This window comes from Hyperoodon ampullatus (assembly GCF_949752795.1).
Source record: "Hyperoodon ampullatus genome assembly, chromosome: 11".
NCBI classification, from domain to species: domain Eukaryota; kingdom Metazoa; phylum Chordata; class Mammalia; order Artiodactyla; family Ziphiidae; genus Hyperoodon; species Hyperoodon ampullatus.
In genome coordinates this window covers 79,869,765-79,925,813 of record NC_136924.1, presented here as the reverse complement: position 1 = coordinate 79,925,813, position 56,049 = coordinate 79,869,765, and the positions used below count along the sequence as shown (strand labels likewise).

Genomic DNA, 56,049 nt, shown 5'->3' with positions numbered 1-56,049 from the left:
GAAATAACTGACGCAGAGCAAAATAAAGAAAAAAGAATGAAAAGAACTGAGGACAGTCTCAGAGACCTCTGGGACAACATTAAACGCACCAACATTCGAATTATAGGGGTTCCAGAAGAAGAAGAGAAAAAGAAAGGGACTGAGAAAATATTTGAAGAGATTATAGTTGAAAACTTCCCTACTATGGGGAAGTAAATAGTTAATCAAGTCCAGGAGGCACAGAGAGTCCCATACAGAATAAATCCAAGGAGAAATACGCCAAGACACATATTAAACTGTCAAAAATTAAACACAAAGAAATCATATTAAAAGCAGCAAGGCAAAAAAAAACAAATAACACACAAGGGAATCCCCATCAGGATAACAGCTGATCTCTCAGCAGAAACTCTACAAGCCAGAAGGGAGTGGCAGGACATAATTAAAGTGATGAAGGAGAAAAACCTGCAACCACGATTACTCTACCCAGCAAGGATCTCATTCAGATTTGATGGAGAAATTAAAACGTTTACAGACAAGCAAAAGCTGAGAGAGTTCAGCACCACCAAACCAGCTTTACAACAAATGCTAAAGGAACTTCTCTAGGCAAGAAACACAACAGAAGGAAAAGACCTACAATAACGAACCCAAAACAATTAAGAAAATGGGAATAGGAACATACATATCGATAATTACCTTAAATGTAAATGGACTAAATGCTCCCACCAAAAGACACAGATTGGCTGAATGGATACAAAAACAAGACCCATATATATGCTGTCTACAAGAGACCCACTTTAGACCTAGAGACACCTACAGACTGAAAGTAAGGGGATGGAAAAAGATATTCCATGCAAATGGAAACCAAAAGAAAGCTGGAGTAGCAATTCTCATATCAGACAAAATAGACTTTAAAATAAAGACTACTAGAAGAGACAAAGAAGGACACTACATAATGATCAAGGGATCGATCCAAGAAGAAGATATAACAATTGTAAATATTTATGCACCAAACATAGGAGCACCTCAATACATAAGGCAAATACTAACAGCCATAAAAGGCGAAATCGACAGTAACACATTCATAGTAGGGGACTTTAACACCCCACTTTCACCAATGGACAGATCATCCAAAATGAAAATAAATAAGGAAACACAAGCTTTAAATGATACATTAAACAAGATGGACTTAATTGATATTTATAGGACATTCCATACAAAAACAACAGAATACACATTTTTCTCAAGTGCTCATGGAACATTCTCCAGGATAGATCATATCTTGGGTCACAAATCAAGCCTTGGTAAATTTAAGAAAATTGAAATTGTATCAAGTATCTTTTCCGACCACAATGCTATGAGACTAGATATCAATTACAGGAAAAGAGCTGTAAAAAATACAAACACATGGAGGCTAAACAATACACTACTTAATAACGAAGTGATCACTGAAGAAATCAAAGAGGAAAATAAAAAATACCTAGAAACAAATGACAATGGAGACACAACGACCCAAAACCTATGGGATACAGCAAAAGCAGTTCTAAGAGGGAAGTTTATAGCAATACAATCCCACCTTAAGAAACAGGAAACATCTCGAATAAACAACCTAACCTTGCACCTAAAGCAATTAGAGAAAGAAGAACAAAAACATCCCAAAGTTAGCAGAAGGAAAGAAATCATAAAAATCAGATCAGAAATAAATGAAAAAGAAATGAAGGAAACGATAGCAAAGATCAATAAAACTAAAAGCTGGTTCTTTGAGAAGATAAACAAAATTGATAAACCATTAGCCAGACTCATCAAGAAAAAAAGGGAGAAGACTCAAATCAATAGAATTAGAAATGAAAAAGGAGAAGTAACAACTGACACTGCAAAAATACAAAGGATCATGAGAGATTACTAGAAGCAACTATATGCCAATAAAATGCACAGTCTGGAAGAAATGGACAAACTCTTAGAAATGCACAACCTGCCAAGACTGAATCAGGAAGAAATAGAAAATATGTACAGACCAATCACAAGCACTGAAATTGAAACTGTGATTAAAAATCTTCCAACAAACAAAAGCCCAGGACCAGATGCCTTCACAGGCGAATTCTATCAAGCATTTAGAGAAGAGCTAACATGTATCCTTCTCAAACTCTTCCAAAATATAGCAGAGGGAGGAACACTCCCAAACTCATTCTACGAGGCCACCATCACCTTGATACCAAAACCAGGCAAGGATGTCACAAAGAAAGAAAACTACAGGCCAATATCACTGATGAACATAGATGCAAAAATCCTCAACAAAATACTAGCAAACAGAATCCAACAGCACATTAAAAGGATCATATGGGCTTCCCTGGTGGCGCAGTGGTTGAGAGTCCGCCTGCCGATGCAGGGGATGCGGGTTCGTGCCCCGGTCTGGGAGGATCCCACATGTCGCGGAGCGGCTGGGTCCGTGCGCCATGGCCGCTGAGCCTTCGCATCCAGGAGCCTGTGCTCCGCAATGGGAGAGGCCACAGCAGTGAGAAGCCCGTGTAACGCAAAAAAAAAAAAAAAAAAAAAAAAAAAAAAAAAAAAGGATCATACACCATGATCAAGTGGGGTTTATTCCAGGAATGCAAGGATTCTTCAATATACGCAAATCAATCAACGTGATACACCATATTAACAAGTTGAAGGAGAAAAACCATATGATCATCTCAATAGATGCAGAGAAAGCTTCCGACAAAATTCAACAGCCATTTATGATAAAAACCCTGCAGAAAGTAGGCATAGAGGGAACTTTCCTCAACATAATAAAGGCCATATATGACAAACCCACAGCCAGCATCGTCCTCAATGGTGAAAAACTGAAACCATTTCCACTAAGATCAGGAACAAGACAAGGTTGCCCACTCTCACCACTCTTATTCAACATAGTTTTGGAAGTTTTAGCTGCAGCAATCAGAGAAGAAAAGGAAATAAAAGGAATCCAAATCGGAAAAGAACATGTAAAGCTGTCACTGTTTGCAGATGACATGATACTATACATAGAGAATCCTAAAGATGCTAACAGAAAACTACTAGAGCTAATCAATGAATTTGGTAAAGTTGCAGGATACAAAATTAATGCACAGAAATCTCTGGCATTCCTATATACTAATGCTGAAAAATCTGAAAGTGAAATCAAGGAAACACTCCCATTTACCATTGCAACAAAAAGAATAAAATATCTAGGAATAAACCTACCTAAGGAGACAAAAGACCTGTATGCAGAAAATTATAAGACACTGATGAAAGAAATCAAAGATGATACAATTAGATGGAGAGATGTACCATGTTCTTGGATTGGAAGAATCAACATTGTGAAAATGACTCTACTACCCAAAGCAATCTACAGATTCAATGCAATCCCTATCAAACTACCACTGGCATTTTTCACAGAAGTAGAGCAAAAAATTTCACAATTTGTATGGAAACACAAAAGACCCCGAATAGCCAAAGCAATCTTGAGAACGAAAAATGGAGCTGGAGGAATCAGGCTCCCTGACTTCAGACTATACTACAAAGCTACAGTAATCACGACAGTATGGTACTGGCACAAAAACAGAAAGATAGATCAATGGAACAGGATAGAAAGCCCATAGATAAACCCACGGACATATGGTCACCTTATCTTTGATAAAGGAGGCAGGAATGTACAGTGGAGAAAGGACAGTCTCTTCAATAAATGGTGCTGGGAAGACTGGATAGGGACATGTAAAAGTATGAGATTAGATCACTCCCTAACACCATACACAAAAATAAGCTCAAAATGGATTAAAGACCTAAATGTAAGGCCAGACACTATCAAACTCTTAGAGGAAAACATAGGCAGAACACTCTATGACATAAACCACAGCAAGATCCTTTTTGACCCACCTCCTAGAGAAATGGAAATAAAGACAAAAATAAACACATGGGACCTAATGAAACTTAAAAGCTTTTGCACAGCAAAGGAAACCATAAACACGACCAAAAGACAACCCTCAGAATGGGAGAAAATATTTGCAAATGAAGCAACTGACAAAGGATTAATCTCCAAAATTTATAAGCTGCTCATGCAGTTCAATAACAAAAAAACAAACAACCCAATCCAAAAATGGGCAGAAGACCTAAATAGACATTTCTCCACAGAAGATATACAGACTGCCAACAAACACGTGAAAGGATGCTCAACATCTTTACTCATTAGAGAAATGAAATCAAAACTACAATGAGATATCATCTCACACCAGTCAGAATGGCCATCATCAAAAAATCTAGAAACAATAAATGCTGGAGAGGGTGTGGAAAAAAGGGAACACTCTTGCACTGCTGGTGGGAATGTGAATTGGTACAGCCACTATGGAGAACGGTATGGAGGTTCCTTAAAAAACTACAAATAGAACTACCATATGACCCAGCAATCCCACTACTGGGCATATACCCTGAGAAAACCATAATTCAAAAAGAGACATGTACCAAAATGTTCATAGCAGCCCTATTTACAATAGCCCAGAGATGGAAACAACCTAAGTGTCCATCATCGGATGAATGGGTAAAGAAGTTGTGGCACATATATACAATGGAATATTACTCAGCCATAAAAAACGAAATTGAGCAATTTGTAATGAGGTGGATGGACCTAGAGTCTGTCATACAGAGTGAAGTAAGTCAGAAAGAGAAAGACAAATACTGTATGCTGACACATATATATGGAATTTAAGAAAAAAAAATGTCATGAAGAACATAGGGGTAAGACAGGAATAAAGACACAGACCTACTAGAGAATGGACTTGAGGATATGGGGAAGGGGAAGGGTAAGCTGTGACAAAGTGAAAGAGCGGCATGGACATATATACACTACCAAACGTAAGGTAGATAGCTAGTGGGAAGCAGCCGCATAGCACAGGGAGATCAGCTCAGTGCTTTGTGACCGCCTGGAGGGGTGGGATAGGGAGGGTGGGAGGGAGACGCAAAAGGGAGGGGATATGGGAACATATGTATATGTATAACTGATTAAATTTGTTATAAAGCAAAATAAAAAAATAAATAAAAAAATAATTGGTAAAAGCAAAAGAGAAATAAAAAGTAAAAATAAAAAAAATAAAAATTTAAGTACAGAAGTATAGAAAGTTAAGTCTTCAGGAGTCTCACCAACACCCCATACCAGTTTACTGTTTACCCTTCAAGAATGTGTAGTGCATATGGAAAGTATTTTACACAAATTGAATTATATCTATAAGTGTCTTGTAACCTGCATTTTAAAAACTATATATTGTGGAAAAATTTCCATGCTAATACATTTATATCCACTTTATCCTTTTTAAGGCTGACATCAGTGGTTCTCAGTCCTGCCTGCATATTAGATTGACTTGGGAAACTTAAAACAAAAGCAAAAAAACCCCACCAAGTTTGCAAACACACCTAGACCAATTGACCAGCATCTCAGAGAGAGGCCTAGACAGTTTTTTTTAACCTCCTAAAGTATTGATAATTCTAATGTTCAACTGGGATTAAGATGTATGTGTCTAAGTAGTATTCTATGTTGTATGTATACACCATAATGTATTTAATCTATACTGTTTTGATGGATATTTGAGTTGCATACCTGGATATTTGCATATTGTCAATTTACCATGCTTGTAAATAGACATACTTTGTTCACTCACTTTTTTCTGTAAGTGCATATTTATTTATTTTTGAGTTAGTGTTTTCCAGTTTTATTGAGATATAACTGACATGCAGCACTGCATTAGTTTATACAACATAATGATTTGACTTACATATATTATGAAATGATAATCACAATAAGTTTAGTTAACATCCATCATCTCATATAGATGCAAAAAAAAAGAAAAACAAATGTCCCATGTGATGAGAACCTTTAGGATCTATCTTTTAGCAACTTCCAAATATACCATCCAGCAGTGTTAACTACAGTCATCATGCTGTACATTACATCATTAGTACTTATTTATCTTATAACTGGAAGTTTGGTTCACTCACTTTTTATAAAGTTAGTTTTGATTAAAAATAGCTCTCTGACAAAGTCATTGGATTAATGCAGTTTTCAAATACCAATTATTAAAAATCTTAATATTTAAAATTGATCTACACAGAACTGACTACATAATTTGTGGGGCCCAGTGCAAACTGAAAATATGGAGCACTTTGTTTAAAAACTATTAAAAATTTCGAGACAGGGACAGCAGAGCATTAAGCCAAGCACAGGGCTCCTCTAAGTATAAGTCACAAGCCCATGAAACCAGCCTAGCTTCTACAGTATACTGGGTTATTTGGTCACTAAGGCTAATGAAAAGATTTCTATCATGATTGAGTGATTGCACCTCTAAGATCTTTTCTAACTGAAAAAGTATGTTATTCTTACTAACTCCTATGTACATGACAGTACATGCTTTACTCTATACACTGCATGAAACAGATAGCATTATTGCCCGTTGATAGCATTACAGGAGAGTTTTTAACTTTCAATATAGAACAAACTTCATAGTACTTGATATCAGGGAAATCAATAAGTATTTTTCTGGCTCTTCGAATTCCAGTCATATCGATCTACTTTAGTCTTAGGGAGAGAGTAAAACAAAAGAAAGTATAAGCAGTTTGAACAAGGAACTAAGTCTCTTAACATCTTGCTCAGGAATTGAGAAGTCTCTAGATATGAACTAATTCTATAAGGATTCATACTCATTTGTCCTTAAATTTCTATGGGATAGGCCTTGTACTTTATATACTTGTACTAAAATATACAAAATTGAGAGAAAAAGTGGCTGCTGCATTGACCCTGAGCTTAATTCTAATGGCCACCTTTATATTATGCCTTCTGAAACATTACTCACCTAATCACTGTGGTCCTCAAGAAGATAATATTTTCCCATTTTCTCTGAAACTGAAGTTCAGAGAGGTTAGGTGGACTTGCCCAAGATCACAAAGAAACAGAGCCTGGATTCAAATCCCACATCCATCTGATTTAAAGGCCATGCTTTTAATCTTAAAAATGGAGGACAGGGGGGCTTCCCTGGTGGCACAGTGGTTGAGAGTCCGCCGGCCGATGCAGGGGACACGGGTTCGTGCCCCAGTCTGGGAAGATCCCACATGCCGCGGAGTGGCTGGGCCCGTGAGCCATGGCCGCTGAGCCTGTGCGTCCGGAGCCTGTTCTCCGCAACGGGAGAGGCCACAACAGTGAGAGGCTCACATACCACAAAAAAAAAAAAAAAAAAAAAAATGGAGGACAGGGGATAATATCATGTGAAGATGGAGGTAGAGATTGGAGTGATGTGTCTACAAGCCAAAGAAAGCCAAAAACTGCCAGCAACCATCAGAAACCAGAAGAGAGGCATAAACAGATTCTCCCTCAAAACATCCAGAATGAACCATCCCTTGCAACACCTGGCTTTTGGACTTCTAGCTTCTAGAACTGTAGGAGAATAAACTTCTGTTGTTTTAAGTTACCCGGTTTCTGGTACTTTGTTACAGCAGCCCTAGCAAACAAATACACACCTAATACACCATACTTCTGCTTTGAAGCAATAATAGGATAATAAGAGGTCAGAAAAGATGAGGATGGTGATTATTACAAATATTTGTCCTTATCATGCCACATACTGATTGATGCCCATGGCACACTGGATGTTCGCAGGTAGAATACCCTGGGACACCTGCACAGCTCTGCTCTACTTGGTATGCTTACCAAGAGACAGTTGTGTTTGTTCCCAGTTGTTCTTTTTTTTTTTGGTACGCGGGCCTCTCACTGTTGTGGCCTCTCTTGTTGCGGAGCACAGGCTCCGGACGCGCAGGCTCAGCGGCCATGGCTCACGGGCCCAGCCGCTCCGCGGCATGTGGGCTCCTCCCGGACCGGGGCACGAACCCGCGTCCCCTGCATCCGCAGGCGGACTCTCAACCACTGCGTCACCAGGGAAGCCCCCCAGTTGTTCTTGTTATCATACTTTTGTACTTTGAGTATCTTTAATTCAAGAAAGTGCAGAAAAGCAGCAATTGCCAAGAAGCAGGGGCTTAGGGTGACACTTACCTGACTCTTGGGCCATCTGAGGTTCTGCCCTCACCTGCCCTCTGTAAGCCACATTTCCCCCATCCCTATGGGCCTTATTTACAATTGTCTTTGGACTGACTGCTTCGATTTTTTTTTTTTAATCATTTTACTTTCTTTTCATTACTTTTTCTATGCGGGGGGGGGGGTATTTTCTTGCACATTTCACTCGGGCTCTGAACTCACAAGCCCACCTGTTTCCTGTTTCTCCCTCCCAGGGGCGGGGCAAGACGCGGCGAGCCTGCGCAATAGGGCCTCAGACCCGCCCCTTGACCCGGTAGCGCGCTTGTTCCCTCCCGCTTGCCGTCTTTACAGCTATGGCGGCCGCCCGGCTCCCTGCATGCCTGGTCCTGCAGCCGCGGGCCAGAACCCTTCGAACCTTTTCCGCCGCTGTGTCTCCGGCCACTCGCTCTCCGAGACCAAGCCCGTGTGAGTGTCTGCCCCGTCCCTTCCGGGCTTTGGGGGAGGTGAGGGGGCGGAATACAGGCCCATGATGGCCGCCGCTGTGGCGGAGCCGGAGCCACCCCAGGGAGGCCGGTACGTCCTCTGCCGTTCTGTCGCTGGCCCGCCTAGTAGGAAAGCCGCGGATGTGGGTCTGCCCTCTGTGCGGAGTGTCGCCTGGTTCTTGGCAGCCAATTTCTGTTTCGGGTCCTTTGGGCGCCGCGAGCTTTCTCCCTCCCTTCTGCGTGACCTGCGCTTTCAGATGCTCCCTCCTAGGGCCACCGGCACAGGTCTCTCTCTGGTTGCTGGTGCTCGTAGTGTTTGTTGGGCAGTGTTGAACCACGGATTTTTCCGAAATTTAAGAGAAGCGTGCAAGTGTCCTAGAATAAACTACAGCTCTGAATTCCAGGGCTAGTTATGCCACCAAATGGGATTGACCTTTATTCAGTAGGCATTATTGAGGTGACCTTCATTCAAGAGAGATTTTAGGGATGCCCGATACCGTTCTTGCCCTGGAGGAATCTAGTGGAAAAGTCTAGTTATGCAGAGACTAGAAGTGCTGTGCAGGGTGAGGTGCTGTAATAGAAGCGTGAATACAGTAAGGGGGCGGGGGGCCCCGAGGAGCAGCCCGCAAGAGTTAGGAAAAGCTCAGTCGAGGGGTCGCGTCCAGTTATTCACCAGGTCCTATCCTGGTGATATTTTCTGTAATATGTCTAATGTTCATACTACTAACTGTCCAGTTTAGGCCACTATCTCTCACTTCTACGATGGTTTCTTCACTGGTCTCTCTTTCTGCTCTTGTTCTCCTACCTTGAATTCTCACAACAGCCAGAGTGAGGTGTGCAAAAAGCAAATCTTAACTTGCGACTCCCATGTTCAAAATCTGCAAATGGTTTTTCATTGCTTTGAGATAAATGGCAAATTCCTTAATGCATCATACTAGCTCTTTCTAGTCTTAACACTCTTTTTAATCTTTCATTCATCTATTCATTCTACAAATACTTAACTCTTACTGTGTGCTAGGTGGTGTTCTAGATACTGGGATACAGCAGGGCCCTTCATCTCATGAAGCTTACATTTTTTGGGGGAAATCAGATCATAAACAGGGAACCAGTGTCAGTACAATGTTAGGTGCTATGAAGAAAAATAAAGCAGGGTCTTGAGAATGATGGGTTGGGGGAATAGTGGCTGTAGGATAAGGTAAGGTAGTCAGGAAAGAACTCCTGGGGGAGTGACATTTGAGCAGATCTGCGGGAAGAGCATTGTTGGCATAGGGAATTGCAAGTGCAAAAACTCAAAAGTGAGAACGAGCTTAGGGGTGTGACCAAGGAATAGAAAAAAGGCCAGCGTGGCTGGAGCTAAGTGAGTAAAGAGAAGAGTGGAAGTATAAGATATCAGAAAAATACGTAATGACCTCATCTGGTAAAGGCTTATGGGCATTTGGCTTGGATTTTGTTATAAGTTTGGGATCACATTGGTAGGTTTGGAACAGGGAGTGATATATAATATGATGTATACTTTTAAAAGATCACTGGCTGCCGTGTAGAGAGCCAGGGGTAAGAGTGGAAGCCAGGAGACCAGTTGGGAGCTGATGTCGTACTCCAAATGAGATGCTAGTGACTTGGATTGAAGTAATAGTGGAGCTGGTGTGGTTGGATTTGGTATATATTCTGAAAGTACTGCTAACAGGACTTACTGACGGATTTGATCTGGAGCTTGAGGAAAAGTCTCAAGGTAGCATGTTGGATTTTTATCCTGAGAACTTTGATGAACGGTGATACCATTTAGAGGGACTGGGAAGACTGGAAGAATGAAATCAAGAGCTCTGCCTATGTTGTGTTTTAGTTGAGACGCCTATTAAATATATCTCTGACCTATTAAATATCACTTTTCTTAGTGCTCCTTATGCCCTACTCTTAAATTTCAGCCATATTGAACTTGTTTACTTTGATTTTCCATCTTCTCTCTCACTCTAGAACACTTTTTCTACTTGTCTGTTCCCACGGCTACTTCCTGCTCATCTTTAAGGTTTTCGCTTGAAGTCCGCTTCTTCAGGGATGTTTTCCCCAACTAATTGACTAGGTTGGGTCCCCTGCTGTATGCTTCATCAATATTTATAACTGTTTATTGAAATTACTTGCTAAATAGTTATCTTATTTGACAGACTGTGCATTCAGTGAGAGCAAGGACTGTGTTTCTGTTGTGCATTGCTGCCTTCCGAGTTGCTGGTACACAATATCACTCAAACAATTTTCGAATAAATCAATGAATTACTATTGAGGGATGAATAAGAATTTGTCAGATGAAGTGGAGAGGGAGTAGGGGACAGAAGGCAGGCAGATGAAAGGGAGGCACGTTGTAGACAGAACAGAAAGTTCAGAGAAAAACTCAGGGACCTGGTACTGCAAGTTCCGTGTAGTTATGGGGCTTGTGAAGCTAGAGTTAGTGGTTCAGAATGTGAGGTCTTTTGTGCTATGCTGTCATCACCCTAACTACTTGGTCTTTAGTTTTCTTGGCTAAAAGACCTCTAAATAAGGGTAATAATAGTACTTACAGTTATTGTGAAGAATAAGATTAAATGAGATAAAGCATTTAGCACAGCGTCTGGACATGTGAAAGTGCTGAATAAATACAGTTATTATATACTATTTTAGTATAACAAAACATTAATTTAGAGAGACATATGTTAATATTTTAAAAGGTAGATACTGTATGTAAGTAATTTACCCTCTTGTACAGTTACGTGATTTATTAGGAATAACTATGAGTTTTGTTATTATTGGCATTATTTTAGCATTGGCAGTGCTAATAAACAGTAGAGGAGGAGAACTGAAGGTTGTTTTGTGTCTGTGTGTGTGTAAAGAACAGAATAATTCCAAATATGAACACGTATATATTAGAATATTTCAAGCCAGTTACTTTTAAAGATGCAAAATACTTATTTCTAATTAGATATTTTATCTTGGGAAAGTAAGCTTATTTGATGATGAACCTTAAAAGTTACTGAAAATATTGCTCTAGTTGATGAGTTCACCATATCGTCAATCACAATATATTTTATATTCAAGTAACTCTTGGATTTTCTTACCTATTTCTGAATTTTCATTTTCATTAAAATGATTTAGTCCCTGAACTTACAGAAAATGGATTATTGTTTCCTTTTTTTTTTGCGGTACGCGGGCCTCTCACTGTTGTGGCCTCTCCCGCTGCGGAGCACAGGCTCCGGACGCGCAGGCTCAGCGACCATGGCTCACGGGCCCAGCCGCTCCGCGGCATGTGGGATCTTCCCGGACCGGGGCACGAACCCGTGTCCCCTGCATCGGCCGGCGGACTCTCAACCACTGCGCCACCAGGGAAGCCCTATTGTTTCATTTTTATATTACTGAATATTTTAAATTATGTGAGAATTGTGGGATCATGAACAATGTTGAACAGCTCTGTGTTATAAAATTCTCTGTAACTGTTGTGTTGTCTTTTAGCTACAACAGAAAGAAGGTCCAGATATGAAAGGCCACTGAGAAGAAAGGTAAGCAGCTAATGTACTCTAGTATAGACTGTCTTACTGGTTTCTGAAACTCTGAAGTGAGGCAGATACTCATTATGAGGCAGAAGGGTGCTGCACGAGAAGGCTTCTTCTCAGGGGGCTGTTGACTGGGTGACTACCACAGCCCTGGCTCTAGTCTTCCACTGCTTTTTTTTTTTTTTTTAATTTTATTTATGGCTATGTTGGGTCTTCGTTTCTGTGCGAGGGCTTTCTCTAGTTGTGGCAAGTGGGGGCCACTCCTCATCGCGGTGCGCGGGCCTCTCACTATCGCCGCCTCTCTTGTTGCGGAGCACGGGCTCCAGATGCGCAGGCTCAGTAGTTGTGGCTCACGGGGCCAGCTGCTCCGCGGCATGTGGGATCTTCCCAGACCAGGGCTCAAACCCGTGTGTCCTGCATTGGCAGGCGGACTCTCAACCACTGCACCACCAGGGAAGCCCCTTCCACTGCTTTTTGTCAGTTCCCTGAGAATGGATCATCTTTGAGAGGTGGACTCATTCACATACTCCCAGGAAATAGGTATATAAACCAGAATAAAGAATTATTTTTGATGATGCCTTGAACAGTCATGCAGCCTGGGATGTATGCGTTAATCTAACCAGTTTGGTCTCACCCTGTAGGTATCTCTATGGAGGAATCCAAATTATACGGTCACTTAGGAAGCATGGAGTCAGAACAAAGGCACATTAGTTGGAAGTTAAATGGCACCAATTATAATCGTATAGAGTAGTCATTTTCACAGGAATATTAACTGCTTCCAGGACATATACTACATGTATATTACTTAGATGGGTGTTGCCTAGTTTTGCCTCTTCAAACCTTCATTTTGGGTTTAAAGGGAATGCTGGGCATCCCTGTCTATCAAATACAGTTTAAAAAATAAATATGTTAATGTGATTGACTAAAATATCATGTAGTTATTCTCTGGGCCTAGGAAACATATTATTTCTCATTATGTATCTATTCATTTAGTTTAATCCTAATTTATTTATTTCTGAGTTCTTGTTCTTTATGTTCCTTTTTCTTATTTCCTTTATTTCCAAGTTTGTATCACTGTCACCTCATGTACTGACTTTCATCAAAGTTTTAAAACTTATTCAAAATATATCATTTCTTACCCCTTCATAAACAATATGTAGAAGTTTGCTAAAAGTCTAAGTAAATAAATAAGATAGAGAAATTTTTTTGCGAAGGAAATGTGCTGTTAAAGGGGATCCTTGCTACTGGGTTTAAGGAAACTGTGCCAGAGATATTTAGGTACATTTAGTGTTTTTTCATTTCAGCAGCATTAGCTGTGGGAGGTCAGATTTTATGTAGGTTGTAAGTCCTCTTATGTTTCTCTTAATTGCAGCTTTTTTGCTTTAAAATTAAAGAATATGTTTATATTTAAAATATTAAACTCTTTTACATTCCTCAGGCACTACCTCCTAGGACAGAGAAAATGGCTGTTGACCAGGACTGGCCTAGTGTTTACCCTGTTGCAGCGCCATTTAAACCCTCAGCAGTACCTCTTCCTGTTCGAATGGGTTATCCAGTAAAAAGAGGGGTGCCCATGGCTAAGGAGGGAAATCTGGAACTTTTAAAGGTAAGATAAGTTGCTGGTTCATTGACTAAAACTTATATCTAAATAAATGCTGATCTCCCTCTGACACCTACCCTCTCCCCCAACACTTCAAGGTTCAGTGCATAGCAGCTTACTGTATTTTAATTCAATCTTTTTCCAGATAATAATGGATATTATGTTTTGGTTATCCTCGGCAAAGAAGGCTCAAAGAACCCTAGGCATTTAAGAATGTAATTGATTGGTCCGATGGCTTCCTTTTGGCTTTTTCGTTTCTGTCGTATCTTTTCTATATTGTGTCTTTTAAGCAGAACTAAGAAAAGTGAAATAACCTAATTTGAGTTTGAGAACTGGGAGGTGAAGTTTTTACTTTTGAAAAAGAGATTTAAAACTTCTACAGAAAATTATTTAGTAGTATTGTTATAGTCCTTAAACTTCTTTATTTCTTGAAGAAAAATAGGTCATGTTAAATGTTTCAGTTGATAGCATCTGTAATGAGTTGATAGCATCTATAATGATTTCTGAAAAACAGACTTGTTAAAGAAAATACAAATATGCATAGCCTGGGAATGCATATCTTAGATGGTTTCCTTTTACATACAATGAAATTATCATCAAGGAACTGTATTTTCTGCTAAATGAGAGTCCTCTTGAAAAACAAAAATTTGCTAAAAGTTGCTGGTAAAAAATGAGATCGTAATATGAAGAGGGGTTTGTTTGCTGCTGGAGATAGGCAGATGAAATTTGGAAATGGGAACATTCAAGAGACAAGAAAATAAACACCTATAAAACGAATCTTTTCTTCAAATGAAGAGAAGCACTGAACTTAGTTTAAAGAAAAGGTCTGTGGAAAATACTTGGTGAAAGAGAATAGCAATATATTTGTAATGATGGTTGTGAATGGAATTTTAATAAACATAAAAATCCAAACATTTAATGCATGCCGTCCCTTTTAAGAATCACCTTAATGCTTAGTCTGATGATATGATCTGTTCCTAGTAAGTACCATTGAATAAGCTTGTAAACTGAGGTAATATGTACAGTGTTCATAGAAGAGTGCCAGTATAAATGCTGTGTAAGCATTAGCTATTATTTTTTTCCTTTTATGATTTTGAATCATGTTTCAAAAATAAAAGTATAGGGCCTCCCTGGTGGCGCAGTGGTTGAGAGTCCGCCTGCCGATGCAGGGGATACGGGTTCGTGCCCCGGTCTGGGAGGATCCCATATGCCGCGGAGCGGCTGGGCCCGTGAGCCACGGCCACTGAGCCTGCGCGTCCGGAGCCTGTGCTCCGCAGCGGGAGGGGCCACAACAGTGGGAGGCCCGCATACCGCAAAAAAAAAAAAAAAAAAAAAAAAAAAAAAAAAAAAAAAAAAAATAAAAGTATAGAATAAATAAACAAGGAAAATAAAAGTATAGAAAATGAAGTTACCCACCTCATAATCCCAATATTTGTTGCCTGTTTTCTCTTGATTAAAATAATCATTTTCTGATTAGCACTTAAGATTCCAGACATAATGTTTAGAGTAACTTTCTGTTTGTTCAGTGTTTCTTTCCAAGTGAGTTTCTTTAAACTAAATTTTCTCTTTAGATGCTTAACATTATTTAAGAAATATACTAGGAAATGTTAATTATTTATTTGAAGGAATCAAATCTCTGACCTTACCTAAATTTCCATTGGCCCTATGAATGTTTAGAGAACCTCTCAGTGTATCATAAAGATATTCCCAACTTCATTAAACTGTTCATTTAAGATCTGCTCGCTTCATTTATTCATCCATTCAATTCACAAAATGTCTATTAAGTATAAAGTAGAAAATGTATCTCAGTGATATGTATTCCAGGGGAATTAGGATTATTAAACAGTGGTCTGTGTCCTAAAGTGCTTTCAGTTTTATAAGGGAAGTATATACTCCTGTACATTTGTGGCAAGAATACTACTATAAAAATAATGTTTCTTCACCATCATTCTCATAAGATACTTGGTACTGAATCTTTATTTTAGGAAATTCATTTCTTGAATTTACAACACCTGTGACATGGAATCAGTATTGTTTAAAAAAAACAGATTTTATTTATTACAGGGTTTGTGGGCCTTATGATTTAGTTTTATGAGAAAATTGTCTGTTTCATGTTTTTAAGACACTTAGGCAGGAATTCCCAGGCTGTCCAGTGGTTAGGACTTGGCACTTTCACTGCTGGAGCCCAGGTTCAATCCTTGGTTGGGGAACTAAGATTCTGCAAGCCGTGTGACATGGCCCCCCAAACACACACACACACACACACACACACACACACACACACACACACACACACACACACAAAGACACTTAGCTAATTTATCCTTTAAAATTCTCTATTTTAGATTCCCAATTTTCTGCATTTGACTCCTGTAGCAATTAAAAGGCACTGTGAAGCTCTTAAAGGTATGTGGTTGTTTTGTAATATGAACTTAATATTTTATTAGTTTCATAGGAATCTCATTTCTAATGATAAAGGGGTCGGTTTATCAAGAGGATATAATATTTGTAAATATTTGTGTGCCCAAAGTAGGAGCACTTAATATACAGAAAATATTTACAGAATTGAAGGAAGAAATAGAGAGCAATACAGTAATAGTAGGGAGCTTCAGTACTCCACTTTCAACAATGGGTAGATCATCCAGATAGAAAGTCATTAAGGAAATATTGGATTTAAACTTACATGTTAGATCAAGTGAATTTAATAGACATTTACAGAACATTCCATCCAACAGCAGTAGTATACACATTCTTCTCAAGTACACATGAAACATTTTTCAGGATAGATCATATGTTAGGCCACAAAATAAGTCTTAATAAATTTAAGAAGATTGAAATCATATCAAGCATTTTTTCCAACCACAATGATATGAAACTAGAAATCTATTACAAGAAGAAAACTAGAAGATTAACAGATATGTGGAGATTAAATAGCATGCCCCTAAATGCATATTGATTCAAAGAAGCAATCAAAGAGAAATCAAAAAAATATCTTTGAGATATGGGATATCCCCAAAGCAGTTCCAAGAGGGAAGTTTATAGCAATAAATGCCTACATTAAGAATAAAGAAAAATGTTAAATAAACCACCTAACTTTAGATCCCAAGGAACTAGAAAAAGAAGAACAAACTTAGCCCAAAGTTAGTAGAAGGAAGGAAATAATGGTTGGAGTGGAAATAAATTGAGACTAAAAGGACAATAGAAAAGATCAGTGAAACTGAGAGCTTGTTTTTTGAAAAGGTAAACAATGTAGACAAACCTTTAACTAGACTCACCAAAAAAAGAGAGGCCTCAAAATTATAAATGAAATAGGAGACATTACAACTGGTATCACAGAAATATTGGTACAAAGGATCTAAGAGACTACTGTGAACATTTTTATGCCAACAAATTGGGTAACCTAGAAGAAATGGATACATTCCTAGAAACATATAATATACCAAGACTGAATCATGAAGAAATAGAAAATCTGAACAGACCAGTTACTAGTAAGGAGATTGAATCACTGATCAAAAACCTCCCACCAAGAAAAGTCCAGGACCAGATGGCTTCACTGGTGAACTTTTTTTTTAATTGAATCATAGTTGATTTACAGTGTTTTGTTAGTTTCAGGTGTATAGCAAAGTGATTCAGTTATACATTTATTATATATTAAGAATATATACATATTCTTTTTCAGATTCTTTTCCCTTATAGGTTATTACAAAATACTGAGTATAGGACCCTGTGCTATACAGTAGGTCCTTGTTGGTTATCTATTTTATATATATTCGTGTGTAGCTATTAATCCCAAACTCCTAATTCACTGGTGAATTCTACTAAACATTTAAAGAATTACCAGTCGTTCTCAAACTCTTTTAGACAGTAGAAGAGGAGGGAACACCCACACTCATTTTATAAATCTAGCATTACCCTGATACCAAAGCCAGATAAGGACAAATTACAGGCCAATATCCCTGATGAGCATAGATCAGAAATCCTCAACAAAATACTAGCAAACCAAATTCAACAGTACATTAAAAGATCATATACCATGATCAAGAAGGATTTATTCCAAGGATGCAAGGTGGTTCTACACCTGCAAGTAAATCAATGTGATACACCACATTAACAAAATGAAGGATAAAAATCATATGATCATCTCAGTAGATGCAGAAAAAGCATTTGATAGAATTTAGCATCCTTTCATGAGAAAACTCTCAACACAGTGGGTACAGAGGGAACAAACTTCAACATACTAAAGGCCACATATAACAAGTCCACAACTAATATCATATTACAACCATGAAAAGCTAAAGGCTTTTCCTCTAAGATCAGGACAAGACAGGGATGCCCACTGTCACCACTTTTATTCAACATAGTACTGGAAGTTCTAGCCAGAGCAAGTAGGCAAGAAAAAGAAATAAAAGGCATTCACGTTGGAAAGGAAGAAGTAAAATTGTCTTTACTTGCTGAGGACATTATCTTATACATAGAAAATCTGAAAGGCTCCCCAAAAACTACTAAAATTCATAAACGAATTCAGGAAAGTTGCAGGATACAAAGTCGGTATCAAAAATCAGTTGCATTTTCTGTGGTGAACATGGGAGTTCAGAAAGAGATTTTTAAAATTTGTAATTTAATTTAAAATTTAATTTTTAAAATTTAAATGTAATTTTAAATTTTAATGTAATTTAATTTTATATCTGTAAGTTAAATTTCTCTTTTTCTTAAAAGAGAAATTAAGAAAATACTTTTGTTTACAGTAGCATCAAAAAGAATAAAATACTGGGTCAGGGGAGGGGGAATTGAATGAAGGCAGTCAAAAGGTACAGACTTCCAGTTATAAGGTAACTAAATACTAGGGATATAAGGTACAACATAATAAATATACTTAACACTGCTATATGTTCTGTATGAAAGTTGTTAAGAGAATAAATCCTAAGAGTACTTATAACAAGGAAAACAAATTTCTTTTTCTATTTATTTAATTTTGTATTTGTATGAGATGACGGATATTCACTGACTTTCTTGTGATGATCATTTCATGATGTATGCAAGTCAGATCATTATGCTGTAGACCTTAAATGTATACAGTGCTGCATGCTGATTATATCTCAGTAAAACTGGAAAAAATAAAATAAAAACAAAATACATGAACGCAAAATAAAATAAGAGAATACTTTTAACCAAGGGGTGAAAGGTCTATACACTGAAAACTGTAAAATATTGATGAAAGGAATTGAAGAAGACACAAGTAAGTATAAGATATGAATTGGAAGAATTAATATTGTTAAAATGTCCATAAAACCCAAAGCAATCTACAGATTCAATGTAATCCCTGTCAAAATTCCAGTGGTGTTTTTCACAGAAATGGAACAAACTCTTTAAATTTGTACAGAACCACAAAAGACCTCAAATAGCCAAAGCAATATTGAGAAAGAACAAAGTTGGAGGCATCACACATCCTGATTTCAAACTATATTACAAAGCGATAGTAGTAATCAAAACAGTATGTTATTGTCATGAAGACAGACGCATAGATCAATGGAACAGAACAGAGAGCTCCAAAGTAAACTCATGTATATTTGGTTAATTAATTTATGACAAAAGAGCCAAAAATATTTAAGCAGGAAAGGATAGTTTCTTCAATAAATGTTGGGAAAACTGGACAGACACATGTAGAAGAATGAAACTGGACCACATTTTTAACACTCTACACAAAAATCAACTTGACATGAATTAAAAACTTGAACATAAGACCTGAAACCATATAACTCCTAGAGGAAAACATTGGGTATAAGCTCCTTGACATTCGTCTCGACAATGATTTTTTGGAATTTGACACCTAAAGCAGAGGCAACAAAAGCAAAAATAGGTAGCAAGTGGGACTACCTCAAACTAAAAACCTTCTGCACAGCAAAGGGAACCATCAGTGAAATGAAAAGGCAGTCTGTGGAATGGCAGAAAATATTTGCAAATCGTATATCTGATAAGGGTTAATATCCAAAATACATAAAGAACTCATATAACTCAATAGTAAAAAAAAATCTGATTTTAAAATGGGCAGAAGAATCAAATAGACATTTTTCCAAAGAAGACATACAAATGGCCAGTGAGTACATGAAAAGATTCTCAACTTCACTAATCATCAGGGAAATCAAAATCAAAAAAAAAAAAAAACTCAAAACCACAGTACCTGTTAAAATGACTGTCATCAGGAAGATGAGATAACAAGTTTTGATGGGGACGTGGAGAAAAGGGAACCCTCGTGCACTGTTGGTAGGAATGCAAATTGATGCAGCCACTGTGGAGAACAGTATGAAGGGTCCTCAAAAAATTAAAAATAGAGCTGCTGTATGATCCAGCAATCCCACTTCTTGGTATGTATCCAAAGGAAATGAAGACAATATTGAAGAGATATCTCAACTCCCATGTTCACTGCAGCATTATTCACAACAGTCAAGATATGGAAACAGGGCTTCCCTGGTGGCGCAGTGGTTGAGAATCCGCCTGCTGATGCAGGGGACACGGGTTCGTGCCCCGGTCCGGGAAGATCCCACATGCCGTGGAGCGGCTGGGCCCGTGAGCCATGGCCGCTGAGCCTGCGCGTCCGGAGCCTGTGCTCCGCGACAGGAGAAGCCACAATAGTGGGAGGCCCACGTAAGATATGGAAACAACCTAAGTGTTCATCGGTGGATGGATGAATGGATAAAGATGTGGTGTATACACACACGCACACACATGCACACACGAGCAGTGGAATATTATTCAGTCACGAGAAAGAAGGACATCGTGCCATTTGTGACAATGTGGAGGGACCTTGAGGGCATTATGCTAAGTGGAATATGTCAGACAGCATGACAAATACTATATAATTATCACATATTTGAAATCTGAAAAATCTGAGGTCATAGAAACAGGGTAGGGTGGTGGTTACCGGGGACTGAGGAGTGGAGGAAAAAGGGAGATCTTCAAAGAGTACAAACTTGCAGTTATCTGCTGAATACGTTCTGGGGATCAGAAACCATAATCCTTGCTCAGGTAGGTTAGGGACTTATTGTTGAATTATAGAAAGCATATACATAAAAAGGCTGAAGAAAATATTGTAGAGTGTTAACGACAGATGCAAATCAATATGGTCCAAACTGAAGATAGTGTAGAAGGATGCTGAGTAGCTGAATAGTCAGTGGGGCCAGTAATGGGATACTTTGCAGAAAAGGGTTATCTTGAAGAAATTGTTCAAAATTTTAAAGGAATTAGAAGTGATATATACCTATGGTAAAATTAAATAGTACAAGAGCTGATGATGAAAAGTAATAGTCTCTTGCTTCTCCTTTCCCTCCCTGGCCCCTCATTCCAGGCGGGTTCTCCCTTAGTCATTATTTAGGTCTTATTATTTATGTGTGTGTGTGTGTGTGTGTGTGCGTGCGTGCACGTATAATTTTATATGTTCTTTAAACACATAAATAAAGAATATATATTATATATACTTTATACATAGTATATATACATGTAAATTGTATGTATAGTTTGATATATATAAAATGGAACTAATCACCTGAATATGATTATACCTCCATTTCTAGACTCATTAAATTTCAACAATATCTGTTGATTGCTAGTTGTAAATAGAGATTTTACTCACCTGTACTACCATCTTTCTTCTTCCCACATACATGGAGGTAAAGGCAAAGAGCACTTTTTGTTCATGGTTCATAACATATACAATATTCCAATTCAATTTCTGTTCTAGTTGTATTGGACTATATATAGGTAAGCAAATTTGAGTTGTTTTAGGTTTGTAGCTATTACTTATTGATTATGTAGTTTAATGCAAGGGTTAGTACCTTTGAAGTCTTAAATTTATGCTGATTTAAAGGTGATGTATATATATGCTCAGTATACTTGTTAAGTGTTTTCAGGAAAGAAAATGAAACCTAGAAACTTCACAGGTAGCCTGATTATGCTAAAAGGAGAAATAAGTTAGTGAACATGATTATGATGAAATTTGAGCTTCTGGGAGGGCCTTGCATTGAAAATTATGAGGAAGAAGAGAAAATAAAGAGGTTTTAAAAAGAGGGCTAAAAAGTAGGAATAATAACCTTACTCTTGAAATGAGGGAAGAAAAATCTCTTGCTATTTTCATTCATTTATGTGATCTTTTGTTTTGGGACATTAGGATGCATTTCTGTCCCTTTGTATGTTTCCATACTTGTTGATATTAGCCTGATATTAGACTGACACAGATCACCATTGCACATTTGTGCCCCATATGACACAAATCATATATCATTTTTTGATCCTTTGTAAAGCCAGTTAACAAATGCATTACCCTGTGATAAATTCAGTATTTTTCCTTTTAAAACAATATTTTTAAATGTACATTTATAATTTAGAAACTGGTCATTGTAATGAGGTAGTTCTAAAATATTTAATAATTTTCAAATGAAAGGCTTTCATACAGCATATTTAGAAGAGTAGCAGTATATTTTACAGTATTTAAGTGAATGTTTTAATCTTTCCTTAATTTTGCCTTTACACTTTTGCCAGCTTCTAGATTTAGATTGTATCTTCGAAATAACTCAAAGGCTTTTCAAATGTTTCTTCTGAGTTTTCTTTCAAGTAGGTCAGTTCAGATTTTGTATCTAACTTGCAAATGGAAAATTTGAAGCACAGGAGAGTTAGATAATTTACCAAAACTTTAATAATCGTGGCAGAAGTTAAGTAAAAACCAAGGTCTTCTGAAGTCTAGTCTGTTGCTCTACCTATCAGATGAATAAAAGGCTAATGGGGTCTATTATGTACTTTTCAGTTGGCTGTGTTTTCTTGAACATATAATCAGGTAATTTAATTTAAAAGCTGTAATTAGCATCTGGTGATTGAAATGACTTACCCAAAGTTTAAAAAAAAAGAAAAAAGTCGGTACAAATCCAGTTACTCATAAAATTCCCCAACTAGTCTGTCTTATAAAGTGCCTGGCAGTGTTGCATCTTATAGCACAGGAAACTGGAATTAGTTTATAATGGGAATGAAATTTAACCTCAGTAATTTTGCTCTGTTCATTTTATTTAAATGTCAAAATGTTCTTAATGGCAAAGATATTTCTTTCCCCTCAAAGTGTGTGAATATTGATCTCTTAAGCACAGTTTTTAGGGAATGGTGTGAGCTATACTTAATTTGCTAACGTATATTTAGTCCCAGATCTTGGAAAGTCTCTGTAATCCAGAGTGACATTTTGCTGACTTATATTAAAGCCTAAATGGGAGCTAAATATAGTGCTTATTATAAGAAAGTTGTCAGCTGAGGGAAAATGTTATTGGAGAAAGCACGGATCCATGGGGTCTAATGTGTTTGACCTAAGAAACCAATTACTTTTTCTTAGAATGAGGCTATTTAGGAAATGAGGTTTCTATTGAGGGGAACCTGATAATGCCAGAAGTTTTCATCCCAAGCTGAGAGCCCTGTTCCATGCTAACTTGATAGGAATAGGGCAAAATAAAATCAGCTGCCCACCTATGAAGTCCCTCAACACTAGTAGTAATAGCTGCGGGAGGCTGGGAGTTCTCTCTTTTCCTTTAAAGATTTTTTTTTCATTTGAGGCCTGAGTTTACACCTCTGTGCTGTGAGCAGTGTTCTCAGTGCTTGGAACTTCGGTTGTAGCCCAGGTCTCAGACCCAGACCCACTCCTCTCTAGGCTAGCTGTCTTGCCTGAAGGTGAGAACAAGTCTGTTCCTTTTTCCATTGAGCCCCAGTGGCTTAGAAGTCACATCGAAGAAACATGAATTACTGGAAGGATCATTTAAAGGTGACCGAGGCTTTTGTACCTGTTTTAGTTAGAGGCCCTATTGAACTCAGTTTCTGAAAGAAGGTTGATCACGTCTCAGTAGAGCCTTTTTTGGCGGGGGGGGGGGGGGGGTGCTGTGCTGCGAGGCTTGCTGGATCTTAGTTCCCTGACCAGGGATTGAACCCAGGCCGCAGCAGGGAAAATGCCGAGTCCTAACCACTGGACCTCCAGGCAATTCCCTCTTAGAGTTTTTTCAGAGGTTCTTTCACTTCCCTTCAGCTGATTTTTAGTAACCTTCATTTGGGTGTGAATATTATCTGTTGCCTTTTCAAAAACAATAATTCTCAGGGCACTATGAACTGCTTGCTTTTAGTTGGCGAGGAAATAAACTGTCTCATAACAGATATGTGCAAAGCTATAATAAACTTCCATCAAGTCATAGCTCCCTTTTAACTGTTCCCCACCAAACCTGAACTATCCAAATCATTCCCTTAATTAAATTCCCTAATTAGGATTCACTAGGAAGAAAAGGGATGCATGCAGGATGACGATGTATATGTAAGTGCAGAAGAGAATCTGTTCTTTCATGTTTCATTTCATGTATCTTGAAAGGTGATCTCCCTCAATAATTTGATTTTGTCGGGTAGCATACATTATAAGGAGAATTTACTTACAAAACTATAAATGAGATAATTTTTTTTAATTCTCAGATTTTTGCACCGAGTGGCCAGCTGCATTAGACAGTGATGAGAAATGCAGGAAGCATTTTCCAATTGAAATTGACACAGCTGGTTATGTATCAGCGGGACCATCTATTCGAAACCCCAAAGCACGGGTAGTGACATTAAGGGTAAGAGTTAATTTTTTAAAAATAAGAATTATTGGAACATTTTATAATAATATTTTGTATGCGTGATTATAAAACTGATACATATTTATCATAGAAATTTGGAGAATATAAAAGTTTTTTAAAGTATAAAATAAAATTGGGGCTTCCCTGGTGGCGCAGTCATTGAGAATCTGCCTGCTAACGCAGGGGACATGGATTCGAGCCCTGGTCTGGGAGGATCCCACATGCCGCAGAGCAACTAGGCCCGTGAGCCACAACTACTGAGCCTGCACGTCTGGAGCCTGTGCTCCGCAACAAGAGAGGCCGCGATAGTGAGAGGCCTGCGCACCGCGATGAAGAGTGGCCCCTGCTTGCCACAACTAGAGAAAGCCCTCGCACAGAAACGAAGACCCAACACAGCAAAAATAAATAAATAAATAAATAAACTCCTACCCCCAACACCTAAAAAATAAATAAATAAATAAAATTGCCTGTAATTCCACCACTCAAATAACCACTGCTGACTACAGGAGCTCATTTTAGTATATATACAGTCAGCCTTCGTGTATATTAATGGGATGATACTATATTTGATTAGTTGCTCAAATTTTGTTTAACAATATGAATTTAAAATTTTCAATGTTATTAAACACTGTTTAATGTTAATAGTGTTATTAAACACTATTTAATGAATAGTGTGTAAATGAGGGTCTGTTAATGTGCCAGGACAATGTTTGAGGCTAGGGGTGCAACACTGATCAATTCAGACATAGTCCTTTTCTGAGACTGAAGTGGGAGAGACAAACAATTCTATAGCATAGATCTACCATAATTTATTTAAATTACCCATATCATGGGACATTTAGGCTTCCTAACAGTTTTCTTTATTAGAAAAATATAATGAATGTTCTTGAGATTAATATTTGTATATATTCCTGATTAAGTTCCTAGGATAACTTACTAAAATGAGAAGTTAGGTCAAAGGATATAGATCTTTTGAAGATTTTTGATATATATTGTGAAAGGTTTTTGATTATATATTATAAAATTCCTGCAGGCAATGTAACAAATACAACACCAGCAGATTGTGAGAAAGCATGCTGTACTCTCACCAGCCTAGATATTATTATTACCTATCAGCTTGATAGGTAAAATATATCTTATATTTAAAATATGTATGCCTTTGAATTCAAATGAAGGTGAGAATGTATTCTTTTGTAAAGTGCTTTTTTTTTTTTTTTTGCTCTTTTGCCCATTTGGGGGTATATTGATTTCTTATATACTTCTTTTTCCTTTTTAATAACAGCTTTATTGAGATATAATTCACATACTGTAGAATTCATCCTTTTAAAGTTTACAACTCAGTGGTTTTTAGTATATCACAGAGTTGTGCAGCCATCACCACTACCTGACTCCAGAAATTTTCATCACCATAAAAAGAAATCCCATACCCATTGTCAGTCAATCCCCATTCTACTCTGCTCTTCACTACCTCCAAGCTCCTGTCAACAACTAATCTACTTTGCCTATTGGTATTTCCTATAAATAAATCATATAATATGTATACTTTGGCTTAGTATAATGCTTTCAGTTTCATCTGTTATGCATGTATCAGTTCTTCATTTTTTTTATTGCCAAATAATGTTTCATTTTATGGATATACCAGGTTTTATTTATCCACTTATCAGTCAGTAGACATCTGAGTTGTTTCCACTTTTTGGTTGTTATGAATAATGCTGCTGTGAACCTTTGTGTACAGGTTTTTGTGTGGACATAGGTTTTTAGTTCTGTTGGCTATATACCTAGAAGTAGAATTATTGGGTCGTATGGTAACTCCATGTGAAACATTTTGAGGAACTACCAAGCTGTTTTACAGAGTGAATGCACTGTTTCATAAGCAGTGTTTGAGGGTTTCAATTTCTCCACATCCTCCCTAATGATTGTTGTTGGTCTTTATAGTTTTCACCATTCTAATGGGTGTGAAGTATCTCATTGTGGTTTTGGTTTACATTTCCCTAATGACTAATGATGTTGAGCAATTTTTCATGTGCTTATTGACCATTTGTATATCTTCTTTGGGGAAATGTCTTTAAATTCTTTGCCCATCTTTTGAGTAATTTGACTTTTTGTTTTTCAGTTGTGTTTTTTATTTATTCTTCAGACCAGTTCCTTATCAGATATATGACTTACAAATATTTTCTCCCATTCCATGCGTTGTCATCTCACTTTCTTGATGGTGTTCTTTTAAGCACAAAAATTTTAATTTTGATGAAGTCCGATTTCTGCATTTTTTTCTTTGTTTCTTGTGCTTTTGGTGCCATATGTAAGAAACCATTGTCTAATTCGAGGTCATGAGGATTTATTCCTATGTTTTCTTCTGAGAGTTTTGTCTCTTACATTTAGGTCTGTGATTCATTTTCAGTTAATTTTTATATATGGTGTAAGGTAGGGAACCAACTTTATTTTGCATGTGGATAGTCATCTGTCTCAGCACTATTTGTTGAAAAGACTATTTTCCCCCCATTGAATTGTTTTGACACCCTTGTCAAAAATGGTATAGTTATTTTTTAATTTTTTACTTGGCTACTTTACCAAATTCTGTTTTTTAACCTTTCTCATCAAAAATTCCAAATGTATAGAGTAGAGAGAGTAGTATAATAAATACCCATACACATGGCACATTGTTGTATCAATAATAATTAATATTTTGACGAGTTTAAAATATTGAGTGCTTGATACACTTATACAGATACACACACCTGTGTATTTATTTGTGTGTTTTTGGTTTAAGTGTTTACTTTAAAATTACTAATATCTGCCTTTTCATACTAAAATATGTTAGTGTGTTATCTCTAAAAATTAATGAAAATGTCCTGTATAATTCCAATATAATTAATACAGCTAATAAAATTTTCAGTAATTTTTTAATACCATCTAAAATGTGTACTCCACGCTCAGATTTCCCCAGTTGTCTCACCAAAATGTTTAAATAGCTTTTTTGTTTAAACCAGGATCCAGTCAAGCACTGTTACATTTGCTTAAAATGTCACTTAGGTCTTTTAAAATCTAGAACAGCGAAGGACCTCACCCCTCCTCTTCCCGCTCCTCCAAGCTGCAACCCCCATCATGACACAGACATGGTAAAGAGAGAAGTTTTATCCTTGCAGCGCTTCCTACCTTCTGAATTTGTCTCCATGCATCCTGGTGTCATTTACCTTATGTCTCTATCTCCTGTATTTTCTATAAAGTGGAAGTTAGATATAAGGGACTGATTAGATTACAGTAAACTATTTTGACAAGAATACTTGATAGACGTTGCTATGTATTTTATATTGCATTACACGAGAGGGCACGTAAAGCCTGGTTGCCTCATTCTTAGTATGCTGAGATTGATCACTTGTTTAAGAGGCTGACAACCCGACCTTTACATTGTGAGGTTATGGATTGTCATTTTTTGCTTTTCCCTTGAACAGGTAATGTGTAGATGAGTATATTCAGCAAATTTTGATCATATTCTTTTTGATGTTCAAAGTATGTCCTAACTTTGGCCAGTAGGATCTCTTCTAAACTGATTCCTATGTCCTTTTATTACAAGCCCATTAGCATTGGAAAATTTCCTTGCCTTCTGGCACAAGATGGACCAGGCTTACTATATAGAATATTCCTTATCCCGGACCTGGAATTAGCTATTTCTCTCCAGGAGCTCTGATACCTTTTAGTGAGCATTGGTGTTTGGAGACCAAAATTGGGATGCTAGGACTTTTCGGTTGATTCTTTGGGTGATTTCTCAAGAAATAAATGATAATTAATGGCAGTTTTAGTTCTCCTTTTAAAATATCTATAGCTTGTTTTTTCTTTTTGTCTTTTGTGTTAGACAGAGTTTCTAAAATGTTTATGTAGTCCCTTGTGCTGCTCTCTACTGTAATGGGTATGCCTCTAGTATTTAGCCTCTGAGATTGGATTTCAGTTTAGAGATAATAATCCCTACTGTGTTAACGATGTATACGGTTCCTAGTTTACTAGCATTTTTGAAATAATCTCCTTTGAATTTTTAAAGTAATGAATTATATTAATTGATTTTCAATTACTGAACCATTTCGGAGCCCTGATCAGTTTATTGTACATTATTCTTTTACTTTACCACTGACTGATTTGCTGTGATGATGTTTTATTTAGGATTATTTGTCCTAATCTCATGTTGCTTTGGAGAAATATCAAATCCCTCCTCTCACTTACCAGGAACATGCCACATGGCATTGCACATGTGCCCTAGTAACTAACTCCTAAGTTAGTATTGGAAACCTTTGTTAACGGAGTCTTGATGCACATCACGTGTCTTTTTTCACACAGCAGTTATGTGCAGTTTTACCCGATGAACCTTTTTTTAAATTAAACTTTTACTTTTAAAATAGTTTTAGATTTACAGAGAAGCTTCAAGGATAGTACAGAGTTTGCCATATTCACACCAAATTTCTCCTGTTGTTAACATCTTGTGGTACTGTGGTACATTTGTTATAACTAATGAATGAATCAATACTGATACATTATTAATGAAAGTTCATACTTTATTCAGATTTCCTTAGTTTTTACCTAATGTCCTTTTTTTGTTCAGAATCCCATCCAGGGTACCACATTACATTTAGTCATCGTGTCTCTTTAGGCTCTTCTTGGCTGTGATTGTTTCTCAGAATTTCCTTGTTTTCGATGACTTTGACAGTTGCGAGAAGTACCAGTTACGTATTTTGTGGAATGTCCTTCAGTTTCGATTTGTTTGATGTTTTTGTTGTTGGGTGTTTTGGGGAGGAAAACCTCAGAAGTTAAGTGCCGTTCTCATCACATCATAGCAAGGGTATAGGCTCCTCACATGACTTACCACTGATGATGCAGCTTAGATCACCTGGCTGAGGTAGTGTTGGCCAGTTTTCTCCACTATAAAATTACTCTTTTTTTTCTTCCTTTCCATAGTGTGCTCTTTAGAAGGAAGTCACTGTGCACAGCCCACACTTACGGAAGTTATGCTCCACCACCTCGAGGGGGAAGTATAGATTATTTGGAATTCTTCTATGTGGGGTATTTGTCTTTTCTCCTCCATTCATTTATTTACTCAGTCACTTACTTGTATCAGTGTGGATTCATGGATTTTTACTTTATCCTTTGGATTATGGTCCAGTAATACTTTATTTTGTTGCTCAAGTTGTTTCATCTTTGGCAGTTGGGCACTCTTTCAGCTGGTCCTTCTGCTCCTTTGTCATGACCCATCATTTGTTTTTTAAACACTTCCTTATTTTTTGGCACCACAGAATGCTCCTAGCTCATTTTATATATTCCTTGTACCATTCCCAGAATCAGCCATTTCTCCAGGGAGCCCTGACTAATGGACTTCTGATTCACCTGTCTTGGAGGATGACTGCCCACCTTTCTGAGGGGCCTCCCAGTACAAAAAGTTCATTTTCGTACTCCATGTAATCTGTATTTTAAATTGGAACATTCCAAGTGTGCTGCAAAAATATGTTGAAAATCTCTGCAACCATCTTTGCATTATATGCTAACAAATAGACAGACTTTAAGCTTTAGAAATATTTTCAGTGATATAGCCATAATTGATTTGTAATTTTCTTTCTTTGGGTTTTGGTATCAGGGTTGTACCATCTTTATGAAATGAATTTATGAAGCTTTCCAGTGTTTTTTCAATTCCATAGGACAGTTTAAATATCATAGCAATATGTTTATGTATTTAGAGACATTGAAAATATTTTAAAATCACAAAAGATGATACAGATTTACTGTATACATTTCATAAAATATAGATCAACAAAAGGAAAACAGAAAAAGAACTTAAAATTCTACTTTGCTGGTATCATTCAACAGGTTAATAGAGTATCCCTATTATAAAATAATAATACCTGATACATTTTTAAGAACCTAATAAATGTTACCTCTTTTTAGTAATAATGGTAGCAACAGCAAACGACAGTTGAGCTCTGTTTTATGACAAAAAAAAATCTCTGAACTCAGAGTTAGAAAACCTAGATTTTTTTTTTTTTTTTTTTGGCTGTGCTGCATGGCTTGCGGGATCTTAGTTCCCGACCAGGGATTGAACCCAGGCTCAAGGCAGTGAAAGCGCCGAGTCCTAACCACTGGACCACCAGGGAATTCCCAGGAATCCTAGATTCTAATTCATGTTTTTGGTCTTAATTTTTGTGGGCCTTTGTCTTCAGTACTAGAATAGACATATAAAGTCCTTATTGGTTCTAAATTTGCTTATTTTGTTTCATATAAAAATAATCTCACACTTTATTTAAAGTATGCCACCAGTTACCACTTATTATATCATGCTGCCATCCCTGCTTGTCTCCTTTTTGTCTCAGGCCACCATGCCATACCTTCCTCGATCCCTTGTATCCCTTCTGCCTGACTCCTGTCGGCCCTTCTGGACTCCTTTCACTCTACCTGCTGACGGTTGAGTCTCGGGGGTGGTGTCCAGACTGGTGTCATGTGGTTCAAGAGTAAAAGTAGGTAAAACAGTAAGACTAAACCATGTGTAGTCCAGCATGAGTTAATGCAGTACTGTGAAGGTAATCAAATATTATAAAATAATATTCAGAGATACTCAAATTTTTAAATTCAGAGATACTCAAATTTTTAAATTCAGAGATACTCAAATTTTTAAATTCAGAGAAGGAAAGTTGGTATCATATTTTTTTGATAGTCATAAAAGTAGTTCAGAATTAAAAATAACATATTTGTATAGGATTTTAAGAGGGGTGGAATAGGGAGCGTTGGAGGGAGATGCAAGAGGGAGGGGATATGGGGATATATGTATATATATAGCTGATTTACTTTGTTATAAAGCAGAAACTAACACGCCATTGTAAAGCAATTAAACTCCAATAAAGATGTTAAAAATAAAATAAAATAAAAGATGAGAAAATGTGGGGGAAAAAAGTGCTTTCTTCTATTTAATCTCATTTATTCCTGACAAAAATTCTGTGAATCCTTTCTATCTTATAAATGAGGAAACAGACAGGAAGATCACATGATTTGTTTAAGGTCACTTATCTGATAGGTAGCAAATCTAGACATCAAGCCCAATTCTTATGTGTAATACCATAGTTCTTTAATTAACTGCATATTCTTGTAAATGAAGAAAATATTTCACACATTTAGACATTTTTCAATTTATGTAGTTCTTTTAAATGAGACATTTGAAGATACACCTATAACTATGATTTGAAATGTGAACGTTGTTTTGGGGATAATGTTAATAGTACAATGTCGACTCTTTAAAGTACAGTAACTTGAAAAAAGTAAAATCTAAGTATTCTTTTTTTTTTTTTTTTCTGTACGCGGGCTTCTCACTGTTGTGGCCTCTCCCGTTGCGGAGCACAGTCTCCGGACGCGCAGGCTCAGCAGCCATGGCTCACGGGCTTAGCCGCTCCGCAGCATGTGGGATCTTCCTGGACCGGGGCACAAACCCGTGTCCCCCTGCATCGGCGGGCGGACTCTCAACCACTGCGCCACCAGGGAAGCCCTAAGGATTCTTTTGAATTTTGTAAAAAGAATGACAAATAAATGTCACTCAACTTAAATGTAAGAATACTAGTCCAGGTTAAAGACTACAATTTTGCAGTGCCTTTGAGTGCTAGCAGGTGGCGTGAGTGCACTGCACAGCTGTTTCTGCAATATTTATGAGCTTCTGGCATAAGACTATATAATTTTTGACCATTAAAATATTAATGTGAACAATGAGTTTTAAAACAGTTGTCACAGTAATGATCAGCATTGCTGCCACATGTTTTTGACTGCTTCTTACGTAAAAAACTAGAACACAAATTTTTTAAATGGTAAATTTTTAAATGTATTGTTAAACATCATGATTTTATTGAAAGAGTTTTAGAAGGGAAAATCACTACCTGTTCAGTATCTGAATGTAAAATCTATTTCTTTCTCTGTACTGTATCTGTATGCATGCAGATATACATATATTTTCATAATTATAATGTAGGTACGTTTTATGATTTTCTTATAGGTAATTCTCCATATTGCTAACAATCAGAGTCATCATAAAACTGCTTATTTTATCCATCAAGCTAATAACCTGGTTGTTGACATAAATTCTTTTCAGGGGACTGTGGTAATTTCACACTGCCTACCTGTGGGATTGATATTTAATAGTCAGTGTTCTTACTAATGTTCTTTGAGTGCATTTATATCTGTTTTTTTATTTCCTATTTTTTCTGTCCAAATAAAAAAACTCACTGTGCTTAAAAAAGAAACAACGTATCCTCCCTTTTTTAAATTTATGTATTCATTCAGCCAATATGTTGCATGCTTTTTAGGTGCTAGGTCATTGCCAGGAACAAGACAGTTATTGTTCTTACTCTCAAGGGTTTGCAGTCTAGTGGGAAAATAAATAAGCTCTTATGCTATGGTTGTCTTGAATGAAATGCAGGGTTATTGAAGCTAGAGGGAAGAAATAGGTGGGATTTCAAAATCTTATTTAGCCTTTTCATACAGTTCTGATTTTTGCTTATTCTTAATGCTCTCCATGGAAAACTAGTCTGTTGTTTACCTTATTTACCTGTATTGTAGTCTCTAACCTGTTTTCCTGGATCAAGCCTATTCATCTCTAGATAATACTTTTCAGCCCAAGCCATAATTCTCTGCAAATTAAAAAGTATGTTCATTTATTCCAGCATTTTCCAAAATATGTTTTAAGGAAGACTAATTTCATGAATTGTCCCTTGAAAAGTGGAATCTGAAGTTAAATAAATTTTGGAATTACTGCATAACAATGCTGCACCTTGAAATTCAGCATGCTCTTTAACATGTTGCCTCCTCTAAGAAATCCTGCTGTGAAGAACCTAGTTTAACTCAACATTTCCTAGATGGACTCAATAGAACCAGCCTTTTTAAAGAAATCATTCTTTTTAGCAGCCTGTGGGACTAGTATTAACATTTTGAGAAATGTTGAGCTGAATTATTTCAAATGTTTTGACCCTTCATGGATGCTGTATTCTGGCTTCCACGAGACATCTGTAGCTTTTAAAATAATTGCCCCTGGCACTTTCCTGGTGGCACAGTGGTTAAGAATCTGCCTGCCAATGCAGAGGACATGGGTTTGATCCCTGGACGGGGAAGATCCCATATGCGCGGAGCAGCTAAGCCCATGTGCTGCAACTACTGAGCCTGTGCTCTAGAGCCCGCGAGCCACAACTACTGAGCCTGCAGGCCACAACTTCTGAAGTGCGCGCACCTAGAGCCTGTGCTCCACAACAAGAGAAGCCACCACAATGCGAAGCCTGCGCACTGCAACGAAGAGTAGCTCCCGCTCGCTGCCACTAGAGAAAGCCCGCGTGCAGCAACGAAGACCCAATGCAGCCAAGAATTAAAAAAATAAAATAAAATAAAAGCTCCTAAACAGTTGCAGTGATATGGGTCTCATAATTGCATGGTAGAAATTCTTAAAGCCCCTATGTTTCATCCATTTATTTTTTATAAACAGCTTTACTGACACTAATTGAGTTGAATTCTAATAGTTAGTAATACTCATAAGCACTGTAATTTCATTTATTTAAGAGACATGTCATTGGTTCTTTTAGGAAAGATACTAATGCCCAGAACTTTCAAAGAACTCCAAACACTTTGCTCCCGCTTTTTTTTTCCATGAGTAAGATCAGGCTTCATGATACTTGTGAATTACTAATTCTGTAAAGGAAGGAGTTTGAAAAAGTTTCTTTTGATGTTAGTATAAATAATTTTGCCACTGTTTTCTCATTATACAAAGTATATAAAGTAATTAAAAAAAATTTTTTTCTTGTATTTTTAAGGTTAAACTTTCCAGTTTGAATTTAGATGATCACGCAAAGAAGAAACTTATTAAACTTGTAGGAGATCGATACTGCAAGAGCACAGATGTGCTTACCATCAAGACAGATAGGTAAAGGAAGAAAAGTTCAGCAGATCTGTCACATGTGTTGCTTTATTGTTCTCCAGTCCCCTGGCAGTCCTTGTATTAACCTGTTAGGTCAGAGAAGTTGTCTCATTCATATTTTTAATATCCTCACACTAGCCTCCTGTTGCTGTGATCTTTATGTGCATGGAGAGGCTTGCCTAGCTGAGTTAAATTGTTATTTTTAATATATTTGTTTATGTAAAATGCAGGGAAGATGTTAAACGGAAACGAAAGAATGACTTGCCAGTGAGTAATACTTAAACAGGTTTCTGCAAAGTCACAGTATAGAAATCTTATATTTCAAAATCAAAATTATTAAATTAAATATGGAAATTCATCAAGGTATTTTTGTAAATAAGCAGAATTTCAGTGCTAGCATAGAAGTTTGTAAAAGCAGTATTAAATTTATTGTATATGAATTTATAAATTAGGTCATTTGAGGTAAAGAAAGGCTATTGGTATGTTTTTGCTAAATGGTTATTTTATTTCTAGAATTATTCTTTGGTTGTTTCTAAGTTATGTCAAAATACAAAGAAAAACAAGTGGGCAGATATCCTCTCTCCCTCCTTATCCTAATTTCAAAGCATTTGGAGGTGTCAATATCAATTAGGTTTTATGTTTTGCTTCTTAGTGGTATAAAGAAGTAGCATGACATACATACAGAGATGGCAACAGTGTGGAGGTGGGAAAAGCTTGGGAACCGTGATTTTAGATTATTACCATATAGGAGAAATAAAATTGAAATTTATGAATAATATCTTTTTGATAGCTTTAACTTTAGAGAATGTAAAATAATGCTGTGTTTTTAGTTCGTGCAATTTTTAAAAATACTTTTAAAATGTTATTAGAAATTCTGTAAGTTTCTGATAATTTTTTTTTGCAAAATTTATAAGTGTCAGTGTGTTGTGTGTGTGTGTGTGTGTGTGTGTATGTTTTATGGTAACAACTTTGTAGAATAGAGGACTATTAAACCTAAGTACAGAATAAACAGAGTCCAGTTAAAGTCAATTGTCATAATAACTTTATATTTAAAGAAATTAGAAGTAATTATTTCCTTTTCTGTATTATTTTATTAGCCTAAAAGTTAATGCCAGCTCTTATTTATATAGAAATTTTATCTAATATTAGGTCATTAGTTTCATTTTAAATATGATAGCAAAAAATTATAACATTGTGTAGTGTAGCTCATTTTTAAAAGAATCAGCTCTGGGGAAATCAGGGTGAACATTTAGATTAGCATCAGTCTCTCTGTATTCTTTAAATGAACTCAGCAGGTATGTTCACACCATCGCAGACTCTTAGCCCTGAGATCGTGAAGGACACTTGGATTGGACACATTCATATTAAAAATAGTGTAAAGCTATTATCAGATATAAATAACTTTGTTAGTGATGAAACCAAAGATATACTCTAAATAAAAGTAAAAATAACATCAGTGTTCAATATCCTCAAGTTATAAACTACATAGATCATTTTTATTCCAATAACGGAATTTTCCTAAGTCAGATAGGGAATTCCTGAATATAAGTTATCCTTTGTATTTAGTATTTGTATACTTTGCAAATTTTTCCATGTACTGAATTTTTAGAATTTTGACTTCCTCCCTCTCTCTGTCTTTTAAAGGTGCCCCTTAAAGAGACAGAATTATGATTATGCAATGTATCTACTAACAGTTTTATACCATGAGTCTTGGGTAAGTGATTGTGTATGAATGTTTAATAACTTTGTCATTGTAATTTGGATATGTTAACCTTTCAAAACAGTCTGTGTAGCCAGCACTCAGATGAGTGTTTAATGAACCACTATTTAAGCTAAGGACATGTGAAATGTTATAGATAACTCCTACTGACATTGAAAGTGAAGATCTTGAAATAGATAATTCAGTCCATCTGAGGACCTTCAGAAATCAGATGACTAAAATGCCTTTAAAGTTCAGAGTTTCTGACTTAGGCTAAAAAATTCAGAATTTTTTACTTTTTGTTTGTTTATATGACTTTAGGTGAAAGTTGTCAATGTTATGGAAGGGAGATCATCATCTATATTACTTGAACTATATAATTCATCCTGTTATTCAAATAAACTATAGAACAAAGCTCCCAAGCTTTGTAGAAAGTTACTTTAAATGTTTATTAAAATCTTAGTTATCAAATAGCCTTTCATGTGAACATTTCACTGGTATACATTAGAGACAATTAAGGGCAATTAATTATTTAAATAGTATAAAAACAGTCTTGTGTCTGACTAAATTTATTGAGTTTTAGTATAAATATACACATTTATGAGGAAGATTTTGCTGTGAATGAGCATCAACTCATTTAAAGTTGATAACAAATATGTTTTGGTAACTCACAGTTTTATATAATATTTTTAAAAGTTGAAATAATTTTAGATATGCACACAAATTAAAATTTTTGAAGCTTGCCCAACATAGACGTGGGACTTAATAGCATTTCATGTTGGGAACATTTGAAGGAATGGGGGTAGCTGGAGAAAGAGTCACTCTGTTTAGATGCTCAAAGGACTTCATATGAAAGAAGAGTTAGATTTGTTTTTCATGACTTTTAAGGGTACAGCAAAGTAGAAGCAATAGTGAGACAGATTTATTTACTGAATAAAATCTCTCTACAAGATTCATCTAAAGATAGAGTGGGCTGCTTTAATAGGTAGAAGATGTTCCATCCATTGGCTCTTAGTGGGGATATGACAAAAGGAACGTACTCTTTGGATGTTAGTTAGTTGCATTAGATGATCTTTGGAATCTCCTTTCATCCCTAAGAAATTCTGTGAACACGTACAGCTGTTCTTACAGATTTCATTGATGTTAATAATAAAACAGTTGTAGCACAAGGGGATGAGTGGAAAATTAAAATAAAAAATAAAACTTTGTTGCGAGGTTAGTAAAGAACAGAAAGTAGCTGGTAGCTCTTCTCTGCTTTTGAGGTATTCTAATTATCATAATTCATTGCGATTTTCTAGTTCCTAGCTTCAGAAGCAACATCATAATAGCAGTTAATCTCTTTCCTGTCAACTGATTTTATAAATGTCTTTGGCTTGAGGTCATTAAGTTCCCTTTTGAACCAGCAACATAGCTGAATTAGCTTCAGCTCTATGGCTGCTGCTTAAAGAGTTAATACCAAACAATAAAAGCCAACCAGTTTTGAGTCTCTTATTTTGCCAGCAGCCTGTAAAATGAATTTGCCCCAAAGGAAATGACAGGCATAAATAAATTCAGTGAAAGTTGACTTACTGGATTCTTTCTGTGGTTCCCTGACATAAAATCCAAACAAGTTTGTATTCTGGATTCATGCAAGAAGCCTTTGATCTTAATGCTAATTACTTTGATGCCAGAGTAAGTAGCCACATACAACTGTCTTAAACATAATTAAATAATTCCTATATTAAACTTGGCTCTTGATCCTTTCTAAACAAGTACCATCAGTGAAGAAGCTTTAAGAGAATGCAGATGAGCCATGAAATTTTGCAGAGCTGGTGGAACAGAATTTTTATTGAATTGAAACTTCTTTCCTTCACCAGCGTGGAATTCATACTTGAAATTGATGTTACCACCTGGTATTTAATCACATATTTAAAGAGCCCCTTTTAATTCATTCCTTTATTTTTAAGGCTAGTTTCAGAGCAGTTAATACCTAAAAGCTAAGCTCTGTGGAGGTTACCTCTAAGTAGCATTGAGAGAAAGTAGTTCGTAGTTTTATGTAACATAATGCTGAAACTTCTCTGAAAAGGTATGCGTTTAGACCAGTATAAGAAAGTTACTGTGGTGTGCTATTCAAAACAGTTTAACTATATAGAATTATTAAAGTAGAGGTTGTTGACTTCTAAAACAATAAAATGGGTTTATTCGGGAACAGCAAAGAATTGCTATTTGGGACATGCAGTTTATGGTGAACCTGTAGGTAAGTCCAGAGAACAAAGAAAAGGGAGCCTGCTTTTATAGGGAAAAGGAGGGAGTTGGGAGGGGCTGTTCTAAGTGAAAGTTCAAGGGAGGAAAGTAGGAGTTTGGGGTGGTGATGACTTCATTTACAGAACTGAGATGTTTCTCATTGCCTGGGCTGTTGCTGAGCAAGGAGAAATTCTTCCTTTGGGATTGTAAAGTAGTTGCACCTTCTGTTTGAGAGTGCGGGGTGTGCTTCCTCCAGTGGGGCATGTAAGTGAAGGTCAGTGCATGCAAATAATGGAGTGTGAGGATGCATGAGAGCTCCCTCTACAGGCCATTCCCAACTCTTAACTTTAATTGAGGTTTTCTTTATTAATTTTCATATTCAAAAGGCATAGATTTCACAAAGCATAGACTTCAGGCATAGAGTCTTAGTAATGCTTCACAGAATGTTTATTGCAGTGCTAAGAAGGTACTGAGAAACAGATACACATTAAACCATTTATTCTTCAGCTGTTCAAAGAAGCAAAGAGACGTGTAGAAATTTGGTTTAATATTTCAGTATTACACAGTGTTAGCATAGAAGTGAATTAGGTTTTAATCTTTGGAACCATTCAGATTTGGATTTGAATCCCACTACTTGTTACCTGTGTAACCTTGGCCATCCATTTAACGTCAGGCTCAGATTTCTTCTAAGGGCTTTTGGATAGATCAGGGAGAATTTATGTGAAATGTCTGGTGAATAGTGGGTGCTCATTAAATGGTGGCTATTAACGTTGTTAACTACTGAAATGAAGAGAGCTTTATCTTAGAATTTCAAACTCATTTATTTCCAATTTCTGTGTATAGCTCACATTTAACTTGACAAAGACTTTATGCAGATCCAGTCAGCTCTGTGCCCTGTTGTATTTGAATTTTTACAACATGTATCTGACTCACATTCTGACACAACTGATAATAAATGTTAACTTTGTTGCATGTTGTTTTTTAAACCTTCCACAAGTGATTTGGTTAAGAGATGATTGAATGAAGCATTTTCCAAAGTGACTTGCACAAGATAGACTAAAACACAGACAGTGGGTGGGGGGAGAAAATAAACACTTGCTTTAGAAAATGTAGAGATCTGAAGTCAGATTCAAAGGGTTCTTGGGTGATTTTGGTATTTAATTACTAATGGTTGCTTTTTAAAATTTGAATTTTGGGCTGTCTAATTTGGACTTCATGATAGTCTTGTTGCCAGTCAGAACTATGTCTAGGTTTGTATTAAAGTGGTTCTGAAAATTCATGTAACAAAATGGATAAAAGGGATAATTTTATACTCAGAGTTTATTTTTAAAGGGGACCTTATTGCAAGTATTTCTGATAAAAATGATGAATCCTTTTGCAGAGCCATAATGGCCATTTAGTCTAGTGGTTTATGAGTTCATAGTGATCTTTTGTGTGTGCTCACATACACATAGATTTCCAGGTTATATCAGAGAATGCTTGAATGACAATTATTATTTTCTCTTCTTAGCATTCATCAGTGATTTTATTCTTGTTTACAAGGTACAGTGATAGGTATCGTTCGGATTATCAAAATGAATGAGCCTCTGTTTTAGGTACCTTTATTCCTAGAGGGATTTGGTGGTTATAATATAGTCTTTTTCACTAGGTAAGGGAGGTTGGAACATAGTGCTGTGAGAGACGCATACAAGGATTAATTCTCCCTTGAAGCATCATGGAAGTGGTGACTGGTTTTGGAAGATGAGTAAGATTGTGCAGTAGGTGAAGGACTCTAGGCCTGGTGGGTTTAGAGAGCAGGCAGAAGTTTGGTTTGGCCAGGGTACACGACCAACAGGGCAGAGGTAGGAGATGAGACTGAAAAATAATTCAGAGCCAGGCTGTGAACAGGTAGTAGAGCTTATTTACAGAGTGTAGATTTGTATCCAGAGGGCAATATTGAACTGATGTAGTAGCATTTTACTAGGTGTGTGAAAAGGCACCTCTTTCAGTGTTTTAGTGTTTATGAAAGAGTAAACCATTCTCATGGCAAATATTAAGTGTGCTTTCATTAAAATGAACTGTTTGATGAGCAAATGTTTACTGGTTGCCTCTTATTTGCTTGGTGTTGTTGGATATGGAGATTAATACCTAAGGAGAAAACACTGTCTCTTCTGTTGAGGAACACTAGTAGAAGCAAGTTGGTTTAGTAATAAATATTATAAAAAATGTTATAAAGGTTATATAATTTACTATTTAATTTTTTATTTTTCTCTACTTATTTATTTCTTGTATATCCTTCAAGGCTTTGATACCCACTCGAACCTCTCTTTTTTAACTGAGATATTATTGATATGTAATATCTTATTTTCAGGTATACAGCATAATGATTTTTTGTGTGTGTGTGTGTGTGTGTGTGTGTGTGTGTGTGCATATATATAAAACACAAAATGATCACCACAATATGTCAGCTTAACATCCATTACCACACAAAGTTAATAAAAATTTTTTTCCTGTGAGGACAACTTTTAAGATTTACTCTCTTAGCAACTTTCAAGTATACAATATAGCATTCTTGACTGTAGTCACCAGGCTGTACATTATATCCCCATGACTTACTTATTTTATAACTGGAAGTTTGTACCTTTTGATCACCTTCACCCATTTTGCCCACCTCCCACCCCCAGCCTCTGGCAACCACCAATTGTTCTCTGCTTCTGTGAGTTCAGCGTTTTTTTGTTTCTTTTCTGTTCTTTTAGATTCCACACATAAGTGAGATCATAACAGTGTTTGTCTTTCTCTGTCTGACTTATTTCACTTAGCATAATGCCCTCAGGGTTCATCCCCGGCAGAATTTCCTTCTTTTTTTATGGCTGGATGATATTCCATTGCATGTATATGCACCACTTACTCTTTATCCATTCATCCATTCATGGACACTTAGGTTGTTTCCATGTCTTGGCTATTATAAATAATGCTTCTGTGAACATGGGGGTGTAGATATCTTTTCGAGCTAGAGTTTTCATTTCCTTTAGATAAATACCCAGAAGTGGAATTGCTAGATCATATGGTAGCTCTGTTTTTAGTTTTTTTGAGGAACCTCCATACTGTTTTCCATAGTGGCTGCACCACTTCACATTCCCACCAACAGTGCACAAAGGTTCTCTTTCCACATCCTCACCAACACTTGTTTCTTGTCTTTTTGGTAATAGCCATTCTAATGGGTGTGAGGCGGTATCATTGTGGTTTTGATTTGCATTTGCCTGATGATTAGTGATGTTAAGCACCTTTTCAGGTGCCTTTTGGCCATCTGAATGTCTTTCTTGGAAAAATGTCTATTCAGATCCTCTGCCCATTTTTTAATCAGGTTTTTTTTTTTTTTTTGCTATTGGGTTGTATGAGTTCTTTATATATTTTGGATATTAATCCTTTATCAGATATATTTGAGCCTCTTATTCTTTGACTCCTACTTTGCATAGATAGCAAATTATACTGTCTTGTTTTCTTGACTACAAAAGTTGCCTTAGTCCATGTTCCATGGGTTGTTTTCCCTGTATGTTTTGTCCTTTTAACTAATCTTGTAAGACTCTCATTAACATGCATCTGCTCTTACTGTATTTTGTTCTTCAGAATATCTGGGTCAGTGCTAGGTAGCTACACGTTTAATAACATTTAATAATATTAAACGAAATGTTTAATAACAGCTATTGAAGCATTGTCTATTCTTTTGGAGATCCACAAATGGACTTTTGAAGTAGGTTTTCAACTTAAAAAGTAAAGTGACAGAGTAACAAAGAAACTCCCTTTTCAGTAATTTAAAATGTAGCATACTTGTTAGATGTTAGCAATAATTAGCTTACTAGTATAGCTTTTTAATGATCTATTAATAAAATTATTAATAATCAATAATTATGCCCAAATTTTAAGAAATATCTTTGCAACAGTTTGAGATACTTAATTTTCATGGATGTATGACTTTGGGCTATACGTAGGTCAGGTTTGTTTTTCATTTGATTATGTGTTTTTTCAAATATTTAAAGGAAAAGTGTTCTAATGCTGTATTATTTTGGAAGTTCCCTACAAACATTTGCTTCAGTGAGTTTAATTCATGATGCTAATTTATATTTGACAATGTTAATATGTTAATGGAATCTGTAGGATAATATTGGCTACTCCTAGCAAGATACATCTCTTTAAGGTGGAATGTACTTATGCATAAACTTACATATTAACTAGTTATGCATAAACTAATATTACAGTCTTCATTAAAGAAAAACAACTAGTTAAACATATTAATTGAGCTACCATGAAGAGTCTGAGCATTCGTGATAGACTAGTACCAGTAAAGAGTGTTTGCATGTTACCTTTCACTTGATTCCAGACAAATGGAACATCTGGTCTTTGTTTTAAAAGTGGATCTGTGGTGTTGCTTGGAGAGTCAACTGTGTCTCTTTCTCTGACTTTTTTTCACCTCTGTGCTGTTTCAAATGATCACCTTGGATGAATACAAAAAGGAAACCAAAAAGTGGGTGGGGGTGAAGGAGGAGTTGTTCCATTTTTTTAAAGTGCTTTAAAATACTGTGTCTTTTTTTTTTTAACAACAGAAGCATTTAGCATGGCCACCCATTTTAAATTAGTGCTAACTTTAAAGATCAGGAGTCAAAGAATTTATCTGTTACAACTTCTTCATTATATTCACTGAGAAATTAAGACTTAGAGGAGAGATCAAGCATTTTGCACAAGGCCACAGAGTTTGTGAACCTAAGGAACTGAGACCTGAACTGCAGCTTCACAGTTTCATATGCTTTCCATGGTATCATATTACTTAGTTTTATTCAACTTTGACCTCCTTGATAAAATATTAGGAAATAAAAGAGATGAAATCAAACCCGAACTTCAGCTGCTAGTTCTCAGACTTAGCTATTAATTGAAAATTTACCTGTCTCCATAACCGGTTTTCAGCTGGGGCTTGCATCAGACTCACCTGTGAAGCTTTTCTGAGCTACAGATGCTTAGAAATTTGATTCCCTGCAGAATCAAAATATCTAGAGGTGAGACCCAGACATATTTTATTCTAAAGGCTCTGTTGCTGAGCTCTTGATTGTGAATAATTTCCCTAGTCTTTGAGTATTGTTAATAAAGAAACTGATTAGAAGGTTGGTATATCTCTTTTAAGACAGTTTTTGTACATGGACTTAGTGTCAGCACTGAGGGTGTGGTATGGGAATTAGAATGAAAAGGGCAAGAAAAAGGAAGTATTTGTGTATCATACATGCATAGATTTTTTTTTGAATTCTTTTTTTTTTTAGTATCTTTATTGGAGTACAATTGCTTTACAATGTTGTGTTAGTTTCTGTTGTACAACAAAGTGAATCAGCTATAAGTATACATATATCCCCATATCCCCTCCCTCTTGAGTCTCCCTCCCATCCTCCCTATCCCACCCCTCTAGGTCATCACAAAACATCAAGCTGATCTCCCTGTGCTATGCAGCAGCTTCCCACTGGCCATCCATACATTTGGTAATGTATATATGTCAATGCTACTCTGTCACTGCTACTCTCTCACTTCGTCCCAGCTTCCCCTTCCCCCACTGTGTCCTCAAGTCCATTCTCTACGTCTGTGTCTTTATCTCTGCCCTTCCACTAGGTTGATCAGTACTGTTTTTTTAGATTCCATACATGTGCATTAGCATACAGTATTTGTTTTTCTCTTTCTGACTTACTTCACCCTGTATGACAGGCTCTGGGTCCATGCACCTCATTACAAATAACTCAGTTTCGTTCCTTTTTATGGCTGAGTAATATTTCATTGTATATATGTGCCACATCTTCTTTATCCATTCATCCGATGATGGACATTTAGATTGCTTCCATGTCCTGACAAATGTAAATAGTTTTGCAGTGAACATTGTGGTACATGTATCTTTTTGAATTATGGTTTTCTCAGGGTATATGCCCAGCAGTGGGATTGCTGGGTCACACGGTAGTTCTATTTTTAGTTTTTAAGGAACCTCCATACTGTTCTCCATAGTGGCTGTATCGATTTACATTCCCACCAACAGTGCAAAAGTGTTCCCTTTTCTCCACACCCTCTCCAGCATTTATTGTTTGTAGATTTTTTGATGATGGCCATTCTGACCAGTGTGAGGTGATACCTCATTGTGGTTTTGATTTGCATTTATCTGATGATTAGTGATGTTGAGCATCTTTTCATGTGTTTGTTGACAATCTGTATGTCTTCTTTGGAGAAATGTCTGTTTAGGTCTTCCACCCATTTTTGGATTGGGTTGTTTGTTTTTTGCATATTGAGCTGCATGAGCTGCTTGTATATTTTGGAGATTAATCCTTTGTCAGTTGCTTCATTTGCAAATATTTTCTCCCATTCTGAGGGTTGTCTTTTTGTCTTGTTTATGGTTTCCTTTGCTGTGCAAAAGCTTTTAAGTGTCATTAGGTCCCATTTGTTTATTTTTGGTTTTATTTCCATTACTTTAGGAGGTGGATCACAAAGGATCTTGCTGTGATTATGTCAAAGAGTGTTCTGCCTGTTTCCTCTAAGAATTTTATAGTGTCTGGCCTTACATTTAGGTCTTTAATCCATTTTGAGTTAATTTTTGTGATGGTGTTAGGGAGTGTGCTAATTTCATTATTTTACACATAGCTGTCCAGTTTTCCAAGCTCCACTTATTGAAGAGGCTGTCTTTTCTCCATTGTGTATTCTTGCCTCCTTTGTAAAAGATGAGGTGACCATATGTGCATGGGTTTATCTCTGGGCTCTCTATCCTGTTCCGTTGATCTATATTTCTGTTTTTGTGCCAGTACCATACCGTCTTGATTACTGTAGCTTTGTAGTATACTCTGAAGTCGGGGAGCCTGATCCTCCAGCTCCGTTTTTCTTTCTCAAGATTGTTTTGGCTATTCGGGGTCTTTGGTGTCTCCATACAAATTGTAAAATTTTTTGTTCTAGTTCTGTGAAAAATGCCATTGGTAATTTGATGGGGATTGCATTGAATCTGTAGATTGCTTTGGATAGTATAGTCATTTTCACAATGTTGATTCTTCCATTCCAAGAACACGGTATATCTTTCCATCTGTTTGTATCATCTTTGATTTCTTTTATCAGTGTCTTACAGTTTTCTGCATACAGGTCTTTTGTCTCCTTAGGTAGGTTTATTCCTAGGTATTTTATTCTTTTTGTTGCAGTGGTAAATGGGAGTGTTTCTTCTCCTTCTGATTTTTCGTTGTTAGTGTATAGGAATGCCACCAGAAAACTACTATAGCTAATCAATGAATTTGGTAAAGTAGCAGGATACAGAATTAATGCACAGAAATCTCTTGCACTCCTATACACTAACATAAATTTTTTTTGACTTGACGTGGTAGGCAGTAGGCAGCTGTTCTTGAGTGGGTTGATGATACAGTAAAGTAACACTTCTCATACCTATTTGCCTTCAGGTAAAACTTCATTTTATATCTGATGCTCAGGAGCCTATCATATACTTAAAGGCCATAAAGAAAAATTCCCAGCCAGTGGCTGAAGTCATGAACCTTGAAAGTTACGCTGTTTTCTTCCCTCCCCCTCTCCCCTGATATCTCATAAGTCACCAGGTCTTTTCAGTTTTAGCTTTTAAATATCTGTTAAAACTATTTTCTCCTCTTTATCCCTACTGCTACTATCCTGATATGGGTCTTTATCATTGTTTACCTGAATAACTATAATAGCCTTATTGATTTTCCTGTCTCATCCATGTTCCAGATTGCTGTTAAAGTAATTATTCTAAAAAGCAAGACTGCTGTATCATATCCCTTTATAAAATCCTTCAGTGGTTCCCCATTACCTAGCATAAAATCTAAACTACTTAGTATGTCTATTCACAGCAATTTACCACCTCATTACCAGCTACTCAGGAACTGTAGTTTATGTATCCTGTACCATAATGAACATAATGTGTTCTTTCATAACTTTGCATAAGCGGTTTTCTTTGCTTATAATCCCTTTTCAAATTGATCAGACTTGCAAATTCATAGGAATCCTTTAATACACCTCAGATGTAACCTGTCTCAGATGTTTCTTCCCATCCTTTTTCCCTTCTCCCTCTGTGAGTTAGCATTCCTTTTATTGCTTTTATGGTAATTGCCTGTATACATGTCTGCCCAGCTCCATTAGACTGTGAGGTCACTGAGGACAGGACTGTGTATTTCATTCATCTTTGTATTCCCAGCATCTAGTACAATGTCTGGCATATCAGCATTCAGTAAATTTTTAAAAAACTGATCTGATTTGAATTGAATTCCTTGACATACTCAGTTAAAAATTTAGCTTTGATAACTAAAAGTATTGGCAGTAGCTTTTTAATCCATTATGGATATTTACTTCTTCCTATTTTTTATGATTTTCAAGTAACTTGAATTTTTTTAATTGGTAAAACTGTTTTTCCTCATCTAGCACAATGCCTTACTTGTAATCATGAGAAGTGGAATATTACTGTGATTCATGTTCTAGGCAAAGGGAGTTATAAATAAGATGGTAGAAGGTGACACATATGTGTATTTAGTGGAACAGATACTTCTTTGCTTTCTATTAGATTGGAGTTCACTGACCATTGCATGAAGTAGCTATTGTGTTCTTCTTTGTATTGAATTCATGCCTACAAGGAGAAAAAAGATGATAGGGTCAAATTAAGTTATTCTTTTGTTCTTTTTTCCGTGTTTCTATGTTCCTTGGAACACATTCTGCCACTAAGAAGCAGTATGATTTGGGGCAGATTATTTAATTGCTCTGGGCTTCAATTCCCTGATTTGAAAACAGGTAGTAATAGTACTGCCTCATAGGGTTGTTATGAAAGTTAAATGAATTAATATATGTAAGGTGCTTACTCATCCCATGTCACTTTCCTCACCTTGGCCTTCATTCAGGCCTGAATGTCCTAAGCTCGTTCCTGCCTCCAGCCTTTATGGATGCTCTTTCCTCTGCTGGGATCACAGTCTTCATCTGCCCGGTTCCTCCTCAACTCTAGGTTTCCTACTAGATTGGCAGTTCCAGGGCAAGACAGTGCCTGGGACAGTAGTTGTGTAATAAATATGTACTGAGTGAACGAATGAGTGAGTAAATAATTGAGCCAGCTGTGGAGAAAAGAGAACAGGATCATGTGGAATGGAAGGTTCCTTCCTCTAGGGCTGTAGTCAGAGCAGGTTCTCTCATGGTAGGCAGGGAAGAAAAGAGACTGTATATATGTATATTTATTGTATACATACATAAGTTAAGTGGTGAAATTGTAAATGTTTAATAGTTAAGTTATTAAAATTGAAGTCTACAAACTAATCAAACTGCCTGAATGGTGATCAATTTGAGCTTACATTAGTATTTTTAATTGCCCCCCCAGTAATTTGAATATGTTATTGTTTATGCTTTAAAATTAATACATGTCAACTACACTACAAAAAAAGAAACTCTTAAACAATTGCCCACTTCAATCCTGGGTGTAATTTCAGAAGCTATAAAAATTTGGCAGTGAATTACAAGTCAGGGTACGAAATTATAAATGAAATGTAATCATAGCTGTGCTTTAAAAAAAACGAATTTAGAAGGACACGCAGCAAATATCACAAGTATTGATTAATTTTCTTTTCTTCAAATGTCTCAAGTGTCTGTTAATTGTTTCTTGCATGCCAGACATTGTATGTAAAAGACCCATAGAAGCTCCAATTGATGTCGTCCATCAGAAAGAATTTCCTCTTTTTTCTCTAGTGCAGAGAGGGTCAGGGGCTTATCTTTTTAATGCAATCAGAATTGAGCTGGAGCAGGGCTGGGTTACAGTTTTTTAAGATTTAGTTCACCTTTGTCTCTTCTCAGGCATTTTGATTGGGAACTTGGTGAGTCCACTTCCACATCTCAAAGTCTGCTTAAGAGTCACTTGTGCTCTTCAGAAGTTTTGAGCTTAACTTGTTAACTTCTAGCCCTTGCAGCAGAATCTGGAAGATGTCTTGAGAGGGAGATTGGTTGTGTGAAATAGGACTTCCTCCCTTTAGTAGGACTTTGTCTCCTAAACACTATGAGATTATAGGAGATTTGCTCTTCAGAAGCTTGATTCAGCCTCCCCAGCTTCCCTTAAGTAGCCCCAGAACTAAAACCAGTCATGTTTGGGGCTCTTCAATTCCAATCTGTCATACAAGCCCTGGGTAACAGCTCAAACCTTGCTCATTTCTCTTTTCCCGAGTAGAGTCCCTCTGTGTGGGCCAAGGGCCAGTCTGATACAGAATTGGAAAATGGACTCAGGGAAGAAAATGGCTAGGGATTTTCAGAAGGATGCTCCCCATATGCTTGCAGCCTCTAATTCACATTCATCTAGTCCTAATTGATTCTAAAACTCTGGTGGGACTTCCCTGGTGGTGCAGTGGTTAAGAATCCACCTGCCAATGCAGGGGACACGGGTTCGAGCCCTGGTCCGGGAAGATCCCAATGCCGTGGAGCAGCTAAGCCTGTGCGTCACAACTACTGAGCCTGCGTGCCACAACTACTGAAACCCGGGTGCCTAGAGCCCATGCTCCACAAGAGAAGCCACCACAATGAGAAGCCTGTGCACTTCAATGAAGAGTAGCCCCTACTCGCCACAACTAGAGAAAGCCCGCGCACAGCAACGAAGACCCAACACAACCAAAAATAAATAATAAATAAATTAAAAAAAAAAAACTCTGGTGTATTGATTACCTGGCTTTTTTCCAGTTGTAGCCAAAGCAGAGGCATCCTGTGACCTGTTACATCCTATTTGAAAGTGGAAATCATAATGTAAAATTAAAAGAAAGAAATTTGGAGGTTTTTTCCGTCAAGGATTTTATATTTATACCTCTTATATGAAAAATATTCTAAAGTGACAAGCATTATATACAATGGTATTACCTTTTTATCGTTACTAGAAGATGATTTTGGAATTGCTTTTTTGTTTTTCTTCATTTTCAGGATATTTTATTAAGGAGACATTTTACAAAGGTTCAGTAACAGAAACAAGTGAGGGTGCAGTTCTCAGGGGTGGTGAGAGTGGGGTGCCATCACACCGCATATCTGAAGGGGCAGGGGAGGGAGGTACTGCAGAACCGGAGAGAGAGCTGTATGGATGGGCCACTGGACAGGAACTGTGGGGCATGCCCTCCATCAGGGAGAGAGCTGGGAAGGACAGCCCTGACCTCACTCTCCATCATTCTCTAGGTCTCTTGCTGGTGCCTCCCATTAGCCAAACCGAACCAGGAGCCAGAATTCAAGGGGGCCCTATGAAGGGTCCATTGGGATTGCTTCTTAATACATCATTTAAACCAACAGCTCTTCCATTTAGCTCGGTTCTTTCTTCACTGACAAGCCCCATTTGGATGGCAGCCATCTGTGAAAACTTATGTATTAATGACTAGAAAAGATTTCCCTCAAAAGGTAAATACAGTGATAACAATTAATCTTTATTTTTCCTGCTTGAAAAACAGAAATTCTAAAGATCTTTTTTATTGATACATGTAACATAGGACTTCAAAAAATTAGCTTTCTTTTTCTTGAGACAGGTCTTTATAAGAGGTAAATTCTCTTTGTGTGTGTTTTTGTGTTTTCTACATTTGGTTAGACATAAAAAGCCTTCACCCAAAGGAGACTGCTGGAAAACTGGAGATAATTCAGTTATTTTTAAGAACAGGCTATTAACTGAGAAAATTAAATCTAATCAGTGATAACATTTATCAAGAAGTAATAAGCATGAAAAATATTACCTTTCTATCAGTGATAAATAGACCTTTTGTTTTTGTATTTTTTAATCTACATTTGATAAATATCAGTCATATGATTTTGTGAGTGGGAATAATGATGGCAAAACATTTGGACACTTCTTGTGTTTATATTTACCTTTAAAGTTTCGCTTTACTGCTTGATGGTGGTAGTGGCACCCTTGACATGGGAACATAGATTTTGGAGGTGTGCCAGCAAGGGTTTGAATCCTACTCTTATTTATTCTTCTTCTTCTTTTTTTTTTTTTTTTTTTTTTTGCGGTACGTGGGCCTCTCACTGTTGTGGCCTCTCCCGTTGCGGAGCACAGGCTCCAGACGCGCAGGCTCAGCAGCCATGGCTCACGGGCCTAGCCGCTCCGCGGCATGTGGGATCTTCCCGGACCGGGGCACGAACCCATGTGCCCTGCATCGGCAGGCGGATTCTTAACCACTGCGCCACCAGGGAAGCCCCTATTCTTCTTCTTAATAAGTTGTGATATTAGTAGTAGATGGTTATTTAGTGTTTACTGTGAGCCAGGTACTCTAAGTATGTAGCTATTACTTCTTTTAATCCTCAGAACAGTTCTGGGGAGTCAGTTCTTATAGAAATGCAAGCCTATCCCATTAGTAAGTGATGAAGGTAGGATTTAAACTCAGTTCTATAAAACACCAAAGCCCATGGTAAATACTGTGCCATACCCCTCCCTGTGTAACCTTGAGGGAATCACAGATATAAAGCCCTCTACCTGTAATTCTGAAATGAAAAAAGCTTTGGAAATTGCTAGTCTTTTCATAACTTATTTGGTGGCGAAGTGAACTCTGAATGGATGAGAAGCTATTTATAGCCTTTGTTAATCCCATTTAGTGTGAATATTCATACATGTTTCTAGAAAAGTAGTAATATATTTGATTGGGGGGTGCTGCCGTAGACCTCCTCTGGAGATGTTACAAAATTTACTGTGTGCGTGCTGCATTAACTTTACAAGTTAAAATACAAAAAATCTGAAACATTCCCAGGTGACTGTGCCCCTCTATTTAACTTCTGTAATACTTAGTTTTCTTATCTGTAGAGATGTCAAGATCTAACCCAATATGTCAGTATGAATTATATTAAATAATTAATATATACATGTAAGCATTAAAGTACCTGGTATATAGTAAGTATTCAGTTTGGGGGATTGTTACTATTATTATCTTGGAATTTATATTTCGTTGTGCAGAGTTTGGATCCTAAAGCTAGAATATGTAGAAAACTAGAGTTTAGTTTAGCTTGTTGCTGAAGCCCAGCACTGCATTGTATCTGTACAGGACTAGTAGGAAGCCATGCCCTTCACAGGATATAAGTGACTTTCCCGTACCAAAGACTATTTAGAACAGCAGTAAGTACAAATGTACATTATCCTGTAGTTTAGGATTTCCTAACCTTTTTCATGTCACTGCACACACAGAAAAATTCTCTACTGAGATAAATAAAGGAGGGAGGATGCTTGTGGCTGCCCCTGCTGTACCAGGCTCACGTGGCACCTGAGTGCTCAGGGAATCAATACCATGGCATACCTTTGAACACACCTTGGCAAACCAATGTAGAATTGTATATGTCAAATATAAGGGGAAGATAAAAAATGATGAAAATTGTTAGTGGATTTACTTTGGTTATCTCCTCTGATTAAGCATCTATTTCAAGTCAGTTAAAATCCAGAAACACCTAGGTGAAACGTAATTTTTTAAACAGTTAAGTCTCTTAATTCTTGTCTTCTAACAGTTCAGAATGAGATGGAGTGACTCTTAATGCTTTATAAAATGTGTTTGTTGACCTTTTAAATTAAGGTTATGTTACTTGTAAGTTAGAATTATGAAGAAACTATGACATTGTCTTGAACATTTAAAGCATTGGCAAGAGTAGATAGGCCGGTGATATATTTAATTTCGGACACTTTTGTTTTAAGGGGCTGACATTTATTCCTTCCTCATATATTACAGTAAAAATTAGGTATGGTGGGGTAATTTTGTCAGTTATTTTTTTAAAATGTACAAATTCAGAGTTTGGCTGTTAGGAGTTATTTGCAACAGGGCTTTGGGGGTGGGGCATAACAGGAAGTTAGTTCATATTATCCCTGCCCCCCTGCCAAGCGAAAGCCTCCCTACCAGCTAAAAAGAGGGTGCAGAGCAGATTCTCAACCAGATAAGATGTTTCTAGAATGTAAGTTGGAGCATTGTCCTCCGCCATAAATTCAGTAGAGGGAGGTGGGGCAGATGGATGTAGGGGAGCTGTGAGTACAGAGACCCCACTTTGGCTCAGGAATCTGGGGTCTGAGGAAACACCCTGCATCAGTTTGTTTCTCTTAAAGAAAAGGGTACCCAGTTTAAAGGATTAAAGGAGGCTTTCTTCTTCTTGTGGGTCTCTGTGGTGGAGGAGCTCCTTTCCTGGGCTTCAGTGATCCGAATGGGGTTTGCTGAGTCGGTGGCCTCCGCAGTGGCTTGTTTGCCTTTGGTGGGGATCCTCTTTATCCTTTGAGGGACAATTTTCTAGTGCTTTTCTCTTTTCGTGAGCTTTTGGAAGCGGGAGTGGGGATGGGAGGGTGGCATGGCTGGAGACTGTTTGCCTCCTTCTTGGTGCTCACTTGGCTCTGAGGAGCCTTGGAGCTCTGTCTGCTCAAGCTGTGGTCTGTTTCAAGAGGAGCTTTCAGAGTTAAAATACTATTTCTGACAGCCTTACAAGTCTGCCTCACTTTTAATACTTTAAAAACTTTATAATTTGGAAGGGTTTACCACCTTCAAAAGTTGTAAGACTAGTGGGTCATTCCATAATAGCCTGTGGCTCAGAATATTGTTATGTGTTAATTTGGAAAGAATGTGGCTGCTATTCAGCACTTCTCTGAACCAGGGCATATAACATATTAGTTGTGTTGCTTGATTTTTTTCACAGAGTGTTACATCTTCATTTAAATCATAAATCTGAATTATATTAATCTAAAACCTACCAGTGTTCCCTAAAATAACATGGTAATGGTTTCTGTAAGAAAAAGTAAGTAGTAATGAAAATTGTTTCCATTATAGGAACAGAAAATAAAGATAACAAGACAAAATTCCAGAATTTATCAAGTCATTATGACTAAAAATCACATGAACTTTATATTTTAAATTTATTTTAATAATTGGTCTTCCCTGTCATTCCCAGAGGCATGTTACAGAGATAAATACAGTCTCCTTTCAACTCTCATATTTGGAACCTCAGAAATTTGAAATGTTTGATGTGTTAGAGTTTAGGGACTGGAAGGTTGCAGGGAATGAGTTTTCTACATCTTTTGGGAAGCAGTGTTGCTTTGTAAGTGCAATTTGCAGGGCAGATAAAGTGTAAATTATGTGGGTAGAATTAGTGAGTGGTAACGAGGTGCTCATGTGACAGAATGTGCAGCCCAAAGCTGCTGGTGCAGGTGGACAGCAGTGCTAGATAAGGGAGGTCAGTCAAGGTGTACACACAGAGTGTGGACCAGACTCTGAGTCATAATTTTCAGAATTCAGAACTTGTTTCTTCCTTTCAGAAAACTGAAGAATGGGAGAAAAAGAAGACTGAAGCAGACATGGAAGAGTATGTATGGAAAGATAGCTCCTCAGAAAAAAACATCCTGGAAACCCTTCTCCAAATTAAAGCTGCTGAGAAAAATCTGGAATTAAGTAAAGAAGAGCTCCTTGGTACTGAAGAAGTTGAAGAGTACAGAAAGTCTGTTGTTAGTCTTAAGAATGAGGGGGACAATGAAAACACCCTTTCTCAGTACAAAGAATCAGTGAAGAGACTATTAAATTTGACATGAATTATATAGAAAAATTACCTTGATTTATTAATTTTATGATATATATGTAATCATTATCTAATTTGATATACAGTTGAAGATGTTAAAAAACCATTGTTTTATTACATCAGAGTTAAAATTATTCCTTTCATCCTAATGTACAAAGGCAGTGATTATTCAGAAGTTTTCTTACTTATGCACTGGGGCAATCAGACTAATTTGACCTCTGTGATTTCTTGTGGTTCTAAAGTGTTTGGATTTTATTTCTACCATAACAACTTTAGTATTCATATATATACAATGTTGTTGTTTTGTCACCTGCTCCATTTCCCTACAGATTAGTACTTTTTGGTTGCTTTTGAATAATGATTTTGGTTATTTGGGAAGCTAGGCCCAGAACCCAGTCCCCTGACTGAAGTTTAGTGTTTTGTCTACATAACTGTTATCTGCCTAGTGAGTTTTTGCACATGCTGATTCTCATTAGAAGCAGGTCCTTGGCAGTATTTTCTAACCTAAAAAGTCTGTTCCATTCGTCTATTTTGGGGTCACTTTATGTTGATTCAATTCTGTTTAGCATCCTGCTTTCCATTTTCTTTGGCTCATTTCTCTAAGCCCAAGCTTGCAGAAAAGTGGAAACGGAGATTAGCTGGTATTCATCTCTCTGGATGCCCCACCTAGAACTTCCACAGCTCAGGAAGGAGATGAGGTATAAAGACCTTGAATTTAATTGGAGTAAATGACAAAATAACTGCCCTAAGAAACATTTCATTCAATTTAGCTGTCAATTCAGTACTTTTAAGTATATCTGTAAGTCATTTCTTACCACTTAAAGTTGTCGACAAGTGATTAATTTAAAATTGAAATAAAGGAATTATGGAGGCTTGTATTTGCCTAAAACTTATTTTGCTTGACAGAATTTGAGAACATAAAATGCCGAAAGGAATTTCAGAACAATTGCTCAAAAGATTTACATAAATTGAAGATATGATTTAGTGTTAGCAAGGCCAACAGTCCGTAGGTTATAAAGGACAACAATAGGGCCTTGAGTTCCATCCATTCCACTGGATGGAAATAGCGAATAAAAAACAAAGTAGATACAACTGAATTTCTAGATCAGGTCTAAAGCATACATAAGTGTATTGAAGTGTTACATTTCTTAGAGAGTCAGAGTTGAGGAAAACTCAGATGTGGAAACAGGATTGAAGAAGGACACATTTGAAAACAGTAGAAGCTGAGGAGAGGTTGTCATTTGGGAACATGTAAAGAGGTGGGTAGATTAGGGTCCTCAGTCCTGTAGTAATAATACAGTGAAGACGGAAGCAGATGGAGTAATGATACGTAATAAAGAATTTGACCTTGCTCAAAGAGCATCTGGCCTCTCCCGTCAGCTTCTGGGAGGTAATCTGTCATACCTCATAGAAGTGTCTTTGGTTAGGGCAGGAGTCAGTCACAGTGGATTTTAGGTGGGGCTCGCTACACCTGATAGTCCTAGGCATGCCAGGAAAACCAACCATGTGTTTAGGGCTGGGGGGCTTTGAGTCTCTTGGTAAATCAGTCCACCCAGCAGCTGAGATCAACTGCCCAGGTAATTGATCAGTCAGTCATACCTATGTAATGGAGCCTCAATAAAAATTTAGAACACTGAGGCGCCAGTAAGTTTCCCGGGTTGGCGATACTCTGGACATACTGTCACACACTGGTACTGGGAGAGTAATGCATCCTGCTTGCACGGGGAGAGGACACCAAAACCTGTGAGTTCGGAACACTCCTGAACTTCATCCTAGGTGCTTCTTCCCTTGACTGATTTTAATCTATATCCTTTCCCTGTAATAAACCGTAACTGTGAGTATAATAGCTTTCATTGGGTTCTGTGAATTCCTCTAGTGAATTATCGAACCTGAGAGTGGTTTGGGGACTCCCCATCCCCCGAACTTATAGTTGGTGTCACAAGTAACGGTGGTCTTGTAGAAGACTGTGCCCTTTTAACCTTTGCAGTTTGGCTAACTCCGAGCAAAGACCTGAAGACTCTAAGGCTGTGGCATTGACACCTAATGGCAAAATCTTAGAGCTGTAAGATTAATACAAAACTGCCTCAAAAGGGTAACCGTTGCTGTCATTGTAATGTTAGCAATAATTAACCAGCATTTTTTGTCATTATTTAGACTCTTGTCCTTAAGCTCTAATTGATCTAATGTATACAATGAACATCATATTCATCCTTACAATGAGGATTCTAGGGGACACTTTTTGCTGTACTGATGATATGCAATCACTTCTGACTTCAAACTCTTAAATTTCATAGCTCAGAAGGTGCTTAAACACATAGGCAACTAAGAAATAGAACAAACCTGTTTTCTTAATTGTAGGGAGCTTTAGTTTTTTTCTTTGCATATTTTCTTTCCAAAATTGGTAAATATGTCATGATACTGGACTATTATAGATTTTTTCCCCCAAAGGTCTGGCTGTTTCAGTGCTGGAAAAACTTCGATATCATGGT

At 37.0% G+C, this 56,049-nt stretch overlaps 1 protein-coding gene across 1 annotated transcript; it reads left to right on the top strand.

Annotated features, from left to right (window-relative positions):
* Nucleotides 1-8,352: 8,352 nt before the first annotated feature.
* Nucleotides 8,353-53,605, top strand: MRPS35 (mitochondrial ribosomal protein S35; the record flags this gene model as incomplete). Its single annotated transcript, XM_079715855.1, has 8 exons — nt 8,353-8,464; nt 11,956-12,002; nt 13,435-13,602; nt 15,942-16,002; nt 24,073-24,212; nt 34,022-34,131; nt 35,770-35,839; nt 53,304-53,605. The coding sequence occupies 8 exons, from the start codon at nt 8,353-8,355 to the stop codon at nt 53,571-53,573; spliced, it is 978 nt and encodes a 325-aa protein (XP_079571981.1). The 3' UTR covers nt 53,574-53,605.
* Between the last annotated feature and the right edge of the window lie 2,444 nt (nt 53,606-56,049).